General features: G+C 58.6%; 3 protein-coding genes across 5 annotated transcripts; all 3 read right to left on the bottom strand.

Moving 5' to 3' along the window:
- Positions 1-13,827: 13,827 nt before the first annotated feature.
- Positions 13,828-17,291, bottom strand: GNG8 (G protein subunit gamma 8). Of its 2 annotated transcripts, none has more exons than XM_044988253.1 (3): positions 17,241-17,291; positions 15,108-15,224; positions 13,828-14,678 (listed from the first exon to the last, which is right to left on the bottom strand). In XM_044988253.1, exons 1-3 carry the CDS (start codon positions 17,247-17,249, stop codon positions 14,550-14,552), a joined length of 255 nt encoding a protein of 84 aa, XP_044844188.1. In that variant the 5' UTR covers positions 17,250-17,291; the 3' UTR covers positions 13,828-14,549. The 2 variants fall into 2 exon arrangements, with proteins under 2 accessions (XP_044844188.1, XP_044844189.1); XM_044988254.1 differs by having other exon boundaries at positions 15,129-15,224.
- Positions 17,292-29,356: 12,065 nt separating this feature from the next.
- On the bottom strand, positions 29,357-56,034 carry DACT3 (dishevelled binding antagonist of beta catenin 3). Of its 2 annotated transcripts, none has more exons than XM_044988243.1 (4): positions 55,816-56,034; positions 34,211-34,322; positions 33,538-33,693; positions 29,357-33,130 (listed from the first exon to the last, which is right to left on the bottom strand). In XM_044988243.1, exons 1-4 carry the CDS (start codon positions 56,032-56,034, stop codon positions 31,452-31,454), a joined length of 2,166 nt encoding a protein of 721 aa, XP_044844178.1. In that variant the 3' UTR covers positions 29,357-31,451. The 2 variants fall into 2 exon arrangements, with proteins under 2 accessions (XP_044844178.1, XP_044844179.1); XM_044988244.1 differs by lacking the exon at positions 55,816-56,034 and adding an exon at positions 35,214-35,550.
- A 6,934-nt stretch (positions 56,035-62,968) lies between these two features.
- On the bottom strand, positions 62,969-64,123 carry LOC123350663 (probable G-protein coupled receptor 132). Its single transcript, XM_044989330.1, has one exon. The coding sequence runs from the start codon at positions 64,110-64,112 to the stop codon at positions 63,144-63,146; it is 969 nt and encodes a 322-aa protein (XP_044845265.1). The 5' UTR covers positions 64,113-64,123; the 3' UTR covers positions 62,969-63,143.
- Positions 64,124-69,645: the final 5,522 nt, after the last annotated feature.

Below are 69,645 nucleotides of genomic sequence, written 5' to 3'. Positions count from 1 at the left end.
TACTGCCTTGTATTGAGGCAGCAGGTATTGGCTTAGCTGAATGGGTGGCTGCTCCAGTCCAAGGCACTGCATGCTAAGAGCTTATATTAGTGCACATACATGTGTTTACATGCATGTACATGTGTCACCGGCTCTGTGGAGGCAGCCAGCTTTGGGTTACCTCTGGGAGTGTTCAGCAAGAGGGACTGGTTTGGGGGAGACCGGGAGGGTTATTGGAGTCACCGGCATGAAGTCACTGATCTGGTGGAAGGCCGGGTATGACCCTTATGCCGTGAGCAGGCTGCTGGTATCCAGGCTCTGAGCCTGAGCTCCCCAGCACAGAAGCAGCCGAGGTTACAGGGCAGGGGGTGACAGAGCCCCTCACGGATCTGGGTGACCCCCCCTCAAAGCGTCCCAGTGGGGTTAGACGGGGTCCCAGCACCGGCGGCTCGGCTGCCTGCTTCTCTGTATGCTAAGCAGCGGCAGATGCTGCCAGTTCAAAGCCCCCCTCCCCTGCGCCCTCGCCAGCTCCAGCCTTGCCATTATCCCAGCCCCTGGCTGGATCCAACAATGTTCCCTAGAGCAATCCCCCCCACCCAGCCTGGCTGCAGGGGGGGCGGGGGGGTGGAAACAAATCTTTGCTCCCCCCTCAACTCTGGCCTCACATTCCCACCCCCCCAGGGGGCAGCAACCCCTTCTGGCCAGAGGGAGGATTGCACCCCTCCCCACCTGGCCCAGCCCAGCAGTGAGGGTGTGGGTCACCCCCTGACGGTCACCTGTCTCAGCGCAGACAGTTCAGCACTCTCCCCGGCCCCCCACCCCCACCTGCGAGTTCCCAGGAGAGTTGTAGGACGCGAAGGGAGTGGAGTTGAATAGGCAGGATCCCCCCCACCCTGGCGAGCTGCCTCCATGCCGGGCACCGGAGGGGACCCAGGGGTTAATAGGATTTTGGGTGCAGAAGGGCCCCATGGGCTGAGCCAGACTGGCTTTAGATGGGACCTTTAGCAGCTGTCATCCCAAGCCTGGGTGGGTCCTCCCTTCAGGCGCCCCCGCCACCTGGTGATGGAGAGCCCCCCCCCCAAAGATACTCCAGGAGGCTGGACCAGAACTACAGGGGGCTGGAGTCAGCCATGCAGTCTCACTGCAGGGCTGTAGGTGGTCCCTGTCTGCCCCTCCTCATCTGCCCCCTGCATATCCCCCATCTGACCCCCCTCCCTTCCATCTGCCCTCTGCCCCCAGCCCAGCCAAGTGGGTCTAGGCCAGAGGATGCTTTGCTGGTCTCTAGCCCCTTCCATCAACTAACCCTCTCAGCTTTCCTAGGTCACATTCATTATGCCCATTGTACAGCTGGGGAAACTGAGGCACAGGGCTCACACAGCAAGTCTTCAGCAGAGCCAAGAGCTGAATCCGGGCATCGTGATTTACACTCCTCCCCCCACCAGGCTGCCCTCCCGCAGCTGGGACTAGAACCCACGTGTCCTGACTTCCTCTCCAAGCCAGCTCACCGAAGGGTCTCCTCTCCAGCCTGCTCCGAGCTCACAAGGCCTCTGCCCTCAGTGCTCATTCACAATCTCTGGAGATCCACCCCCACGCCCCAAGAGGTATCCCAAGGGATCCATCCCCGGTCCTTCTGCAAGATCACTAGGCAGTCCCCAAAGCCTAGGCTAAATCAGCTGGCACCCCAGCCCCCTTCTCCAGCTCAGACTCCAGTTCCTGAGCCCAGCCCCACCCCCTAGCCGAAGGCAAACACACCCACCCAGACCCAGCCTCTCCAAGAGCGGCAGGGAAGGGGTTACCCTGGTGGCCTGCAGTGTGCTCCAAAAGCAGGTTCCCTTGCAATTCATTTAGCCAAACTGCTCAATTAATTAGGGAGGAAATGAGGGAAGGAACCAGAGCCGGAGGCTGCATGTGGCCAGGGGAGATCGGCGCCAGTGGGGCTGGGGTACTGGCTGGTGCACAAGTGTCCCTGACAGGGACCTGCTGCCCTCAGCCTGGGCAGCCACCCGCCCAAATGGCTGCATAATGGATTTGCAGCTTGGGGGAGGGGGTCAGGTCCACCCACCGGGTGGGACGGGGTGCGGGGGAGCTACCGGTTCTCACCCACCAAGCTGGGCTACTCTGCACCGTCACTGATAAACTGGCATGGGAGAGCACCAGGAGGAGATTATTCCTGATAACCTGGCAAAGGACAGAGGTGTGAGGGGATTAGCCCTGATAACCTGGCACGGGACAGCAGTGTGAGGGGATTAGCCCTGATAACCTGGCACGGGACAGCAGTGTGAGGGGATTAGCCCTGATAACCTGGCACGGGACAGCAGTGTGAGGGGATTAGCCCTGATAACCTGGCACGGGACAGCAGTGTGGAGGGATTAGCCCTGATAACCTGGCACGGGACAGCAGTGTGAGGGGATTAGCCCTGATAACCTGGCACGGGACAGCAGTGTGCGGGGATTAGCCCTGATAACCTGACACGGGACAGCAGTGTGGGGGGATTAGCCCTGATAACCTGGCACGGGACAGCAGTGTGGGGGGATTAGCCCTGATAACCTGGCACGGGACAGCAGTGTGGGGGGATTACCCCTGATAACCTGGCACGGGACAGCAGTGTGGGGGGATTAGCCCTGATAACCTGGCACGGGACAGCAGTGTGAGGGGATTAGCCCTGATAACCTGGCACGGGACAGCAGTGTGAGGGGATTAGCCCTGATAACCTGGCACGGGACAGCGGTGTGAGGGGATTAGCCCTGATAACCTGGCACGGGACAGCGGTGTGAGGGGATTAGCCCTGATAACCTGGCACGGGACAGCGGTGTGAGGGGATTAGCCCTGATAACCTGGCACGGGACAGCGGTGTGCGGGGATTAGCCCTGATAACCTGACACGGGACAGCGGTGTGGGGGGATTAGCCCCGATAACCTGGCACGGGACAGCGGTGTGGGGGGATTAGCCCCGATAACCTGGCACGGGACAGCGGTGTGGGGGGATTAGCCCCGATAACCTGGCACGGGACAGCGGTGTGGGGGGATTAGCCCCGATAACCTGGCACGGGACAGCGGTGTGAGGGGATTAGCCCTGATAACCTGGCACGGGACAGCAGTGTGAGGGGATTAGCCCTGATAACCTGGCACGGGACAGCGGTGTGAGGGGATTAGCCCTGATAACCTGGCACGGGACAGCGGTGTGGGGGGATTAGCCCTGATAACCTGGCACGGGACAGCAGTGTGAAGGGATTATACCCTCAATCTCAGCTCATCTGGAGCCAGGACAACACTGTGCGGGGGGGAGGGGGATTAACCCTCTCTCTTGGATAATCTGGCACTGGCCAGCAGTGTGAAGGTGATTAGCCCTCAATCTGCGATAGCGGATTTAGGGAGCAGGAAGATCTAATCTCAAGGACACAGGACCTCAGACCTACTCGGACTAAGGATGGGGCCTGGGAAGGGTGAACTTCCAATGGCTGACACACACCCCCAGGCATGTCCTGCCCAGCCCTGCCTGGTCATGCAGACCCCCTGACCATGGTCTTACAGAGAGCCACTCCTGGGGCTGAAATTAACAATGGCATAGGCTTCATGTTGGGCTCTGATCACAGCAGGGCCATTTTCCTCCCCCATGAGCCACAGGCCCAGCCGCTTTCAATCACTGATTTTATAACCTGGCTTGACATGGGGTGGGGTGCAGGGGCCCTGCCTGCCAAACCGCCCATGTAACCCGCATGTCAGGGCCACACACAGAGAGTAATAGCTCCCCTGGGAAGTGCCTGCGTGGGGAGTTTAGGTTACAGATCCCAGCCCACAATCACTGGCAGGACCAAGAAGAAATGGATCCAGATCCCAGGCCTGTGGGGAGGAAAGTAGTCAATTTGGGTACAGAGAAGGCAGAGCGCCCCCTCCTGCCTCATCCACGCCACTTCCCACTGAGCTGGGGACTTGGTGAGTCTCCCATCCAACTGTGGACTAAGCCTGGCCCTGCTTAGCACAAGATGCCAGCGTGAGCTGGCATGACAGCAGTGTGTCCTAGGCCCTATAGTGCTAAGATCAAATGGAGATTCTCCTTTAGATCAAATGCAGGGAGGCCTGGGCTTCAGAAGCAGGAAGGTCGGAGCTGTATCCTCACCGGGGCTGGGAAGGACCAAGTGGGCTGTGTGTGTTGCTGGAAAAACCCTAACTGGTGCTGGATTGGTTATAATGTGATACGTTCTACTCCTGAGCTGATAATCGTGGATAGATAGATAGATAGATAGATAGATAGATGGGGGTGTATAGGGTTGGGTGGATTGATGGAGAGATGGATAAAGGGGTACGCATGAGGATAGATAGATAGATAGATAGATAGATAGATAGATAGATGGGGGTGTATAGGGTTGGGTGGATTGATGGAGAGATGGATAAAGGGGTACGCATGAGGATAGATAGATAGATAGATAGATAGATAGATAGATAGATAGATAGATGGGGTGTATAGGGTCGGGTGGATTTATGGGGAAAGGGGCACGCATGAGGATAGGGAGGTAAAAGGGTCTGTATGTGCCTAGATAGAGAGAGGAGTGTGTATAGGCAGAGGGGTAGATCAATGACAGCGTGTGAATGGGGCTGGAGGGGCGTGGCTATGGGGCTGGCTGGATCAATAGAGGGGTGTGCCTGGGGACAGAGAGAAGGGGGAAGGGGTGAGTCTGGGACCGGATAAATAAAGGGGGATGGATGGATGGATGGATGGCTAGAGAGACCCCTCCCAATCAGATGGCTACGAGCTGTGAGCAGCAGTTGGGGAATGGCCATGTGGGTGTGACTGGATTTTCCAAGCTGTCTGTTAGCAAAGCCCTGGGGCATCCCGTTATTTGGGGGGGGAGGAATCCCCCCAGCAGTAAGAGCTTCCATGTGTCTCCATGACTCACGCTGCATGTTTCCTTCCACACGATCCCCCCGGGGCTCGTCACTCACCAGCTTCCACCGCGTGGAGGGGGTGGGCGCTGGGCTGGACTCGGGTTAGCGCTCCTTGGAGAGGGGGTTCTGGGTGGCCTTCCAGAGTGACAGCGCTGCGGGGCTGGATTTGGGCGGGGTGACCCACTCATGACCCGGGGGCTCATCTGTGCCGCTCCCCCCGTGCGCTGGGACCTCGTCGCCCTATGGGGATCTTTGAGGAGTGACGCAGACTTGGATGGTCTCTGCTGGCAGCAGCTGCTCAAGCGTTGGGCAGCAGGGTGGGCTAGTCAAAGCCGGGGGCCACTAGCCCTAGAAGGGGGCATTGGCTGGTGGTTAGAATCGAGGTGGGTGGGACTGGGGCTCAGCATTCCTGGGTTGCGTCCTCAGCTCTGGGTGGGGAGCGGGGTCTGGGGCAAAAAGATTGGAGGTCAGGACTCCTGGGTTCTATTTCTGGCCCTGGGTCGGGGGTGGGGGGGCGGGGTGATGTAGTGATTAGAGCAGGGGATTTAGGAGCTGGCTCTGCCTCTAACTCCCCCAGGCCTGCTCTGGGGTTATGTCAGGCGTTAGGCATTTCCTGTCAGCGGGAAGCGCTATTGCTGGCCGAGGATGGAGCCCCCGAGCTGAGCTCCCCCATCCCCATCTCCCTCCCGCAGCCCAGCCCCGCTGCAGCGCCTTAGCCGTCAGCTTCGGTGCGAGCAGGAAGAAGCGAGATTTCAGCTGGTGCCGATTCCAGGTAGGAGAAAGGCCCAGCAAGAGGATCTTGGGGTCCTGGGACACCCCGTTAGCTGGGGCCCCAGCCCGTCCCACGTCATTCCAGTTGCAGAGGTTTGGGTGGAGGCCTCCTGAGCTCAGGTACAGTTGTCCTCCTTTCCCACTGGCCTCGCCAGCCCTGCCTGGCCAGGCTGAGGGCCCTGCTGGAGGCAAAGGCTGATCTCGGGGCTCAGGCATTGGCCAGGGATCCCAGCGATTTGGGTCAGTTCTCGGCTTTGCTGCAGACTCCCTGTGTGATCCCATGGAATAACCACCCTTCTGCTGTCTGTCTTGTCCATGTAGACGGTAGCTCTTTGGGGGCAGGGACTGTCTCACTCTGTGCAGCACCCGGCACGACGGGGTCCCAATCTCGGTCGCTGTGTGTGCAACGCCCAGCACGACGGGGCCCTGATCTCGGTCGCTGTGTGTCTGGGCAGTGCCCGGCCCGACAGGGCCCTGATTCCAGGTGGGAACTACCATAATGCAAATAAATAATAAGAACTGACTTCTTCATTAGTGGTTTGCCTTATGCCAAATCAGAAAATCCCAGTGGTTGAACTAGTCTGGTCTCTGGTAGTCAGAACAGGTGGCTCAGATGCTAATAATTCACTTTTACGTAGCCATTTTCATTGCTAGAGCTACAGTTGTGTCATCACATCCATTATACAAACAGGAAAAACTGAGGCACAAGGAAATCACTCAGTCTCCATCACAAAGCTAGGAATTGAACCTGAGTATCCTGAGGCTTAGGCAGGTACCTTAACCACCAGGCTGACCCTCCCCCAACTTTGCAAGTCCCTGTGACGGTTTTTTATTAATGGATTCCAGCTGCACAGGTTCCTGCCTCTCGCCTTATCACACACACAAGACATGTGTGTGTGATAAGCACGCCTTGAAAGCCAGGTCCCAGTACTACATTCCTACTGGTTTGATTGAACCAAGATGACCCTGCTGACTCACCATATCCCATGGGATTTAAATTGGCTTTGAGTAGCCCTGGGAGTTGTTATGAGCATCTATTTACCCACCAGCAGCCCTCAGAACATACAGGGCCTTGGGCACTTCAAAAGCCCAGAGGAAGATTTATCAAGTTTAAGGCCAAGAAGGGACCATTAAGTTACCTGGGCTGATCTCCACAGGCCACAGAACTTCTTCCAGCTCCCCCTGTCCTGAGCCCCGTGACTCGTGTTTGGCTAACACATCTCCAGAAAGGCCGCCCGGCTGCACTCGGAGATGGGGAATCCACCACTTCCCTTGGCAACTGACTCCAGTGCTCAGTCACCTTCGCTGTTAAAAATCAGGCCGCAGTTCTCACTTAAATGTGTCTGGCTTAAACTCCCAGCCGCTGGTCCTTGTTCTGCACTAAATGAAAGAGCCCTTTAGGACCCGGGAATTTCTTACGCACTGTAAGCAAGTCACCGCTCAGTCTCCTTATCAACAAACTAACCAGTATAAGGCATTGCAGCCAGTCCTCGACTCATTTCCCTGGCTCTTCTCTGCACCCTTGCAGCTCACGAGGAAAGCCTTCCAAACAGACCTGGCACGGAGCTCTCTGCCTGAGTCTGCACAGGGCCTGAAACGACAGCTCGAAGGCAGCCCTCCAATCAGCTCAAGGCAGCGTTGGCTCTGAAACCTACTGACAGTCCACGTCGATGCTGTTAGCATTGGCCGCTGCTCGTCTCAGCTGAGGCACTCCAGGGTTGCAGGAGTGGGGGAGGAAGAAAGGGGCTGTATCGCTTTAACCGCAAGCTGGCGCATCCCAGGCAGAGCAGGAGACATGATGCAAGTTTCAGAGGCCTAGATGCAGAGAGGGAGACGGAGGGAAGTCAGATGCAATTATAGCCCTGATGAGCAGGAAGGATTGTAAATCAATAGTGGCTAATAGGGCTGTAAATAATTGAACATGGCTGAGATTGGAGCCTAATCACGGGAGCGGTAAGCAATTTAGCTATCATGTTCCAAATGCACGAAGGAGGTACTGGGAGGCCCTGATTGCTCCGAGCCGGATAATAATTCCTGAGGCTTGCAGGCAGAGATCAGTGTTGCAGGCCAGGCTGGGGGTCTGAAATGCGGCTACGTCTGGGGTGGAACAGAGTCCAAAGATTAGCAGTTGGGAGAAAGACAGAACGAGAACCAGTGGCTGGACGTTCAAGCCAGACAAATTCCCATTAGAAATAAGGCACAAATTTGGAACAGGGCAGGTGACTGGCTAATTCATTAGCTAATTCCCTCGACGGCCCAGTGCATTTCCTCAGACCTGGATAGCCAACTGGCAATCGCTAGGTGGCTGGCTCCACGGGGGGGGGAGATTGCAGGAGGGGGCACACCCTGGGAAAAGGGGTGCACTGGGCAAGTCAAGGGGGTGCACTGGGCCACATTATCAGCCCCCCGATTCAACCTGGACCATCCGCGGCGAGTGTCTCTTGGGCTGCGTCAGAATGGGCCCTGCCTCGCTCCAGAGCTGGGGTACGCTGGGCTCAGCTGGGTCTCTCTGGCTGCCTCTCTTTCCATGCCCATGAATGTACATGGCCAGGGGCAGCCGGGCTGCGAGGGCGCAGGAGGGAGGGCAGCCACGCAGGGACCTGTTTACTCTTCCTCTTAGGGGAAAGGTATTCGCGCCGGGAGGCCGGCTAGTAAAGCAGTCACGGTGCTTTATGGGCTGGCTCAGCGCAGGGACTCTGCGAAGAACAAGAAACAGGGACAGGGGAACGGAGCCAGGAACCTTGGGTGGGGGGAGCCTAGTAGGAGTCATGAAGGGAGCTCCGGCACTGGGGGCGGGGGGAGGACAGGAGCAGCCATGGGGAGGAAGCTCAGATTCACTGGGGGGAAACCCAGCCTCAGGAGTCACTTTGGGGGGGGGGGCAGCCCAGAGTCAGTTTGGCCCCTTTTCCTGCCACTGAGTGACGAGGCAGCTGTCCTGGCCTTTTCCCTTGGGGGGGGAGCAGGGCTGGGCTCAAAGGGGAGTCAGGGGGCTGGTTGCGGGGCGGGGGGGCGTTCCCCATGCTTTTAGCGCTGGGGTTTTTCTTGTGCCATAGCTTGCCCAGCAGAGAGAGTGCCCCAATCCGGGTGTCGCAGTGTCCAGTCCCTGCCCCCACCCCGCAAAGCGACACAATAAACCACCAGGTGGCAGCTCCTGCCTGGTCTGACCCACCCCTTCTGAGCACAGCCCCCAACCCAGGGCAACGGACGTGCTATTAGGGGCATTACGATAGCATCCGGAGGCCCCTCTGCACCAGGTGCTCACAGGCACAGAGTGAGAGACAGCCCCTGCCAGCGCACAATCGAGATACGCAATGGGTGGGAGGGGAAACTGAGGCAGGGAGTGGGCAGTGAGTCGCCAATAGGGACCAGAACCTGGGTCTGCTGAGCCTTAACCGCGGGGTGATGGGGAGGTGTGGGGGGGCGGGCATTGATTCACTTCCATTCCCGGGGCAGCTCCCGGCTTTCCCTGGGTGGCTCCCAGCCAAGCTCTCGCCAGGTCCAACGCGGCTTAGCTGGCGACGACCAGCGGGAGCAGGCAGCAGTGCATTGGGGGCAATGGGTGCTGTGTGGTCCCGCTCCCCCAGCCAGGCAAGCCATCACCCAGCACCCACGGCCAGCTGCACTGAAGAGCACTTGCCCAGATGACCACTAGGTGGTGGGCTGGCACCAGGAATCCCAGCAAGGGACTCGCCGCCTCCCTTGGGGAGGAAACACACACGACACTGTGTCTGGCCACTGTCCCGGACTCACGGGTCGTGCCCAGTCTTGGCCCCGTACGGTCCCTGGGGGGAACCCCCTTCAGTGCAACAGCCCTTCTCGGGGCTCCACTCTCTCTCGGGGGTTAAGCCCCCCCGCCTCCTGGAACCGCACCTCTCTGAGCCTTAGCACCCCTGTCTCTCCCCGTGGGCCCCTCAAGGAGTCCACTCGCTCTGGACCCCCAGGGCCTCCACTCCCAGAGGGAATAATGCCACCCTGCTCTCTAGCCCGGAGCGATTCTCAGCCAGCGTAACACAGGAGGGTTTATTGAGTGTCTGAACCCAGCGCAGGAAACTCTCAGGGCCTCAGGCCTGGCCTCCCTCAGCACAGCACATCTGGGTGGGTTCTGCCTGCTCTCTCTCTCCAGTCCTGAGCCCCTTGGGTGCTTCCCAGCTGGGCATCTGATATCACCTGCCTCCAAGCCCCACCTCTGTCCTTTGTCTTCTGTCCACGTAAACAGGGTCCCCTGAGCCTCCTCTCCTCTCAGCCGTCCTCCTCTGTCCCCTTCTGGCTGGAGCCGGCTGGTCAGGTCAGCGGGGTCCTCTCTCTGCAGCCCATTGTCCTCCCACTGGCCAGAACCGACTGTGGCATCCAAGCTGGGCCTCCGGGTCACCAGTCGCTGGGGTCTCCATTCTCCAGGCCATTGGCTGGGGTCCCAAGTTCCCTCGCTGGTCCTCTGTACCAACAAACTCCTTCTCCCCTCACCTCGTTAAACCAGTAACAACCGGGGAAACTGCGTCCCACCCTCCTTCACGCAAATGTTGAAAAAAACAAGAACAAAACAAGAAACACACACCCCCCCGTCACCTCTCTCCCACCTTCGAGTCTGAACTGAGCGGGGTCACTTGGCCAGTGACCTGGGGAAGTTCAGGGCCGCCGGCCCCGATAAAGCATCGGCTATAACACTGGCCCTCCCCCTCACATGGACCACCTCCATGTCAGACCCCTGGAGGAGCAGGCTCCATCTCAGCAGCTTGGCATTAGCCCCTTTCGTTTGGTGCAACCACGTCAGGGGCGAACGGTCAGAGTCCACAGTGAAGTGCCGCCCAAATACATACGGCTGCAGCTTTTTTAGGGCCCACCCCATGGCCAGGCATTCCTTCTCCATGGCCACATAGTGCTGCTCCCGAGGCAGCAGCTTCTTGCTCAGGTACACAGTGGGGTGTCTCTCTCTCTTAGTATCAGTTTGCATCAGCACCGCAGCCAGCCCCGTGTCTGAGGTACCAGTGAACACCAGGATGGGTTTGCTAAAATCCGGGTTTACCAGCACCGGGCTCTAGATGAGTGCCCCCTTCAGCGCACAGAGAGCCCTCTGGCACTGCTCGGTCCAGACCACCTTGTCCATAAGGGGCGCTGCCAGGGAGCTAAAGCGGGGCACAAACCTCTGGTAGTACCCTGCCATCCCAATGAAAGCCTGGACCTGCTTCTTAGTCTGGGGAGCCGGACGATCCTGGATTGCCTCCACCTTGGCCGGCTCCAGCTTCAGGCGGCCGCCCCTCACCTTGTGGCCCAGGTATGACACCTCTGCCATGCCCACCTTGCACTTTCCAGCTTTTACGGTCAGTCCTGCGTCCTGGAGGTGCCCCAGCACCCTCTCCACCTGGGGCACATGTTCCTCCCAGGTCTGGCTAAAGACACAAATATTGTCAATATACACTAGATGAAAGTCCTGCATCCCCCTCGGTAACTGATCCACCAGGCGCTGGAAGGTGGCAGGCGCCCCCTTGAGGCCAAAAGGCAGGACCAGGAACTCAAAGAGCCCTATTGGGGTGGTGAAGACAGACTTCGCCCTGGCCTCCGGGTCCAAAGGCACCTGCCAGTAGCCTTTGGTGAGATCCATAGTAGTGAGGTACTGGGCGCCCCCCCCAACTTATCTAGGATCTCGTCAGTCCTAGGCATGGGGTAGGCATCAGACATGGTGATGGCACTGAGCTCCCCATAGTCCACACAGAACCGGATCGACCCGTCCTTCTCGGGGACCAGCACCACGGGTGAGGCCCAGGGGCTGGAGGGCGGCTGGATCACCCCTAAAGCCAGCATGTCTCTCACCTCTCTCACCAGGTCCTGGGCTGTTTTCCCAGTGACCCTGAGCACCTGATGGGAAGGTTGGCTCCCGTCTCCACCCGGTTAACAGCCAGGTTAGTGAGCCCAGGCCTGTTGGAGATCAGCTGCTGGTATGAATGCAGCACCTCTATGATCTCAGCCTGCCGGACAGGAGTTAGCTGGTCTGAGAGGGGAATTGATTCCAGTGAGGGGTCAGCCCCAGCTCAGGTGGGAGACCCACCCCTTCTCCTCCCACTGCCCACACCCAGCCAGCACCAACTTCTCCCTGTCCCAGTACGGCTTCATCATGTTGACATGATACACCCAGTGGCTGTGTGCCCAGCTGGACAGTTCCACGACATAGTTCACCTCGTTTACCTGTCTGATGACCCTGAAGGGGCCGTCCCAGGCAGCTTGTTCCTCCTCACGGGAATGAGAAGCATCACCTGGTCCCCGGTAGCATAGGAGCGGGCACGTGCTGAGTGGTCGTACCAGACCTTCTGCTTCCTTTGTGCCCTGGCTAAGTTTCCCCTGGCCAAGCCCATGAGCTCTGCGAGCTTTTCCCAGAAGGTCGGTACATACTCCACCACTGATTCTCCATTGGGAGAGGCCTTCCCCTCCCACTCATCCCTCATCCAGTCCAGGGGTCCCCTCACTCTCCTCTCATACAGCACCTCAAACGGGGAAAACCCTGGGGTACTTCCTTGTATGCAAACAGCAGGCGGGTAAATACTTGTGCCAGTCCTGCAGATGCTGGTCCATAAATGTTTTCAGCATCATCTTTAGGGTCCCATTGAACCTCCCCACCAGCCCGGTGGACTGAGGGTGGTACGCCGAGGCCCAGGTGTGCCAGACCCCACACGTCTCCCACAAGCACTGGAGCAGGGTTGACATGAAGATGGACCCTGGTCTGTAAGGACCCCTTTGGGGAACCCCACTCCGCTGAAAATGGTCAGTAGTGCGTCAGCCACTGTCTCCCCCTCAATAGAGGACAAGGCCACTGCCTTGGGGTAGCGAGTAGAGAAATCTACCACCACCAGGATGTATTTCTTTCCCGACCAGGTCGCCCTGCTGAGGGGCCCCACTATGTCCATGGCCACCTTCTGGAAAGGCTCCTCTATGTTGGGCAAAGGTCTCAGAGCTGCTTTACACTTATCCCGGGCCTTCCTCACCCTCTGCAGGAGTCACAGGACCTGCAATACTGTTGGACAGCGTCAAAGATCCCGGGCCAGTAAAAGTTCTGCAGCAGCCTCTGCCTGGTGCGCCGGATGCCCTGACAGGGGAATATCGTGGGCCAAGTACAACAGTCTGCGGTGGTACCTCGGGGGCCACTCCCTGCCTCCTGGCTTTCCATGGTTCCGTTTGCCCCAAACCAGCCCATTCCCAGAACAGGAATCCCTTCTCCCACAGGAATCTCTCCCGGCGGTCCTCCCCCTGGGACCCTGCACTGCTGTGGCCAGCCAGGGCCCTCAGCTTCTCTAAGGAGGGATCCTCCCGCAGCTCCGTCTGGAATTCAGCTGCTGGGTTCGAATATACAGCCCCGGTTGGCAGTGCCTCGGTTTCCCCACCTTGGGACGGAGGCTCCAGCCCAGCCCTGTCAAGCCCCACCCTCGGTGCTTTGGTCCCCCCTTTGGGAGGTCCCATGTCCCTCGCTGGCTCTGGCTCCGAGTAAGGACCAGGGCACTCTGAGTGCGATCCGGCCAGTCCTCCAAGTCATTACCCATTAGCACCCCAACCTCTGTGGGTCCTCCCCATTTCAGGTGTATCCTCGCTAGAGATGGGTGTGGCCCCAGCCTTGGCCCCCTTACCCCATCCCAGTCGTCTGTCCCCCCCTTAGAGACATGGCCCTGCTCCCAGCCCCAGCAGGGAGGGGGCCGTGGAGAGAGGTAAGGGCGCTGGCTTTCAGCACCCCCGCCATTAAACGTGTTCCAATGCCACTGTGTGCATGTGTCGGTAGGTATGCGTGTGCATCCATGCATGCATCTGTGCATCCATGTGTAGACAGGCATGTGTCTGTGTTTGCATCCCTGTTCATCCAGGCTTGTGTGTAGGTGTGTACATGCACACATGCCTGTGCATGCATGTATGTTCATCCATGTGCATACGTGTGTGCACAGGTGTGCGCAACCAGGCATGCATATGTGTGGATGTTGTGCATGTGTGTGTGTAACAGCTCCCAGTGCAGCCAGTGGCTCCAGCCCCTGCTGTATGGCAGGCACATTAACCCAGAGTCATTCTGAGCTGGGTCCTGCCTATGGGGCTGAGCCAGTAACTCCAATCTCTTCCCACAGCCCTGGATGTCACCCCGTTATAACAGGGGAGGGGCAGCATGCCGGATTCTGGCCCCTCCCCCCCGCCCCACTCCTCCCCTGTTCATAGACACATGGCACCCCACGGCCTCACAGCCACAGCACTCGCTTGCCCGGCGGGGAGCAAACACCTCCGTGGGGGCCTGGGCAATGGGGACACAGCCTCATCTCCCCCCACTGAGGGCCACGGTGCCACAGAGCCTGCTACATAGGAGGGGACTGAGTCCCTGAATATCTGTCAGCCACTCTAGGCATCCCCCATCCCCCTGGGAGACGGGCCCTCGGGGCTTCGTGACTGGATGGGGACAGCGGGGGTGGGGAGACAGGACCTGGGGATTCAGGGCTTGGGGGCCCTGTGACTGGGTGGGGGCAGATGAACCCTAGGAGTGGACTCGGGGGGGGGACAGAACCTGGGGGCTGAGTGACCAGGTAGCAGCAGCAGGGGGGATGGGACCTGGGGGCTCAGTGACCACGGGGCAGTGGGAGGGATAGGAGCTGGGGGTGTGGGGACAGGGGCTGGGGACGCAATGAACAGGCAGGGGCAGAGGGAGGGAAACTCAGCAGTATGTTTATTGACCTTGAAAACAGCAGCCAAGGGTGAATCCACAGAGATCATGTTAAGTGCGGGGGGGCGGGGAGAGGAGGAAAGGTGAAGCAGAGTCCCCAGGTCAGTCAAGGTGTGCAGCCCCAGTGTCTCCCCCTGCCGGTCTCTGACCCACTCTCCGCTCCCCTACACTAAAGCTAGCGGTGCTGCTCTGAAGCGGCACCCGGGGGGGGGGCAGGGGCGCTGAGTCGCTGGCCGCAGGGCTCACAGCACGATGCAGAAGAGCCGCTTTTCACGGAAGGGGTTCTCCGAGGAGGGCACCGGGGTCACCAGTGGGTCCTCTTTGGCGTGCGCCTCACAGTAGGCCAGCAAATCCGCCGCCGCCTTTGACACCTGCCATGGGGAGGAAAGGGTTAAACACGCCAGCTGGAGCCCAGGGAGAGCACCCTCTGCTGGCAACAGAGCCACTGGGCGATCTCCCAGCCAGTGCTCCCCCCCCAGCCAGCTTCTGCCCCATTCCCCACAGCGCCCCCTGCTGGGAGAGACTGGGGCTGGAGTATCCAGGAGTTCCCCCCCCCCCGGCCAGCTCCTGCCCCACTCCCCACAGCGCCCCCTGCTGGGAGAGACTGGGGCTGGAGTATCCAGGAGTTCCCCCCACCGACCAGCTCCTGCCCCACTCCCCACAGCGCCCCCTGCTGGGAGAGGCTGGGGCTGGCATAGCCAGGAGCTCCCCACACAGCCATCATGCAGAGGGGATGGCATTAGGGGTGGAGCTTCCACAGCAGTGGAGACAGTGGCGTGTGTATGTGGGGGGAGTCACACCTTCATGCGGTCGATGTTCACCTCCAGCTTGAGCTGCTCCACCGTCTTGCGGGCCTCAGCGATCTTGGCCATGTTATTGGACATGGTTCCCCAGCCAGGCGCTTGCCCTGCAGGGAGCCGGTGGGGAGGGTCGAGTGGAGCGGGGGGAGTAAGGGGAAGGTGGGGGGGCAGAGAGAGCAGATGTAACTCGTCACGGGCTGCTGTCACCATCGGGACACGACTCCCCGAGCCCAGGGCCAAGCCTGCCCCTCCCAGCTCCCTTGTCTATAGGGTGACCAGACAGCAAGTATGAAAAATCGGGATGGGGGTGGGGGGCGGTAATAGGCACCTATATAACACTAAGGCCCAAATATCAGGACTGTCCCTCAAAAATCAGGAGATCTGGTCACCCTACTCATCTATAGGGGGTGCCAGCTCTGATCCAGCCCCAGGGCGGTGGGGACTGGCTGGCTCGGGCGGGCAGGCAATGGGATACGGGGCCCTTCCCCTCCAGGTGCTGGCTCCAGCACGGCTCCTGATCAGGAATGACAGAATCATCCGTGCTGAGTATCAGAGGGGGAGCCGTGTTAGTCTGGATCTGTAAAAGCAGCAAAGAGTCCTGTGGCACCTTATAGACTAACAGACGTATTGGAGCACGAGCTTTCGTGGGTGAATACCCACTTGGTCGGAGGCAAAGCTCATCCTCGCTGAGTGGCACCTATGTGAGGCATTGATGGGGATCTAGGGTGACCAGACAGCAAGTGGGAAAAATCGGGATGGGGGGGGTAATAGGCACCTATGGAAGAAAAAGCCCCAAATATCAGGACTGTCCCTATAAAATAGGGACATCTGGTCACCCTGTGGGGATCTCAGTTACAGAGCATACACGCTGTCGAGCTGCACAGGGCTCGTCTTCCCGTCTGGGGAAGGACGCAGAGTACATGTATGTGCATGCGGGTAGGTTTGCATGTGCCTATGAGCTCACCCTGCCCCCCACCCCAACCCCTCTGCTCTAGCCATGCCTCTCCCCCCAGCACGGAGCTAAACTTTAAAGGCAGCTCAGTGGAGCCGCTGGGCCAGGAGGGGGGGCTGCAGCTGAAGGCCGGCTGTGCTGGGGACCGCGGGGAACCCACCGCCTCAGACTTGATCCAAGGAAGGGAAATTAGCCACACTCCGGGAAGAGGGGGAGACGTATCTGGGAGGCCTGGTTAATTAGGGCCGCTCAGCAGCATCCCCCTCCCATCCAGCCCTGCCCGCAGGAGGCTCCTGATCAGCGATGCTCAAAGCAGCCGGCTAATTGCCCAGTCAGGTGCAGGGAAAGGTCACCTGGTCCCGGGGCTGGCACAGGGAAGGCACCGCAGGGGGCACTGCATGGCTAGGAGCCCGGGGCAGGGCCTTTAAAGGGATGGTGCCGGCAGCCTTTACCCAACCCACCCTTAGCTGTGCGGGGACCGGGGGTGGAGGGAAGCCTGAAACACTGCGAAACTTGGCGGTTCTAGGTGCTGATCCGGTCTGTAAAATCCCACGAAGATGGCTCCGCCGGGGAAGGTCCCACCCATCAGGTTAGGAATATTGGGGTGACAGTCTCCATCAGGAATGGGGGCCCACCAGGACCCCTCGGGCAGAGGCAGTTGTTAAAATACTAGGGAAGGGGGTGACTGGGAGGTTAGTGAGAAGCAGAGAAGCTTTTCAGAGGGGTCAGTTAGAGTTTGGGAGTGATGATTCAAGTCAAATCCGCCTGCTTTGTCCTGCTGTAAAGGCCCCCCATCCTGATCCAGTTCTTCTGCACAGAAAACACCGGGGGAGCTGTCTGGGCATCTCATTTGCAGGGCCCTATGAGCCTGCAGGGTTGTAAGCATGTGGGACTCACCCAGCGGCGCCTCCCACTGGTCATCTCAGGAATTAGCTCATTCAGCCACCGGAGCGCCCCCTGCAGGCCCCCTGCCGCTGGGCCCCCACATCCCCCCTGGACTCTGGTGCCCTGTTATCTGGGGTGCTGCCCCCTGGCAGTAACCCCTCACTCTCAGGGTCTCCCCTCCCTGGGGAGCCCCCACCTCACCTCAGTCATAGGCTACTGCCAGTCACCAACTAGCCCCCGCGCCCTGGGGCAGGCTGCAGTGTCAGCCACTCATCATAGGCAAGGGGGGGTTGTACCTGCTGCATCTCTCTGCAACCCAGTGCCTCTATAGGGCCTTGGACAAGGCCCTGCAGCCTGGGGAGTTGCCAACCTGGAGCTCCCCAGCCCTGTCTCACTCTAGGCACCCTAAGCTTCCCAGCAGCCAGGCCCCTCTCTCTCTTATAAGGGCCAGCTGTGGCCTGATTGGGGCATGGCCCAGCTGTGGCTGCTTCCCCAATCAGCCTAGCCTAAGGCTCCCCGCCCCAGCAAGGAAGGCCACCTACACGTGAAACAGGAAAGCTAAACATACGTGTTGCTGGCGTGCGCTGGCACACGGACGTGCATCCACGTGCAAGTTAGCGCCAGGGCATGTGTTAGTGTATGAATGCCTGCATGCTTGTCTGAATGGGTGTGTGTGCCCGGGCGCAGGTTCTTGCGGACATTTGTGCTTGTGGGGATGCGGGCATGGGAGTGCATGAGTGTGCACATGGGAGGGCAAGGATTTGCACACATGTGTATGTGTGAAAGGGCATGTGAGGACATGGGCTTATGGGCATGTGCCTGTGTGGACAAGGCTATGGGGAAGGTACGTGTGTGCTGAAGTGTGCATATGAGAGTGCAAAGACTTCCACCTGTGTTCATGGATGGACACGAGTGTGCGTGTGCATGCAGGGGGGGTTGCAAACGGTGAGCGTGCACGGGTGGGCACGTGCAGACACATTCCCCTGCTGAGGAGATGTCCCAGGTGCCCTGAAGTGCCAGCTACATTCCTCTCACTGCCCCAGGCCCTCCCTAGCTTCGCAGCTGCTGCTAGGGGAGATGCTGGTCCCTGCTCTCAGCAGGTAATAACAGAGGGGCTGGGCCTCAGCTGCTTTGTTTTTCAGTTCCAGATCTGTCCCCCGCTGCAGGGACCTGGAATCTGACCCCTATCAGTTGCTGGAGGCACAAACGCCCTCCTTCCTTCCAGATCTGCACATCCAGCTGGACTCATGCCTCCTCTGGCAGGGTCACCAGCCACAGAGCTCTTGCCCGGGAAGCCAGGCCAATGCATGGCACAGCTGGCTCTGCGCTGCCACCCGCAGGGACACTGGCATGTCTGTGGTGGGAGGGCAGAGATGGGGCAGGAAAGAGGGGGAATGGGGGGTTATTACAAATCAAATCTCCTGCATCCTTGGATCACTCAATTCCAGTGTGGTGAGTTGAGACCCCAGAGCCAGTGGAACACAGGTCCCCTCTGCCTCAGGAGAGTCCGGGGCTGGGGCTGGTTCTGGGGCTGACCCAAATGGATCAGAAGCTGCTGAGCCTGCAAAACCCATTCGGGAATCTCACTCTGTTTTAGGGCCTGCAGCACGGATCCGGACCGGCTTAGAACTCACCTTCACCAGTGATTTGGTTTACTCGGCGGCAGCTCTTGGAAACAAAGGTGAGCTGGGGATAAAGAGTTTTCAGAACTTCTGGGGATAGATCGATCAATCTATCCCCATATACTCTATCTATCTATCTAATCTATCCCCATACACCCCCTCTATCTATCTATCCATCCCCATACACCCCATCTATCTATCTATCTATCTATCTATCTATCCATCCCCATACACCCCCTCTATCTATCTATCTATCTATCTATCTATCTATCTATCTATCTATCTATCTATTCCCATACACCCCCTCTGTCTATCTATCTATCTATCTATCTATCTATCTATCTATCCATCCCCATACACCCCCTCTATCTATCTATCTATCTATCTTCTTACATAAGTGCCATCTCTATTGTATCTGGGCAAGATTGCTCGGTTCTAAGAATGGGCAGAGATTTGGGCACAGAGGTTGATACTTTATTCTCAGGCTGACCCCTGTCAGCAGCGGGAGAGAAGGCCGGTCTAGAGATTAGGTGAGGGACCTGGGCATCAGGACTGCTGGGTTCTAGCCCCAGCTCTGGGAGCAGAATGGAGTCTAGGGGCCAGAGCTGGGGGGCTTGGGAGCTAGAGCACCTGGTTCTAGTCCTGACGCGCTGGGGGTCCCTGGGCAAACCCCTTCCTGTCTTTGTCCCTGAGTCCCCCTCCCTGAAACAGGGCTAAGGAGCCTGACCTGCATGCTGGGAAGGAGGCAGTTAGTCTTGCTTGGCAAAGGCTCTGAGACCAGAGGACAGAGAAGGACCAGATGCCCCTTTAGCCATGATTGCACCCCAGCCTGCCATCTGCCCCCTGAGGGCAGGGAGACCGGCCCCCGCTGGCACTGCACGGAGCAGTGTGCGGCGTGGGGGAGCTTTAGCTGCTCCCTGGCCAATGGGGATCATGGCTATCAGATGCTCGGGGAGCAGCTGGGGACCCATGCCCGCTGGGTCCCAGGAGTTCCTAGGGGACAGCCAGGTTCACTCCAGCTAACAGGGAGCCTTCTGCAACTCGGCGCTAGCTGCCCAGAGGGGAGATCAGCACTCCCCATGCCAGAGCCCCAGCCCAGGGGGGTTTAGGAGGGGGTGGGTCACTTTGGAGGGGACGCAGGGTGGAGGGGGGGTGCAGAGCCAGCTCCTACCTGTTGCCAAAGTGTCCGGGTCTCTCGCTGTCTCTGGATGGAGTGAGCAGCGACGGCTCCCCTGGCACAGCAGCCTCTGGTGTGGAGCGTCTCTGAGTGTCACCTCCCCCTGCCCCCCGGGGGGGGCGCCGGCTCAGCAGGGTGGCTCGCAGCAGCTGGCGGAGTGGGGGAAGGCAGGGCCAGCACCAGAGCCCCGTGCTCACACACGGAAGGACAAACGGACGCACAGACGTGAGCAGGCTCATGGCTGGACAGACGGGCAGACACGGCAGGACGGACACACAGACCCAAGGGCAAACACCCTTCCCCAACCCCTTGGTAGACACAGACATGTGGGCACAGACCCACAGCCATGGGGCACACACACGGACAGCCAGCTGCACAGGCGCACGTGGAAGGGTGGATGGACACACATACAGACATACACTCACACTCAGGTGCATGCAGACACACCCCCCCTCCATGGTTGGACTGACACACACTGGTGCAACTGGACACCCAGGCACGGAAGCCTTCGTGCGCACACACACCATATGCACAGACACACGCCGGCCCCATGCTCACACACGCTCAGTTCGCAGGGTCTGTTCTCTGCCCCTTGTGCCATCATGTGGCCCAGTGCCAAGGGATGCCATGGGCCACCATGGAAGTGCCCTTCCCCCTGCCTTCCCCACTGACCCACAGAGAATGTGGCCCCAGGATTCTAGGGGTGCTCTTCTCTCTGTCACTGGGGATTGGCCTGTGCCCAGCTCCCCACTGGAGCAATTCCAGCCCCAGATCAAGGGGTCCGCATGTTCCCTGGAGGGAATAGCTGACGGGCTGCAGCCCAAGCTGGGCTGTGTGTAAGTGGGTGGCTAATGGGCTGCCCGTATCCCCTTCGCCCTCAGCAGGTCAAAAGGCTCCAGACCTTACCCAGACGCCTCTCGAGCCATGGACCCTGGAAGGCTCCCCAGAATGAGCCAAAGAGCTCCCCAAGATGGGGGCGGGGGTGCTAACCTGCAACTGCACTTGGACAAGATGATGGGGGAGCAACCAGACCTTTCCAGTTGCATTCCCTGGCACCCAGAATCCCCTGGGGCCCTGCCAGCCCCTGGGCCCCATTCCCAGTTACCCAGAAACCCCCGGGCCCTCTCTGTCCCCAGTGCCCCATTCCCAGCTACCCAGAATCCCCCAGGGCCCTGCCCGTCCCCAGTGCCCCATTCCCAGTTACCCAGAATCCCCCAGGACCCTGCCCAGCCCCTGCGCCCTGATTCTCTGTTATGTGCAATGACTTTGCTTTGTCTCGCCCCATCCCTGGCGCCGGGACCCCGAGTCCGATCCTTTGCACTCTGTGCCGTCCTCTCCATGTGCAGCTCTGGCATCGCCCACATGGGGGCACCGAAGGACAGGGGATCCGTACAGCGCCTGGGAACGTGCCACAGACCCCAGAGCTGGCAGTGGGTGCATGGGGAAGGGTGCCAGGGTCTCTCCAGCTGAAGGTTTCCTCCTGCCCTGCCCTCCGCTCCCACCCCATGGAGCTGACACCTGGAGAGGGCATGGGGGTCCATGCAGGACCAGAGGGCCTTAGACATCAGTATAGGCCCTGCCGGGCTCGAGGATGCTGCTGCTCAGCCCCAGAAGCCGCTGGGATCTTCAGCATGAGCCAGAAGGTGACCAGGCTCCAGGGGCTGCCCTCGTGTTTCACGAGAGCGTGCCGTGTGGGCAGGAAGGCGCCACAGGTGAACTGTGTGCAGGGCCGTGGCCGGCGGTGCAATGGTGTACGCGCTGCAGGAGGGCGGGGGGGCTCAGGGCCCAATGGGGGTGACAGCAAAGACGCGGCTCGACCCGCGGCGTGGCAGCGCGTGTGCCCGCACGGTCTGCAGTGAGCGTGGCACGCGCAATTGTGGTGAGGTGGGACAGGAGCAAAGGAGAGGCGGGAGATCGCGGCACGGGCCGTGCCCGGCCATGCGGGAAGCCGTGCCCTCGGGGAGGGCTCTGAGCTGGCCGGGACACATGCCTCTGTGCCCTGGTGTAATGGGGGAGGCCGGCACGCTCGGCTCTGAGCACCAGCCCCGCTGCAGCTGCCATGGCAGCCACAAGGACCTTGAGGGGCTAAAATTAGCCCCAACAAATCCCAGCGGAGTGTCTGGAAGGGCCTCACGGATTCCAGACCGGGGGAGGGAGGTGAAAGAGAGGGGACAGGGAAAGGGAGGGGAGAGAGAAGGATGGAGCAAGGGGAAAGGGAGGAGGGGGGAAGAGTAGAGAGGGTGGGGGAAGGGAAAAGGGCCAGCATGAGGGCTGGAATCAGCTGGCCCCACACTCGAGGGCCTTCAGGCCGGCCGGAGGGGGGAAGACGAGGCCATTAAAGGAGCTGCATGGCAGGGAGCGGGTCGCTGTGGGGGGCAACAGAGACAGAGGGCTAGAATGAGGGCGAATAAGCCCCACAGGACCAGTCCAGTTCATGGACCAGCTCCCATGTGCACCCTCCCCGGGCCCCACCTCCCCGTCCTCCTGGGGCAGGCGGGGGGCGTGGATTGCCTCCATCTAGCACCTTTCCGGCTGAATCCTCCCCTGCAACTCCCCCTTAACCCCCCAAATTACCAGCCGGAAGCTCCAAGCCCCCCGTGTGCCCCCCAGAGGGCAGTGTGTCCCGACACCTTGCAGCCACTCAGGCCGGGACTCGCTATTTAATTATTTGCTCTTTTTACTGTTTCCGGTCACCACTTACTGCCAAAGAGAGTTCATGTAGCTTTTGGAGCACCAACCCTGGCATCTTGGCTGCATCTCAGCCTGGGTGACACTGTCCCAAACGGTGTTTAGTTTTGCCATTAAATGGGTATCACATCCCACCCCCGAGGTGGCTGCATTTCAGTGCCGAGGGAGGCGTTGCTGTATAAACAGCTGCTGTGTTCCACCCCAGACGCAGCTGCATCTCCGTACCCGGCAATATAACAGTACCTGTATATAACAGCTGCTGTGCCCTATCCCAGAGGTAGCTGCAATTCAGCACTGGATGAGGTGTCCCTGTATAAACAGCTGCAGTGCCTCACCCCAGAGGTAGCCGCAACTCTACACTGTGTAAAACAACTCCTCTCTATTTTTGTTTAATAGCCATCTTCTCCTAACGCTTCCTAGCAGCAGCTGGGGTAAAACCCAAATCTTCCTCCTCCACCAGCTCAGATCACTTGAAGCCAAAGGAGACTCCACACCAGCAGTGATGGGTCTATGACACACATAGCAGTTCCGCTTCCTCACAGCAGAAGGCAATGCTGCGCCCATACTACTCAGGCTGGTTCCAATAACAAACCCAACAACCAAGCAGCATTTCCCTGAGACTGTTGGCATTTGCTGCAAACGTTTCCCCTCTTCGGGGCACCCACCCGTTGTAGCACCACCACCCATCTTTCATGTGCTCAGCGTCTGGGGGTGCATCTGCCCTATGAGCTTGTCTATACTTGACATGTATAGTAGCTACATCTCTCAGGGATGGGGATTCCAGACACCGGTTTCTTGGTAGAGTCATTTCAGCCCCTCCGCACCACCAGTGACCTGGGATTGCCCAGCTGAGGATACCCCGCCCCCCCACTCCATCTCCCCCAGCGTTTGAACCCGGGGCAGTCAGAGCTGCGTCTCTGTCCCTGGAGCGACAGGACCGGCTGGCAGAGCCGCCTCCTGAAGCCATGGAGCTAAAGGGGGGGGGGTGCAAACCCGCGCTCTCCTGGCGTGGGTGGTGCCAACCCCCCACTGCTGGGAGCAGAGAGCTGTGGGTAATTGTCAGGTGCAGAGCAGTGCATTGTGGGGACGGGACCTGCCGCAACACATGCGGCTTCGTATCCGTGGCTTGGCCTAGACTGAACTAAAGGCCCCAGCCCTGTGGCATGGACCAAATAGTGTTACCCTGCAGAAACACTGTTGCAACATCTACTGGCTTAGTGTAGACGGGCCCTGCAGGAAGGCGGTTTTGCTTTTCCCCTCGATCCCTCGGCCAGCCCTGGGATTCCTTCGCACGGAGGGCTGGCGTGGAAGGAGCCGGCGGAAGGGTTAACATAATCCTCTCGTCCCTTCGCCCACTTATCCAGAGGCAGGCGCTTGCAATACCGTCGCCATGGCGACAGCACCAGCCAGTTCTGATACCGGAAGACGCGAGGGGTGGGAAAGCCGGGGTGTGGAATCGGTTCATTAAGATCTGGACGATAGCAGGGGGGGCGGGGGGCGGGCAGGGAAGGAGAAGGAATCGGGCACATTCCAGAGGGAAACGAGACAGAGAAAGGGCTCCTTTTAGGGATCAATTCACCCAGCACTGAAATGAAGCTGCCTCTGGGGTTGGGTGCAGCAGCTGTTTATATGCAGATCCTTCACCCAGTGATTAAATGCAGCGTCCTCTGGCATGGGATACAGGGACTCTTTATACAGAGATTCATAGATTCTGGGACTGGAAGGGACCTCGAGAGGTCATCATGGCAGGACCAAATACTGTCTAGACCATCCCTGATAGACATGTATCTAACCTACTCTTACATATCTCCAGTGATGGAGATGCCACAACCTCCCAAGGCAATTCATTCCAGTGCTTAATCACCCTGACAGTTAGGAACTTTTTCCTGATGTCCAACCTAAACCTCCCTTGCTGCAGTTTAAGCCCATTGCTTCTTGTTCTATCCTGTTCACCCAGCACTGAGATGCAGCCACCTCTGGGGAGGGGTGTGGCAGCTGTTTATACAGGGATCCTTTTCCTGGCACTGAGATGCAGCTGCCTCTGGAGTGAGTGTGACCGCTGTTCATACAAGGATTCTCTGTCCAGCACTGAAATGCAGCTGCCTCTGGGGTGGGATGCATGGGCTCTTTATACAGTGAGTTTTTACCCAGCACTGAGATGCAGCCACCTCTGGAGTGGGCCGCGGCAGCTGTTTAGACAAGGAGTTCCCCCACCCCACACCCAACCCAGACTTTCTCAGCATTGCTGATTTCTAGTCTGTCAGCCTGGTGCTAGTCACTGCAGGGGGGGAGCCTGAGTGGATTCAGCCAGGTGGGACCTAGAGAGACCCTCCCCCCTGCCCCCAGATTAGCATCCAGTTCAGGGCAGGCAGCCCACCCCAGTGTCCTGCCCTAGCTCCCCACCCCCATGGGTGAGTCTGAACCAACCTGGAACTCATGGGATGTCCCCAGGGCACGGACATGAGGAGCCAGCCAGCTCCCAGCACTTCCCAATGCATCCCATCATTCCCACCTTGGCTACTAACGCCTGCCCTGTGCCTGGGCACTGGTGCATTGTGGGAAAATCCTGTCCGCTTGCATCTCCTCTGCCCAGGCTGTGGTACTAGAACACCCCCTCCCAAAATCTATGAACCACCTTCAGCCCTCCCAGCAGCACCCCGTAGCGGCCAGGCTCTGCGGAGGGGAATCTCACAGCACTGGGGTCTCCGGCTGGGTGCTGGCAGTGGCAGGGCACTGCTGTGGGGAAGCTCGCAACGCTGGAGTCCCCAGCTGGGTGCTGGCCGTGTGCAGGGCCCCTCTGCTGCAGAACTGCCCGACTATCCCAGAATCCCCAGTCCCCTTGGCCCAAACCCAGCCCAGCCCCTTTGTCCCCTTAGATTGGGTTGCTCTCCCCCATCTCCCCAGCCTGGCTCATGGCCCCCAGGCCAGGCCATTCTCCTGCTCATAGTGCACAGCTCCCGTCTAATTACCCCCTGCGGCCCCAGCCTCATTAATCGGCCCCATGATGCCACCATAATTAATTGCCTCCTCCCCACTGTAATATTGTCCAGTTGTTCCGTCCCGGAAAAGTTAGCCCCGTGACGCCAAACTGATCAATTCCCCCACCCCAGGGTGCCAGGGGCATGAGGTCGTTCATCACCCCCCATAGGGACCCATCCTGCCTCCTGCCACCATCCCGGCTTGTTGACCCTCCATTAGCAGAACCTTAGGTGCTCAAGCCCAGCCCACTGGACACCCTATAAGGGGCCAGGATAGAACGACTGGCAGGGGGCCCAGCTTGGCTCATTGCCCGGGGGACATGCCCATCTGGGTAAGGTAGTTTGTTAACCCTATGGTGCCTGAAGGCGGGCGCACAGCAGGCTTCAGCCGGCACTGCCCTGGAGAAGTTCGCAGCACTGCAGCCAGCGGGGGAGAAGCCCGTTCTCGGCAGTGGGTGATCCAGACGGCGGGATGGGTAGGCGCCTTGTGAGGGGCGGGAGGTCGAGCTCCATTCTCAGCCCCTGGAAACAGCCCCTTGAGACTCTCCTCCACTCCCCATCCCCTGGCGTAGGGGGTGGATTAGGGGCATGGCCAGAGCGCACTGCGCTGGGGCTATTCCCTGCCCCCCAGGCCATGGGGGGTGCACCCCTGACCGGGAACTGGGCAGAGCCCTGAAAGTGAGGAACACAAAGAGAGTTAACCCTTCCCCTGCCCCCAAGTGTAGGGAGCTGGGACTCAGGCCGGCTGCCTGCCATCCGCTCCATGTGCCAGGAGGGGTAGGAGCGAAGCAGGTGTGCGTGGACACGCCAGGGCGGAGGAACCCCTTTCCCGGGAGAGCAGCGCTCAGTCCCTGCCCTGCAGCGATCTGGGGCTTGGGTGGGGAGGAGAATTGGGGGAGTCTGGCAACGCTCAGTCCCTGCCACCGCCTGCGAGGTATTTTTAGCGGCTCCGTGGGAAGGTGCTGCCTGACTCAGGCTTCATGTTCCCTGCAGTTTAGCAGCTCCCCAGCTGGGCCTGGCTCCTGCCGCAGCCGCGTGTGGGGAGAGGGTCAGTGGGCTGAGCACACCCGATGCTGGGGAATCGCTGGAGCAAGGGCTACAGGGGTGCTAGCGTCCTCCCAAGCCCAGACCAGCTCTCCCTCGGCTTTGCCCCCAGCCCCACACCGGCATTCACGCCGAAATCGCTGCTTCGCTCTGTTCTGTTTGCGTCAGGTGTGGCTGGGGCACTGCTGTAAGGAAGCTCGCAGCTCCACAGTCCCCAGCTGACACTGCCCGGAGGAAGCTCGCAGCACCACGCTCTCCAGTTGGCACTGCCCGGAGGAAGCTCACAGCATCACGCTCCCCAACCGGCACTGCCTGGAGGCAGCTCGCAGCACCGCAGCCTCACCTAGTGCCAATGCCCCTTGGGAGGCAAGTGGTGCTTTGCCAGCTCCACTGTCTAGCCCCACTGCCCTGATGTGCCCCCCAAGGACTCCCAGCCCCACTTCTGGGAGAACCCTGCAATGGCACAACAGTCCCCCAGAGACCTGCTCACCCAGGTCTGGGCCTCTGCCGGGACAAAGATCTGGTGTGGCTGCAGGAGGCGTGGGTCCCCTCCTCCCCGCCCCCACCCCAAAAAGGATCTGCTCCGGGGATTATTTCATGCAGTTCTGTGCCACACAGGGGGGTCAGATGAGCCAGTTGCAATGGATTCTTCCAGCCTTGGGATCAAGGCATCTGGTGGCAAGGAATGGGGCACCACCTGCCCGCACACACAGATCTGGCACAGCCCCCCCCGCCCCCAGTGCTGGGTGTTGGGGGAGGGGATCGTGGGTCCCACAGGCCCGTCACACCTCCCCCCGCCCCAGCGTGAAGCGCGCACAGTCCCAGCGGCTGGTGGGTTTGGCTCGGGGCAGGCCATGAAAGGGGGCCACTGTCTAACATCTGGCAGGCATTAGACCCCAGCGCAGCGCAGGGCAGGGCCAGCCGCGTCAGTCAGCCAGAGCAGCCGGCCCCTCCCCACGGCCCCCTCTGCCGCAGCCCAGCCCCCCACCACACCCCCCCCCACTGCCCAGCAGAGCCCAGCCCCCCACCAGATCCCAGCGCACCCACCGCAGCCCAGCCTCCCCCACTGCCCAGCAGAGCCCAACCCACCCTTCCCAACAGCCCAGCCCCCCCACCACCTCCTAACATCCCCAGGCCTCCTACACACCAGCCCCTTCCCACAGCCCAGCCACCTACCCCCCACACCAGAGCCAACCACCCTCCCGCCTCTTGGGGGAGCCCAATATATTCACATCCTGCCCTGCAACAGCCCATTCCCCACCCCACAACCTCCAACCCTCCCCTCCCAGAACAGCCCCCCTCCCTCCACCCGCTCTGCTCAGGTTTCAGTGTGATTTGCAGATGGTACAAATTAAAGGGTGTGGTCCCATTCCTCCCCCTCCCCCTTCCCTGGATCAATCCCCCCCCCCAATTTCTACCCCAGGCTCCCCTAACGGGAGGCAGCCAGATGCTCCCTGCTTTCCCCTCTCCCCCATGTGAGGAGATGGAGCACCCAGGGAGAGGGCAGGCAGATCCTAGCCTGCAACACCGGGGAGAATGGTGGGAGAGAGAACCTTCTGCCTCCTCAAGTGGGGGTGTCCCATTCCCACCCACAGAGAGAGGCATGGGGAGGTGAACCCCTCATTTGTATCATGCACAAGGCACTTGGCAGCTCAGGTTTGGGGGTGCAGGGGGAGAAGGGCTCAGTGGCTCAGGTTTTGGGGTGCAGCAAACACAGCATCTTAGGCTTGGGATATGAGGGAGAGGGGTGCAGAGCACTGCCACTCAGGTTAGAGGGTGCAAGGGGGCATGGGACTTAGCAGGCCAGATTTGGAGGTGCAGAGAGCACACCACCCCAGGTGTGGGGGTGCAGGAGCAGGAGAGACGGTGCAACGCCGTACTAGGGGTGCAGAGAGCGCGGAAGCTTAGATTTTGGAGGGGGGAGACAGCAGCCTAAGCTGGGGGGAGCAGAGACTATTTGCATAGCCAGGGTGGCGGGGGGCAGGGAGCAGAACTGGCTCCACACTTTGGCTTCCAAGCACGGCTCGAGGAGGAGAATGTGCGTGTTGTCCACAGCTCGTAATAATTCAGCTGAGCAAGGGTCGGGGGGAGGGGCGGGGGCCAAGCGCCGGCGTTCCTGGGGCCGAGGGAAAGAATTTGGAAGGCAGGAACGTTTTCCTGGCTGCTTCACGCATCTGGTTTTCATAAGGGTCTCTGGGCTGAGCGTTTTTAACAGTGACTGCCTGGAGCTTAAAACAGCCCATGGACATGACTGCAGGCTGGAATCTCCCTCCAAATTCACTATTGGTGTCAGGGGTGGGATGATGCCGCCATGGGGGGATTGACCCATGCCAGGCACGGGAAGGTGGATAAAATGCCAAGGTCTGATCCACTAGCTCTCCAGCCCTAGCCAGTCACAGGGCATGTGTGTGTGGATGCTACGGCCGACCCAGCCTGGGGTTTGGGGCCGGCTTTCCCCAGACACACCAGGGTATCTAGCACCACACACCCCTGTGCCACACCAAAAGCCACTTGTTTGCATACTCTCAGACATGCATTGCATGCAATGGGGTGGGTCTGGATCTCAGTTAGTGTGTGTAGTGCCTGGCCCCATGGGACGCTGATCTCAGTCACCGTGCGTCTGGGCAGCGCCCGGCCCGACGGGGCCCTGATCTCAGTTACCGTGTCTGGGCAGCGCCTGGTGTGACGGGGCCCCGATCTCAGTTGCTGTGTCTGGGCAGCGCCTGGCGCGACAGGCCCCTGATCTCAATTGGGGCTTTCTGTGTGTTACCATAATAACAAATACTGCTCAGCAACCTGCCCCCTTAACTTTGTGGGTGCTTCAATCCCCGCCCCCGCCCCCCACCAGTAAAGCAGCCCTTCCACAAATAACACTGATTTTTATTTACAAAAACGGGGTGAAGAGGAGGGGGAAATTATATATAGAAATACAAGACTGGCAGGGGGCTTTGCCACAGACTCCAGGGAGGTACCTATGTACAGCGCAGACTCCAGGGGAGTTACGTTACAAAATCAGAATAATAAATACGTTCCTTTAAAAAGCATGCGACGGGGTGAACGTCGCTCCACGGAAGTGCTGGCCCAGCCGTTCCCCCGCTAGCAGGGCCGGGTGGCAGGGGTAGAACACAAGCTGTGTTCCTGTTGGCAAGTTAATTATCTGTGTAGCGGGCACGGGCGTCTATTTCAGGGTAGCGATGTAACGGAACAGGCTGGATCTCCTCAGTAACCAGCCCTGGGCTCCCACCCCCTCCCTGGCAGAGATGAAACCCACACATCTGGGGATGGGAATTTTATCGCTGCTGAGATGGTGACCCTTGGAAAGGGGTCCTTCCTGGTCTAGCCTCAGAATGGGCACAACCCCGGGCAGGGGGAACCCACACCTGCACCCCAAATGCTGCCCTGAGTCAGTCTCAGCCCCGGCCGCGGAGGGGGATGGTGAGCAGCTCCCGGGCTCATGGTGTCTTCCGGTGTGAGCCTGGTGGGGTCCAGATCCCAGCAGGCTGCAAAATCTGCAAGCCGATGAACACTAGTGGGGCATGATTACAATGCTCGTGACACTAGTGGGGCACGATGACAGTGCTCGTGCCCCAGCCATGACTCGGTACCAGCCGCCAGAGTGTGGGCACAAGCTCACTAGTGCCCACAGCATCACCATTAACAGACCCAAAGAGCTCGTCCGTTCAGACATGATCACATCAGCGTCACAACCTCCTGGCTCGCGCCCCAAACGCAGCTCACCACCCCATGCAGGGGGTGTCACCCCAGCACCCACAATTTCACTAGTGCCCCAGTTTCACCGTTAGCGTCTCCGATGCAGCTCGGCCTCAGGATTTTCCCACTAAAAGGTTCCCCCAGTGCCATTTCCTCTGGGACAGGAGTGGGGTTGGCAGCGAGGGTCTCGCACCAGGGAAGTGAGTGCTCACGAACAATGGTGAAGGGAAGCCAGGGCAGACTGCAGCTCCCCCACCCAATTCCCTCCCGAATTAATTTTAGCACCAGCTGCCCAGCTGCAATGTAACCCACTGACCCCTAGCAGCCAGCGCCCCCTGCCCCATCATGGCATCCCCCCGCCCATGCAGACAGGTAAGGGGGCGAGGGGGGCACCTTGCACCTCTGCTAAAAATGAAACCTGGGGGCTTGAACCGACCAGCTTCCGGCCTGATGTTTGCATCACGGGGCCAGGCAGGGAAGGGTTTGGGGAGGAGGATCTGGGAGTAGGGCAAAGGGGGAGGAGAAAGGGTTGCCACCCCTCCAGGATTCTCCTGGAGTCTCCAGGAATTAAAGACGAATCTTTAATTAAAGATGATGGCATGTGATGAAATACGGCCAACCAAAATTGGCAACCCGGGGAGGAGAACTGGACCAGCGGGAAAGGAGATCAGAGGGGCCCCAAAGCTGGCTGGGAGGGAAGAATGACATGCCCCTCCCAAGGCAAGTAGGGGTGGGGGGCATGAGGTGAGGGGGGCCCCAGGCTGGGGGTGCATGGATCCAGGATGGGTCAGGGGCCTGCGAGGCTGGGGGGTGGAATAAGAGGTCAAGGGGAACCCCCAGGCTAGGGCGGGTCAGGGTGGGGGTTGGGGCAAGTGACATTCCCAGGCTGAGGGTGGGGGTGGTCTGGATAATCCTGGAGGGGTTGGATCAGGTTGGGAGGGTAGATGGGGGGGGGTGAGTCAACCCCCCCTCCCCAAAAGGCCACGGGGTATGGAGTGTGGTGGATCAGGCTGGAGGGGTATGGGTCAGGGGATACTCCAAGCTGGAGGGAGTAGATGGGGGGGGTCAGTGCCCCCACCAGGCCAGGAGGGTATGGGGCAGGGTTTGTTGGGGGGCACCACCAGGCAGGGGGCATAGAGCGGGAATGGGTTAGACTGCGCCCGGCCAGGGCGGTATGGGGCAGAGTTGGTTGGGGGGGTGGAGAAGGCTGGAGAGGGTGTGGGTCGGGGGCACCCCGAGGCTGCAGGGGGCAACGGGGGGGGGATTAGACCCCTCCAGCCCAGGATCTCACACCGTTGTCATCACTTTCAGGGAGCCCGATCGGAAGCGCATAATCTTCTTCTTGAGGGCGTGCGAGGCCTTGATCTTGACAAAAACCTTGGGCCGCCCGCCGGCCTGGCTGGGCCCCGCGCTGGCGACCAGCTGCGGCGAGAGCTGCTGGGGCCACACCAGCCCGCTGCTCTCGTCCGTGTCGCTGGAGCCGGTGCTGAAGGCGGGCGAGCCGCCCTCACTCAGGCTGGACTCGCTGTCGCCGTAAGCCAGCCCCTCCTCCAGCCGGCACACGGGGGCCCGCCGCGCCCCGCCGCCCCGCCCGCCCGAGCACTCCGAGTCGCTCCCGGCGTAGCCGTACAGCACATTGCGGGGAGGCGAGGCGGCGCCTGGCCCGCTCCGCCCCGCCCGCCGGCTCCGCCGTGGCTCCCCAGCGCCCGCCTCCTCCTGGCAGATCTCCGCCGTCGAGCGCCACTTCCGGTAGCCAGCGGCGCCGGGGTGGGGGCGGCGTTGCCGGGATGGCTTGAGCACCACCTCGTCCCGCTCCACCGTGTGGTACTTGGTGCCCGAGGCGCCCGGCTTGTTCAGGAGGCTGTTCTCCGACTGGGAGCGCGCTGCCTTCTTGCCTCGGGGGGAGCCTTTCCTGGCACTCGCCCGGCGCCCCCCTGGCACTTCCCCACCTTCCTCGGTGAAGCGGCACTTCTTGGGCATCGCCGCTGCCCGAGGCCTCTCCCTGGCTGTCACCAGGGCCCGCTCTGGTGACAGCTCCATCGAGCGCCCCTTGGTGAGGGGAGGGGGCTTCTTTTTGGCGCCTCGATGGGCCTGCTGGGCACGGGGGGGCTGCTGGGCCGGGATGTACTGGGCCTTCACCATCTGGCAGGCCCCGTCCTCGGTGCAGGCCAGCGGGAGGCGGCCCCCCAGCTCCTCGTAGGGAGGGGGTTCCTGGCCGTTCCTGGCATGGGCGCAATCCTCGCCCGGCCCCTCCTCGTAGTGATCCACCGACAGGGCAGGCCGGAGGTGGGCCAGCGCCTGCAGCTTGGGGGGCTTCTTGAGGCTGGAGTGGGGGGGGGCGTAGCCTTCGGGGGCCCCCTTGCCGACCAGCGTCCTCTCGGCCGCGGCGTCCCAAGACGACCAGATCCGGGCGGCCGCGCCGGCCCCACCCTCGTAGCCGCAGGGAGAGGGGGTGCTGCTGCCCCGCTCCATGGCCGGGGGGTGCTTGCGCTCCGCCGGTGGGGCCAGCAGCTCCGAGGGCCTCTTGCAGAGGCTGTTCTGGCGGGCCACCGCCTTGGCGGGCGGCTCAGCGTTGAGGCTAGTCCGGGGTTTCCCGCCCCGCGCCAGCTGGCTGCGCCGGCGGATCAGCCGCGAGATGTAGCTCTCCACCTTGTGGCAGTGCGCGGCCTCGGGGTAACAGGGCAGCTCCTGCCCCCCGAACTCCTCCAGCCCCCCGACCTGCTCCGCCCCATAGGCCAGGCCCGGCGAGAAGGGGGCAGCGTCGTAGAGGCGGCCGCGGAGCAGCGGGTTCTGCATGGCCACAGCGTGAAGGGGACTGGGGTACAGGAAGGGATCCAGGCTGTCCCGGGGCGGGAGGCGCGGGGGCGGCTCGGAGGGGTAGTCCTGAGAGCTGGAGTAGGGGGCCGAGTAGGAGCGGGGAACCATGCCCCGCCCGGCACTGTCTTTGCCACTGCTGCCCACCTCGCCTGCGGGACAGAGAGACACGGACTGAGAGACAGACCTGCAGACAGGGAGGGACAGACCCATACAGGGAGGCTCCAGCTGGAGGGGGCAATGCTCAGCCCTCTTCGCTCCCATAGGGACAAAGGCAACCCCAGAGACAGGCCAGCCCCATTTGCCAGCCCCAAACTCTCCTCGGCCAGGACCAGACCGTCCCTGGCAACCCATTCTGACCAGTATCCCCCAGGACCCAACCCACGGCCCCGTCCGTCCCGGTATCCCCCAGGACCCAACCCACGGCCCCGTCCGTCCCGGTATCCCCCAGGACCAAACCCTCAGGCCCGTCCAGCCCCATATCCTTCCCTCCCCCCACCAGATCAGCAGGGCGACCCCAGCCCCGTGCTGGTCTCTCAGGAGCCAGGCAGCCGCTCACCCACGGATTTGGGGCGCTCGCTGGCGTAGCTGCCACGCGACTCGGCCTGGCCAATGCGGGAGCAGGAGCCGGAGACGGAGGGGAAGCCGGAAGAGTCCCCGAAGCCGGAGGCTGGCGAGTCTGAGGCCACCGCGGAGGAGGCCCCCTCGTAGAAACCTGCAAGAGATGTCAGCTGTGAGCTGGGGGGCAGCTGTGAGCTGTGAGGAGGCAGGGATGGATTTGTGGGACAGCCATGGGGGGGAGAGAAAGAGGAAGCCATGAGCTGGGGGACAGGGATGGACGTGGGGGCGCAGCCATCAGTGGCGGGGAGGGGATGAGGCAGCCATCAGCTGGGGACAGGGAAGGGGGAGGCAGGTGATGGGGGCTGGAGGGGCAGAGGGAAGACAAGGAGAACTGGGCAATGGGGCGGGGGGCAGTAGAGGGGACTGGCCCCATGTTCTGTGGGAACTGCTGATGGGGGCAGGTCAGGTCAGCTGACCTGCGGCGGGGGATGGGAGCAGCCCATGGGGCAGCCAGCCAGCCAGTTCCCTGGGTGGGCCTCAGCTTGGAATCTGGGGTGTGAGACGCACTTCTGGGGTCCCATTTCCCTGCAGGGATAACCAGGGGTGAGGATCGGCTGCATCCGTCCCCCAGTCTGAGACACCCCCCCATATCACATCACCGGGGTCCCTACCCGAGCTGGGCCAGCTGTCCGTCTCGGCTGCCTCCCCGCAGGCCTTTTCGGGGTACAGCCGCAGCCCCCCCACTTGCTGCTCCAGTTCCCACATCAGCCCAGGCAGCGCATCCTGGAAAGGAACCAGAGAGGGGCAAGGCATTAATACTCCAGCAACATGGGCCTTCCAGTGCCCCTCGCCCCAAAGCCACTGCTGCACGTCACCCCCTCAACCCCCTCCTAAAAGCAGGGCTCAAACTGCCACCCCCCATCAGCAGTAGATAGTTGTGGGGGGGGGTCAGCTAGCCCCTGAGCAACCCCCCCCCATGTTTACACTCAGTTGAACTTTGCACTCTGGAGGGGGGATGTGCCGCAGACAGCCCACATGGGGGGGGCCAGGGTCCGCTGGGTGACCTTTGACCTCCAGACAGATGGCGCGGGGAGACAATGAGACCCATTTGGGGCTGTCGCTCAAACTCTGCTGGAGACAAAAGTGTGTGTGTGTGTGTGTGTGTGTAGGGGGGAACATCCTCACCCCAGGGAAGGGGGGCGGAGGGGAAACAGCTACCACCTGGCCCCACTGCATTGGGATACCCCAACCCCCACCCCCAAATATGGGGTGTGCAGCCGCCCAGGGGGACAAGGCCCAGGGAGCCAGGAGACGGGCCCCAGGCTCTTTGGAACCTGTGCTGGCCTCTCCCCTGCCCCGATAAGGTCAGGAAAGCAGGAGGCAGCCAGATCCCAGAGCTTCTCGGCCCAACAGAGGTGGGGGGGAAGCTTCCTGAGCTGCAAGGAGCGGGGGTGGGCACAGGTGGGGGGGGGAATGTTCTGACGGGGCCAGAGCCAGTCGGGATGGGGCGGGGAGAACAAGAGATGGAGAGAAAGAGAAAGAAGGAGAGAAGAACACGGGGGGGGAAGGAAAGACGACGTCATGAAAAATACCTTTCTTCACATCAAATTTCATTCAAACTTTTTTAAAAGTTTCTGAAACACCAAGACAGGAACAAAACAAAGCACAACACACCCAGCAGACATTAAACCTGGATCCCTAAAGCATCAGCGCCGCCAAGTTCAGGCAAACTCTTAACACCCCACGTCAATTGAACAGCGTCCTGGTTACAAGCCAGTGCATAAAAAGGTGTCATCAGCCCACAGCCCGGGCCGCCGTCAGCCCCGGTCCGTCGGTTCCGGGGAGATTTCAAACCGGCGCGAGGAGGAGTGAGAGAGAAGGAAACGGACAGGCGAAATCGAACAGGAAGGAGGGAGAGGGAAAAGGAGAGGTGTGATGGGACGGACGGACGGGGTTACGTGGGGATAAGACAGACAGAACACACAACAACAAAAAAAGGAGAGAAACAAGTGAGAGAATGAACGAGTGGGGGAAAGGAGAGAAAGGAAAACCTCCCCCACCCCTCCAACAGAAACCAGAGAGCTCCCCAGCCCTGCACTGGGGATACGTGCACACACGGGCCTCCCCCCCGCATCCCACCCCTCGTCCTATCCCCGCTATCTCTGCTTCACGCCTGGCTGCCTTCCCCTCTGCCTGGGGTGAATTTCAGCTCAGAGATTGAGGGGTGGGGGGGGTCATTTATCACGGCTCCTGAGGAAAGGGGGGGGGGCCACACCCGGTCAGCGCCGGAGGAAATTAATTATTCCTACTACAACGGCAATGTTGATGAATAAATTACAGCTCGGGGGCTGCAGACAAAGGGGCTGTCGGGTGGGTATTCCCATCCTATCCAGATCCACCCCCCTACTCAATAAATACAGCCCATGTCCTTCCCCCCCACTTAACAAGTGACATTGGAAATTAGGAATTATCCTGCTGCTCTAGGGACAGCTGATAAATTTCTCCCCCACCCACGGAAGGGGCAACGCCCCCCCCCATTCCTGACGCCCCAACTCTATTGTCCACCCATCACCTAACCGTCCCCCTCTGTTTCCACCGTCTGTCTCCCAGAGGCCCTCGGTGTCAGGCTCATGGGTGAAGTCCAGCCATTTTGTGAAGAGGCTGGACGTAAAAATGGCAAATTTCCTAACTATGCCCCACACCTCAAAAAAACTGTAAAACTCTGGGGGGACCTGAGGGTTTGTTTTCTTCAGGTCTTTTGGGTTCAGCGTAGCAGGGTCTGGATAGCAAAGAAAGAACAAGGCTGGTAAGGGAGGGGGAAGGCTAGCCTAACGGTCAGGGGCTCAAGCCTCAGACTGAGGAGAGATCGGTTCAATTCCTTGCTCCACCACAGCCTCCCTGGGTGACCTTAGACACAAGGTTCTCTGTGCCTCAGTTTCCCCATCTGTATAATGGGCATAGCTGCCTTGTCTCACAGGAATGCTGGGAAGATCCTTACATTAAAGTTTGTGAGGTGCTCAGATGCTGTATTAATGGGGCAAGAGCAGGACCTGAGGTGATTGTTACATGGACTATCCAGAAGGGGGCAGCACCCACAGGCCAGGCTAGAATTTCCATTTAGAGACCTAAATGAATTGGGTGCTGAGGTCCCAGGCGTGGATGCTGGAAAACCTGGCCCTCAATGGCCTTGGTCACTGGACTTTCTGCCTCATCAAATCCTCCAATGGGAGCAGCCCCTGTTCTAGTCAGATTCTTACTATCCCACACTCATCCTTACAGTATCAGGGCACCTTACTATACGGGTGCATGTAGGCACCCCATTAAGTACACAAGGGCTGAAACGACCTGCATGCATCACCCACAAGTTCGCTGCACTTTCCCCTGGACAGATGATCCAGCCATGCAGGTCCCACGGCCGAACTGACAGCCATCAGGGTTTTAACTGCTGTGTCAGCTAGTCCTGCTCTGAGCTAGGCTGTACGGGGGAAGGTTGGCAATTTGACAGTCTAATCACTAAATCATGCTCCTCTCCCAGAGCGAGGACTGGAACCCAGGAGTCCTGGCTCCCAGCCCTCCTGCTCTAACCCACTAGATCCTGTTCCCTTCCCAGAGCCAGGGATAGAACCCAGGAGTCCTGGATCCCAGCCCCCTCCCTCCTACCCACTCCAATCCACTAGACCCCACTCCCCTCCCGTAGCTGGGAACCCAGGAGCCCTGGGAGTTAAAATCCCAGCCATAAAGGTCTGTTTGGTCTGACAGCGTGGAAAGAATTTTTTTTCAAGGGGACCTATCAAAATAAAAACCAAATTATTCTCTTTGAGTTACTGATGTCAGCTAAGGCTCTGGGCCCCCAACTGGTGGAGTCAATGGGCCAGATCCCCAGTTGGCACAGCAACACTGGAATGAATAGAACCAGATCCTCAGCTGGTAATTCAGCATCACTCCATTGGAGCAAACAGCGCTGCACCAATTTGCATCAGCTGAGCTCCTGGTCCAAAGATTTTTAAACTGGAAAAAAGGCTTTAAAATCACCCCCTAGGAAGTGCACCCCACCTCTCCGTGGCTAGTCCAGGTATTTCAGAGACAGGTTCAAGGCACTGCAGATAGGACCATGACTAACCCACCCGCCTATGAGGGAAGTTCTCCCAATCTCCATCCGTTTGCAGTGGGATTATACCCCGAGGCAGGCGGATTTATATCCCATGTAAATTTTCATCTCAGCGCGTGTAGCCGCAACCGTTCTTATTATTCCTATAAATGGCTAATCCTTTTTGGAATCCTGTTAAGCTCTGTAATATCTGGTGCTGGCGCATTTCAAACATCTAAATCCACACACACAAATGTGTTTGAAAAACCAATCCCGATCCAACTGCCAAGCAGCCGCAATTAGCCTCTGGTAAAGGATGGAGCTGAAAGATACACCTGGGATATAACGGCAAGGAGCACTGGATCTGTGATTTGCATAGGTGCGTTATCGGCAGCCCAGATAGCGATGTCAGTCGTTAAGGTTGTCTGACAGTTTCCATTATAAGAGCCTGCTTTCGGTTACTTATAACTTTAGCTGTTCAGGTTGAAATTTTCCATGCTGGGTGTCAGCCTCCGGCTGGATTTTTCTGGAAAGTTTCAGCTAAAACAGGTCAGCTGTTTTTGAGAACAAAGTTAGAGGGAAATACAGCACTTTGGCCATCCTCCAAAAAATATATACCGGTATATTTTCTTCCAGCCATTTTGTTGAGAAGCTCTAGTGCCGCCATGCTTTGGGGTAGGGACTTGAAATCTGGCAGAGGGGCCAGGGGATGTGCCTTCTGCTGTTCCCCTGAGAATCTGTCCTGTGGGCCAACCAGACTGCCCGTGCACCATCCCAACAGAGCAATTGAACATGCTCCAGTCCAGGGCTACAGGGGCTGAGCAGGACTCCTGGAAATTGCTCCTTGGGGATGCTGGGAGGTAGCAGAGGCAATGCAGAACAAAGAACAAGGAGATTCTCTCTGGCACTCTGAGTGCTCCCCCTGTTGGCACCATGCAGCATGGAAGAGGAGACAGCTGCCAGACTGGAATGCAGAAGGGTGAGGAATGAGGAGGCCAGATGGGGGAACAGAAGAGATGCAGGAAGGAAGAGGGAGTGGGATAGAAGGAGGACCAGTCATCAGCCTCAACATCCCTCTGGTGTCAGCAAATAGCTGTGAAACCCACAATCAACACGTGTCTTTCATCCGCCTCTAGTGGCAGATCCCCACAGAAGATAAGAGCCTACTACTGCTACCAGGACTGCGCTGTGAATCCAATGACCCCAACTCTGATGACACCCTGCATGTATGGGAGGATCAATATGGCTCCACAGGCTGAAATCCTCTCCCCTCCCAATTTTTAAAATCATATGAAATCACTTTTAAAAAAAAACAAAAAAAAAAAAACCTCTGCATTAAGAGACCTGGTGTATATTTAAATCTAGCCTACTTTCTTCCTGGCTTCGTGGCTAAGATTAGTTGCAGCGCAATATCAGGCAACCTGCCTCAGGGAAATGGATCTGATCTGGTTAGAGATTGCAAAGATCTTATTTATGCGCTGGGTTTCCTGCCTGCCTTTCACCTCGCTCAGGAACCCTGAAACACAGCTGGGTTGTTTTCACTCCGATTCTAATCAGTTCCACTTCTTGCCTCTCACCAGCACAAGGCAGCAAAAATAATCATGTATGCGGCACTCGACACCTCCAGGATACTGTATAAATATTAACCCTTTCTGCTCCCCAGCTCTGTTTCCCTGGTTTACAAATTGGGGAAACTGAGGCATAGTGACTTTCCCTACAACCAGAGAGTCAATGGCGGAGCAATAGAACCCAGGAGTCCTGGCTTCCACTCCCTTCCCAGATCTGGGAATAGAACCCAGGAGTCCCCATTCTCATATCCCTGCTCCTCTAGCAATTAAATCCCACCTCTTCCCCTTTAAAACTAAACATAGCTTGTTCCGTTCTCCAAGAGAGAGCTCAAATGAGAACCAGGTGTGGGGCTCCTCCACATTCATTCTGCACAGCGCCACTGCTCTGAGCTATCCCTCGCCGAATGAAAGATCGGGCCGGGGAGAGCGTATGGGATAAATTACAGAACAGAGCCACATATAGACATCGTACGGGGGGGGTGGGGAGAGGGGATACATTTAAACAGGACGCCCTGGAGCCGCAGTCAGAAAGGCAGAGGAATTGTGACAATCTCAGCAGCACTCGGGGCTCTGTGAAGAAAGGGGAAGGAGGAGATCTGGGGTGGGATTGGTAGAAGCTCTGACGGGAGTGACTACAGGGGAGCTGGGGCTCTCCCGTGGTGATTCGGAGATTTTAAGCTGAGAAGGAACCGTCATTCTGATCAGCCTGTCTGACCTGTATAACCTAGGCCAGCGAATCCCACTTCCAGCCCATATCTTGTGGTCGAGCTAGAGCAGGAAAGAAATGGCTGATTTCAGCAGAAAGCCTCCAAGCGGCGGAGACTCCACCACTGCCCCTCAGTCAGACGTTCCGTTGGTTAGTTCCTTTTCCCGTTCAAAACTTGAGTCTTATTTACAGTCTGAATTTCTCTAGCGTCAGCTTCCAGTCACTGCCTCTGGTTATGGCTTGTCTGGTTCGTTACCAAGCCCTTTACACCTGAGATCTCCCCCTGTGGATGTTTATCCACCCAGACCAAGCTGCCTCTTAGGTGTCCTTTCAATAAACTAAATAGACTGAGCTCCCTCCCTCTCTTGCTGGGAGGCGGCTTTTCCAGATCCCGGTAGTTGTAAACAGAGGTAACGCCGGGGGCTGGTCAGAAAGCACAAATCCCCCTCCGCAGAAAATGTCAAGGTTTCAAAATTTGTTTTTATTTCACACTGGAATGAACTGAGACCTTTTGAAATTACTGAGAGAGAGAGAGAGAGAGAGAATGAATAAACGAACGAACCCCCCAGTCTGGAACAGCCAACAGCCCAGAGGTTAGGATGCGTTCCTGGGATATGGGACAGCCAGGTTCAAGTCCTCTGGGAATAGGATTGGTGTGAAGAAAGGGACTAGGAAAGCACTATTTGCCCCTTCACATCACACAAGAACCAGAGGGGCGCCCAATGAAATTAATAGGCAGCAGGCTTAAAACAAATAAAAGGAAATAGTTCTTCACCCCGCGCACAGTCCATCTGTGGAACTCCTTGCCGGAGGATGTTGTGAAGGCCAAAAGTATAACTGGGTTCAAAAAAAGAACTGGATAAGTTCTTGGAGCACAGGTCCCCATCAGTGGCTATTAGCCAAGATGGTCACAGGCACCACCCCATGCTCCGAATGTCCCTAAACCTCTGACTGCCAGAAGCTGGGACTGCGCGACAGGGGATGGATCACTTGAGAATTGCCCTGGTGTGTTCATTCCCTCTGAAACACCCTGGCACTGGCCACTGTCAGAAGACAGGATACTGGGCTAGATAGACCCTTGGCCTGACTCAGTAAGGCCATTCTAATGGACTCTCAGGAGTCCGGATTCCCAGTCCCACCTGCTCAGCACTATCCCTGTTTTACAAATGGGGAAACTGAGGCATACTGACTTGCCTAAGATCAAAGAGCCAATGGCAGAGCAAAAAATGGAACCCAGGAGTCCTAACTCCCAGCCGCCCTTGTTCTCACCCCCTGCACCCCACGCCCCTCCTAGAGCAGGAGGAAGAGAACCCAGGCGTCCTGATTCCCAGCCCCCTGCTCTGACCCACTAAACCCCACCAGAACTAGGAACAGAACCTAAGGGTCCTAACTCCCCCTCCCCCATCCCGCTCTAACCATTACTCTCCACTCCATCCCTTTAAAACTAAACATGGATTGCTCAGTTCTCCAGCTGGGCACTAGAATGAGATCCAGGCATGGTCCAGCCCAGGGAATTGAACTGGTGTCTCCCATTGCCCCAAGGGGGGGGGTCCCACTCATGAGGCTGGAGAATCAGCCTACATCTTGCCCCTTTGTAGAAGTCATTAACTAGCCACTGGGCCAAAGAGAGAGACTGGGTAGCCCAGTGGGCAGGGTGGTCGCTAGGGATACAGCAAACCAGGCTGAAGGCCCTACTCCAATGCCAGCCAATCAGGGCCTTGCACTTGAAATGGTTGCTCAGACGGTTTGTCAGGTCGAGGATGGGGTTGACGGGGTGTGTCTACACTGCATTGCGAACCTGGGTCTGTGGACCCCGGCATGTGGACTCAGCCTTTCCAAGCCCATGCTTGAGAGTCCACACCGCTTTGCAAAGCTGGGCTTACAAGTGCCGGGCTGGGGTCTCTCAGCCATGCTAACACGTCCACACGGCACTACGCAGTCTGCAGCCCGACTCAGGCTGTGTCCACACTGAAAAATGACGGGGCTCGGGCCTGAGTCACACCAGGAGCAGGGCTCCGATGCACCCCCTGGCAGGGGCCTAGGTGAGCGCTTGCTGACCCAAGCCAGAGCAATTTGTGTGTGGACACAAGGGAGGGCATTGGGCTCAAACCGGAGTCAGAGCCTGGACGTATAAACATGCCAGGCGACAGCCACCGTGACCGTTCAGTCTGTTTCGGAGCCATTGCTTTCCAGGATATAGTCCCTCCCGTAGCTGCATTCTTTGCTCCTAGACACTCGATCTTGCATTTGGCTGCATTCAAACGCATGTTTGGATGTTGGAGCAACAAGGAGACAAAGACACAAGCCAGACCTCGGCAGAGCTGTTATCGTCCAGTTAACGGCCGTAAGCAAGAGGTGGGCGCAGTGGAGCTAAAGCAGAGATCGCAGCAACCAGAAATGGAAAAGTGCGGTCAGATCCCATGACTTCCCGAGCGCCGGGGCTCGGCTGAATGCAGCTGGATAAAACTCTGCGCCTTTCGCGGCTCGGGTCAAGGTTAAAAAAGGGTTAAAATGTAGAATTCAGTTAAAGTAACCTCAATGCAGCAACCCGCAGAGCCAAGGGCCAGGCTCTGGACGTGTGGCTAGCGCAGCAAATGGATGGTGCCTTGGATGCCGTGCGAGTCTCTAATCTGCATGCCACACAGGCACTAGGAATCTGGGCTAGGACGTGCTGGGCCGGATTGGACCAGCAGCACCTCATCTAGCGCAGTATCGTGGGGCCCGATTCCCAGCTATTCTACCCCGTGTTTGGGGCAGTGATGGTGGGAGGTGGTTTTAAGCCCTTTTGCACAGTGCTGCCCCTTCCCCCATCATATTCTAGGCCTCCCCCAGCCCCTGGGGTTAGCCAGTGCAGCCTCAGGGCTACTCTAATTCACACTCCGTTCCCTCTGGAGGACAGAGAATAGCCACAGTGCAGTGCGCTCTGGCAATGCCCCCCGATGTCGCGGGCTAGGATCAAGGTCCTCTCACCCCAGCTCCACACTGGCTGGCGAGAAGCCCTTGCGGGGGAGGGACTCTCAAGGGGCCATTTCCACCCATTTTAAGTCCAGCGCAGGATAAAAGGCCTGAGCATTGGAACTGTGTCTGTGACGGCAGCAGCTGCTTCAGAGGAAGGTGCAAGAACCGCCCTTCCTGCCCCCCCCCCCCGGGGTAGGCAATGATGGAATACCCAGCTGACAGCACAAGTTCCTGACAGACCCCTAGGTTAGCGGGTTGGTGCAGGCCCTGAAGCATGAAGGCTTATATCCCTTCTACCAAAACTTCCTATTCTTCTTTTATCTGGAAAACTTGCAACGCTTCCTTTAAAATCCTGCTATGCTCTTGGCCTTAGTCATATCATGTGGCAGGGAGTTCCACAGGATACCACAGTAGGGGTTTCTCTCTCTCTCTCTCTCACTTCCTGCCAGGTTTCAATGTTCCACCCTTCACCGAGCCAGCAGCCAGAGGTGGCTTCAGATTCATTACACCTACTAGCAGAGGCTGACCCAGAAGAGCAGAGACAGGGGAAGCGTCCCAGCCCCCATTCTCGTCTCCCGCAGTGGGAGGACAGAGGCATGGGCTGGTCTTGCTAGGTCTTTACGCCCCCCACCCCCTTATTTCAGATCAGCACCTGGCTTGCAGGTTTACCCCTCTGGCTAGTAAATCTCCCAGCCTGGCCATATTGGCCAGCACATCCAACATCGCACTAGCCTAGGAGGTAGAAAGGTTGGACCAGCTAGAGGCAGCCTGGCTCAGTGGATAGGGCACCGGACTGGGAGCTGGGTGCCCTGGCTCTATTTCTGGCTCTGCCCAGACTATATGGCACTGGCAAATCACTTCTCTCCGCTTCTCCTCCTGCCTAGACAGTGAGCTCTCTGGTGCAGGGACTTTGTGGCCGGGCAGTGCCTGGCACAATGGCCCCTGATCTCCACTAGGTGGTACTGTGGTATACAGTGATAAATAATAATTCAGCATTGCCAATTCTTGCACTTCAAGACCCAGCTCCTGGAGTCATGGGAGAATATCTGCTTCAATTTTTTTCCCTTAATGAAGTAAAGGCTTGTCTAGATGAACTGTTAGCACGCGCCAAGCTGGGGCGTGAATCTACCTGGCAGTAGCCTGCCATGCAATAACTGACCCAGACTGCACTTTGACCTACTCCAGATCTAGGGCTTGGGGTAGAGGAGACAGAGCTAGAAAATGGGATGCCCTAAAGGCTCATGGAGAGAATCCCCCCCACCCCATTATTTGGGAAAGTCTGGTGATAGTGTAGGGCCATCTCATGATTCTGGGGGGAGCTGACACATGAGTTTTGGGGCTGGCACCACTCTACAGCTGAATGGGAGCCTTGTTCTTCACCATGAAATCTCAAAGGGCACAGGACGGCAGGATCACAACCTCCATTTTACAGCTAGGGAAACTGAGGCACAGCCACTCACGCAGTGGCTGAGCCAGGAAGAGAACCCAGGTCTCCTGAGTACCAGACCAGCATTTTAGCCACTAGGCCACACTGCCTCCAGCTCAGGGGATAGCAGGGCAGGCCAAAGCACGAACTGCGCCGGCCCAGCGCTCCAGCATCACTGAGCTGCTGTGGCTGGGAACCATTGTACTAAGTAGCTAGTTATTGCTGGTCCCCACGGTGCAGTTCAGAGCAGATTGCTCTCCTCGCCGTTACAGAGAGCGCCTGCAGCACACCGGCTCCTAACAGCCAACCGCCGCCAAGGGGATTGCAGGCTGTAATAAGCTTGAGCTTTGTATTGGTTCTCTCTCGCTCTCGCTCTCGCATTCCCTTAAAGAAGCTGCGGCTCAGCGTTCTCCCTCAGCCGAGAGGAGAGGAGACGACGGACCATAAAAGTCTATTGGATGGAAGCACAGCTCCCCTTTCGCCGCAGGAAAATTCCTCTTGGACAGTCAGGGCTGCTTCCCTGGTCGGAGAAACGGGGAAGCTGTACTTAATAAAAATGGAAGCACGGTTGGAGACGTACATTGTGCACGTGCGTGTGTAAAAAAACACCCAGCACAGAGGAAAGCACATGACCCATAGGCCAACGTTTCGCACCAGCATTCAGGACTCCTGGGTTTTATTCCCCGTTGTGGGAGAGTGTGGTTAGAGCCAGGGCAATGGAAAACCAGGTTTTATTCCCAGCTCCGAGAGGAGAGTGGGATTTAGTGGTTAAAGCAGCAGGGCTGGGAGTCAGGACCTCTAGCTTCTCTCCCCAGCTCTGCCACTGACCCCTTGAAGGGCCTTGAGGGAGTTGCTTTCCCCCTCCATGCCTCAGTTTCCCTTCTGTAAACCAGGGGGCGTGGCCATACTACCCGCTTTGCACCCTGCGGCTGAAAAGCGCCATACAAATGGCAAGCATTAAAGGATTTTTAAAAGGAAAATAACTTAAATAAACTTCCTGTTGCTTATAAGTGTTTCACCCCCATCGCCTCAGGCATGGAGGGCCAAACTTACAAAGGGATTTAGATACCTCAAGATGCAGAGAGGCACCAAGCAGGATTTTACAAAAGGGCCTGACCAGCTGAGGTGCCTAACTCCCCTGGGACATCAGTGGCTTTAGATTCTTAAGCACCAACTCTGCCCTGGTGTAGGGGAGTAGACAATGAATCATCCACCTGATTTACAGGACTGGAATTTCGTAAGGGAGTTAGGCATGTGAATTCCATAAGCATCTAATTCCCCTAGATTATTTCCCAGCCATAATTTCTGGAATGAGGTTTAAATCGTTAGAACAAGAGCTTGTTCTAAAAAAAAACACCCAGGCGCTCCCATAGCAACATTTAATTCCTGCAAAGCTTTTGCTTCGCTAACGAGGAAAAGAATTACAATTTTGTTTGGGCGGTTAAAATTAAACCACCGATTTTGACGCAGGACGAAATTTCTCATCTTCTACGCTTCCAAAACCAATTTGTAAATGGCCATTAATTCGGGGCTGGTTCTGATTCCTAACTTGGTGGGGAGTGAGGACATAACATCCTTTCTCAGAACAAAAAAATAAATAAAAAAATCAAGGTTGGCTTCATCTGATGGAGTCTTGAATGAGCATTTCTAGGATCCAGAAGGGACCATTGTGCTCATGTGGTGTGACCTCCTGGATAACCCCAAATTAATTCCTGTTTGAACTCCAGCAGGTCTTTTACAAAAACATCCATTCTTGAAGAGAAGCATCAGCTTTGGAGGTGTGGAAAGGATCTTAGTAGAGACACACTAGCTTTCTTACCGGCAGTTCCACGACTGAATTTCTTTAATTAGCTAGCTATGGGGAAATATGGGGTGGGGGGGCGGGATTTCTCTTATCGGGTGAGCATCGGAGGTTGCCTGTTTTTCTTCAATACCAAATACCATTGTGTGCCCTATTCTTTAAGTACCGGTAGTCTTGGGCCAGGGCACGTGATGAATAAAATCTGAATACATGTACATTTCTCTCCATAGAACTGTGTGTGGTTCATATACCTAGAAATGATTTTTCCCCATTAGGCTATGGAAGACCGTAGAGGGATTTGCACTTGAAGCCTGGATCCAAAGGACTTTTGAAAAACTTACTGAGCTGTTACACCACTGATTCTCACAGGAGTTACGCCATGGATGATTTAGCCACTGCTATACTTAGCAACATCCCTGGCTGTGCATTCGGCATCTTCTCTGCGGCTTTTCCGCCCCCTCGGTAGGTTTTTTCTTTCCCTCGCCTTCTTAATTACAAGGGATATTTGCATAAGAGCAGATTCTTTTGTTCCTGTGGCATTTAACAGCTGCTAATGCCTCCACCTGAACTGAAACCACAATCAGCTGCGTGGCACGGCGTGGTAATCTTTCCAGCAAGCCACTGACACGCTCAAGAAAGATAATCTGGAGGAAGGTCTGTGGTAGCTCAGAACTTCTCACCAACAACAGGGATAGAACCCAGCACCTCCTGCCACAAAAGCCTATCGGGGCTGAAGGAGAATCTCCCACGAGGTAGGTGTTAGCAGTAGAGGGCTTATGACACTCAGCAGAGCCGTGCCAAGTCTATCCAGAAGACGGCAATGCTCTGATATTGCTACACTGTTTCCCCAGCGGATCTCAAATCTTTTCACAGGCTGTGCACACACACTCAGCAGCAGCAGCCGCCATCAAATGCAGCCACCTCTCGGGGGGGAGGAGTGCACAGCACAGGGGTGGGGTAGATTTTTGGTCCATGGCACCAGAGCAGACCCCTGGCCTTAGATTTTTTTTAAGCGTCTGTTCAGAATTCACAAGCTCTCCTCCTTCCATCCGGGCCTTCTACTCACCCTCCAGTCTCAAGGCAACAACGTTTCTGGCAACAAGCCTGGCCTCGGATGTTAAAGCAGCAGGAGACAAGGGTTCACGTCCCAGCTCTGTCAAAAACGCTCCCTGTGTGACCCTGGGGAAATTGAGGTGCAGCACTTGCCCATCTGTAAAATGGGGTGCTGTGAAGATCAGGTGCTCAGTTACCGTGGTGATGGGCTTGCACAGTTGCCACGGTGATGGGGCCATACAAGGACCTAGCTAGACAGAAGTGCCATGTGTGACCCTAACGCACAGGGTACGAGAAGGGGATGGACTGAGTTGGAGAGGACCAGACTGGGGAGCAGCCCTTGAAGATCCTTCCCCAGCTGAGGAGGGCGGCCAAGGTCATTGCGACTGGTCCAAGAACACATAAGAAGCTCTCCTGGCTGGGTGATCCAACTTATGTCGCTACTTTGGGATTTCCACGTTGGCTTCATTTTTCTTCTTTCTTTTCTAAGATCGGGGCCCCGTCGGGCCGGGCGCCGCCCAGACACACAGCGACCGAGATCGGGGCCCCGTCAGGCCGGGTGCCGCCCAGACACACAGCGACCGAGACCGGGGCCCCATCGGGCCGGGCGCCGCCCAGACACACAGCGACCGAGATCGGGGCCCTGTCACGCCGGGCGCCGCCCAGACACACAGCGACCGAGATCGGGGCCCCGTCGGGCCGGGCGCCGCCCAGACACACAGCGACCGAGACCGGGGCCCCGTCGGGCCGGGCGCCGCCCAGACACACAGCGACCGAGACCGGGGCCCCGTCACGCTGGGCGCCGCCCAGACACACAGCGACCGAGACCGGGGCCCCGTCACGCTGGGCGCCGCCCAGACACACAGCGACCGAGATCGGGGCCCCGTCGGGCCGGGCGCCGCCCAGACACACAGCGACCGAGACCGGGGCCCCGTCGGGCCGGGCGCCGCCCAGACACACAGCGACCGAGACCGGGGCCCCGTCGGGCCGGGCGCCGCCCAGACACACAGCGACCGAGACCGGGGCCCCGTCACGCTGGGCGCCGCCCAGACACACAGCGACCGAGACCGGGGCCCCGTCACGCTGGGCGCCGCCCAGACACACAGCGACCGAGACCGGGGCCCCGTCGGGCCGGGCGCCGCCCAGACACACAGCGACCGAGACCGGGGCCCCGTCGGGCCGGGCGCCGCCCAGACACACAGCGACCGAGACCGGGGCCCCGTCGGGCCGGGCGCCGCCCAGACACACAGCGACCGAGACCGGGGCCCCGTCACGCCGGGCGCTGCCCAGACACACAGTGACCGAGATCAGGGCTGCCGGGCACTACACAGACATTTGGTGACTGAGGAGGGGAGGGGGTAATGGGTCTGTTTTGGGATCCGATAGGGTGGGGGCTCCCAGGAGGAGAGGGTGTGATGGGGGTCTGTGCTAAGGTCGATGGGGAGGGGGCTTACTGAGGGTGGACAACAGGGTCTGTCTTGAGGGCTCTCTGGGGCTGGGGGAATAATGGGGTCTACGTTGGGGTGAGATGCAGAGGAGGATCCCTGACGTAACGGAGCCTGTCCTGGCACCAGCAACATCCCCTGCCCCATCCATCCCGCTAGCTACAGCTCCCTCCCTCCCCCGCCACTCCAGGCCGGAGTTTCACTCCTTTCGGCACAGCCCCCCGCCCCCCAGCCCAGCGGTTATGGCCCATAAGTAATAAAGCAGAGATAAGACGCAGGAGGGACCGGTGGGGGAAGGGAGGCTGCGCACCAGGGAGGAACCTGCCCCCTTGCATCCCTTCAGCATCCCTCAGCAGCCAGGAATGGGGGTGGAGGGGGCAGGCAGAGCGAAACAGCTCCAGCCGGCCCAGCCAAGGGGCCCAGCCTGCCCCCAGCAGCCACAGCCAGGCCCCTGACCATGCAGCTGTCGGCTGCCACCAGCCCTGCCTCGTGCAGACAACTCTCAGCCCTCCCCCATCCCACTGATTTAAAGTCCAGTGGGAAGTGGTGGGGCGGGGGGGTTGGCTGCTCAGCTCCCCCTCTGTAACCACAGGCCTCACCCCCTGCTTCCGCCAGCCAGGTTGGGATCTTGCAGCTACTCCCTTGGCAGCAGCTTCGCTTCAATTCTGCAGCCTCCCCACCCAAGATCAACCCCCCCGCCACCCCCCACAGAGGGCACTGCACCGTATGAGCAGGATTATTGCCCCTGTTTTACTGACGGGGAGAGCGAGGCCCGGGGAGAGGCAGCACTTTGCCCCCACGGCCCCCAGCCTCAATCGTGAGCCGCCAACGGCTTTTGCCTTTGAAGAAACGAGGAGCAGAGAGGAGAAATCAGACTCCGAGCGGAAAGGCAGCTCCAGCCGGAGCCAGTGGGGCGGTGTGTGGGGCGGGGGATGGACGCTGCAGCCGGGGACGCGTGGCTGGGCTTTGCTTTGTCTGAGCATCTCTCCCAAGGAAACCCTAAACCGGGGCCGCGCCGGACGCCAAGCCGCAGCCTCGCGCACCGTCATGTCTCAGGCATGAGCCGACCTCAGCCCGCCGGCCCATTCCAGACGACTCACGTGTTTCCCCACCATCACCGCCAAGACTCCCACACGCCCCAGCTCCATCTGGAAAGCAGGGGACCGACGAGGCCCGCCAGAGCGCATGCCGGACGGCGCGTCACGGAGACCCAGGCGGCTGGGAATGGCCAGGCCAGAGCTAAAGACACTGACAATGCTAGCCACCGGCACTCCCCTGAGGAAGTTCCCAGCACCCCGGGGGCAGGAGAGGGGTGTCCTAACTTCCTCAGGGAGGTGTCCTGCCTGATGGAAGTTCACCACACTCCGAGGGTGGGAGAGGGGTGTCCTAACTTCCATCAGCCAGGACACCTCTCTGAGGAAGCTCACCACACTAGGCTGGGATGGTGTCAGAAGCCCCCCTCCCCTACACACACACACATGGGGGGGGGAGCACAGCTGTATGGGAAACAGATTGCCCATCCCCCAAGAATTTTCTAGTTTTCCTGTCCCGAATTGGGAAGAAAAGTCAAAAACCCTAAAGATTTTCACCAACCAGCAATCCAAAAAGAAGACGTAGTAGAGGAAATAGAAACAAGAAGATTGGGTCCAATTGAAAGGTTTCGTGTTGATTGAAACCTTTTTTATTCCTATCTGCCTTGTTGACATTTCACCCCCCATAAATTAAACTTCGAATTTTCCTTTCGTTCCCCCCCCACCAAAAAAAACCTGGGACGTTCTCATTTTGGAAAACGTGACGACAGGGATGTGGTAACAATTCCTATCCCCCTTCCCCCCACCAAAAAAAATAATAATCAGGAAATTTGTCAAAACCAAAAAAAAACACTTTCCCACAAAAAATTTGGGTTTCGACGCATCAGCGTTTTCCCAGTGGGCAAAAAACAAAAAACCCCCATAAAAACATTTTGTTGAAAAACTCCCAACCTTCTCTGAGGGAGGAAGGAGCCTCCCAATCTCGGGAAGGACCCCAGCCCAGCCAGAAGATAAAGACCAAAAAATAGGGAGAGAAATAGGATGGTTGGATGTGTGACCCCTGCCCAACACAACAGGGGGTGGGGTCATGGCACAGGGGCGGAGCCAAGGAAGTGCCCTGTGTGAGGTTGGGTCCAGCCCTGGCCCTGGGGTCTAGCTGGCACTGCTCGGAGGCAGCTCACCACGCCACTGACACACAGTCAAGATGGGAGGGGCAGAGGGGTGTATGGAAGACACAGAAGACCAGGGAGCCTGTTCTCTGGCTGACTCATTCCCTCCCCCACACCGGAGCCCAGACAGTCTTGGGGTGACAGCAGGACTCGTCGGCCCATTACCCCACCGCTGGAGCAGCGTTATCAGCACCAAGGCACGCAGCTTGTGTCTGCAGCAGGACGAATTCACCCAGCGCTCAGCATCCTGATCTGCCTGCAGCCTCGTCCCCAGGGCCGCACAGCTCCAGCGCCCTTCCTGCCCCGCCTTCCCTCAACGCCAGGTCCAAGGAACAGCCTCCAGACCAGCTCACCCCCACCCCACCAGAGGATCTCATCACTATGCAAAGCAGACGCCTGTCATTGGCTGCTGGCTGCTCGCCCCATTAATCCCCTGCTGGAAGACGCTGCCGGGCTTTTTGACAGCGGTTCCGCAAACGTGAAGTCGATTTAATTAAATCGGGGGGGGGGGAAGAGAGAGAAAGAGCAACATCTTTTTATTAAATCAGTAAATAGCTGGCAAAGCCGGAGCTGAAAGAGGGGCCGGGGTGGGGGGGGCAGAGATGTACCAGGCCCAGCAGGAAGCCCATAGCCCTGGCAGCAGCAGAAGGGACCAGTAATGCCAGCCTCCAGAACAAGACCTTTAGGAGTCCAAGCGATACCTGGTCGGAGATGCAAAAAGCTCCCAAGGCTGCACAGGCCAAGCTGTGAAATCAGCAAAATAGCACATCCGGGGCACTGAAAATACAGGGCACCTTGCAAGGGGGCGGAGGGTGGGGTGGTTAGAGCTCAGGAGTGGGGGAAATCAGGACTCCTGGGTTCTACCACGAGATCTGACAGGGGAGTGGGGTCTAGTGGTTACAGCAGAAGCACTTGATGCCTTGAGTCCTGGGTTCAATTCCTGTCTCTGACACTGATTTGCTGGGTGATCTCAGGGTACGTTACTCCGCTCGTCTGTGCTGTGCCTCTATTTCCCCCTATATGTAGAATCCACCCAGGTCGCTGCTAGGAGGAAGCTCCCCCAGCCACTCGGGTCCTGTAGCTGCCCCTACTGCAGCATTGTTAAGAGACACTAGAGCATAGGGGTGGGGATGAAGATATTTGCTATAGCACGTCAGCACAGCACCCTGCCACCAGCACCAGTCAATATCCAATGCTTCCGAATCAACCATGCTACTGGCTGAATGTGCTGCAGGGGCAGTTGAGGAATCCCCTTCCTGACCCTGCTCCAGGGCCCAGCTCCTGCCCTGGAGCATGACCTTGACGACTAACTCCCCCGGCATGGGCAGCAGTCTGGAGCACAGCACAGCAATGCTGTCCATCTGTCTGTCCTGCTGAGGCAGGGAGGGGCAGAGAGGAGGGAAGGGAAGCACTCCAGTGAGAATAGCTTTAGCTATATTACCATTTTCCAAAAGGTAAGCTGGTCCCGCATGCCCAACAGACACCTTTGCCCGGGGCTTGTGACACAAGACACACACAACATCCCCCGACCCCACTCCAGGAGCCACTGGGGGCAGTTTAGTTTGGTACTGCAGGGTCTTAGGTTAGAGCCAGCTCAGAGGTGGCACAGACCCTACCAACACCTTACCCCATACACCAGGGAAAGGCAGCCTGCCCCATTCCTCTCCCCCAGATATGGTCTCCTCAGGCTGGAGAGAGACCTGCCCCACCCGGCACTCCCAGATTCAGCCTGAGCTCTGAGAGGCAGGTCACCACAGTGAAGAAGCTCACCACACCGCTGACCCCTTCCCAGCTATGACACTGCCCTGAGGAAGCTCACCACAACCCCAGCCCCTCCCTGGCTAGGACAGCGCTGCAAGGAATCTCACCACACAATCGAAGTCCAAGCTGACTCCGGCACAGTAACACGGAGGAACCTGCCACTTCCAACAATGACCGGACAATCGCGTGTTTTTATGAGCGAGACACACCCCCTTTCAACTCCCACCCCACCTGCTTTCCCCTCTGAGCGGGCTGAGAATGAGATAGGGGAGGACGCAGCCCATGCACTAGAGCTCTGACAGACAGACAGACACCCCGCGCCCCAGAGGGCTTTCCATAGCACTACAATGAAGGTAGTGGAGCAAAGCTGATTTATGCCAGCTGAGGATCTGGCCCCACTGACTCCAGTGGATTTACAGCCAATTTACCCCAGTTGGGATCCAGCCCTGCACTGTAAGGTCTTTGGGGCAGGGACTCCCTATGGCTTGCCCGCATAGTGCTCAGCACCACTGGGCCCTGATCCCCAGCTGGCGTCCCAGCAGCACGACTCAGAGGAACACCTCACCTGCCATCTCTGGCCTCCCCCTAGCTGCCTTATGTCAGCATAGCCCCACAGCCTGCAGGATCTTCCCTTCCACTTGCACATGGAGGAGAAGACAATAGGCGCTTGGTCTAATTTGTCAATGGCAAGACAGCCCTTCCCCTGCATTAGTACTGGGCACAGACTGAATTCTGTTCCTGAAGATGCCAAAGCAGAAATGATCAATGGTCTGTTGAGTGCGGTATCCCCACCACCCCCTTCCTTGCTGCACCAGAGCAGACCACTGGGCCAGTCTAGATCCACATTCTCTCCTGGATGGCACGGAGGAAATGGACCTAACTGTGCACTCGGATTGGGTGCCTTCCTGACCATTAGCCAGTGATCGGCTCTGAAGCATGAGGGTGAGGTATTGTATTAAAAAACCAATCTTAACTTTTTTCTAACTCCTACCCAAGCACTGTGCATTGGTAGCATCCTGTGGCAGGGAATTCCACAAGTTAATTTGGTGCTACACAGGAGAGCATAGGGGCTGGAACTAGGATGCTGGGGTACTGCCACACCCCCTGACTTGAAGTGGTTTTCATCATATACAGGGTTTACAGTTGGGTTCAATAGCTCTCGCCCCTCCCCCCCACTATAAAAATTGTTCCAGCATCACTGCAGGAGATCATTAATTTTCTTCTACTTTCAGTTTATCGCTTCGCAATTTCACAGGCCCCATTTTTCCCCTCGCGTCTATCCCGAGGTATCAGGAATATCCTCCTTTCTCTAGCTCTCAGGAAAACCCTGACACTAGAAGCCCAGTTGCTATTATACTTAGTGGGAGATTTACCAACTAATGCCTCATGGTCGCACAATAATTCACTACTTTGTTGCTTACTGGATTCACATTCCAAAAGAAGTTTAAACTGCAAGCCCAACCAAATCAGGAAGAAATGTTGGTCCTGGGTTGCTCCTGTTGGGAACAGAGCCCTTGAGGCCTGACTCCCAGTGTCCAGCTCTAACCACTGACTCCACTCCCCTCCCAATGCTAGGGATAGAACCCAGGAGTCCTGGTTCCCAGGCTCCCTGCTCTAACCACACTGCCATAGAGAAAACACACAAAGATCAACAGATTCCAACCACAGGGCAGGGGACAATGTAACCTAGGACATGGGTGGTGCCATCAACTTGAGTCAGGCAACAGGCCGGGCCCAGGGACTCCCAGAGGGTCTGAGATGTTTCTATGCAAGTTAAATACACAAAGGAAGGGGAGAGGAAGCCTCCTGCTCACCTGCCCCAGGAAAAGGGGGCTCCCCTACCCCTATAAAACACTAAAACTGCACAGCTGGGGGCTCCCACACCCCCATAACACCCCCATAGACCCCACATTACACAGCTAGGGGCTCCCCCCACACCCACTCAGAACAGCCTCATAAACCCCAGGTCCCTATAACAGCCCTGTACAACCCCCACTGAACAGCTGGGGGGTCCCCCCACACCCCAATAACAGCCCCATACACCCCCATAGACCCCAAACTACACCACTAGGGGCTCCCCCACACCCACTCAGAACAGCCTCATAAACCCCCACACCCCAATAACAGCCCCATACACCCCCTTAACAGCCCCATAGACTCCCCACACACTACACAGCTAGGGGCTACCCCCATAACAGCCCTGTACACCCCCCGCTGCACAGCTGGGGGCTCCCCCCACACCCTTATAACAGCCCCATACATCCCATAACAGCCCCATACACCCCCCACACATACCACACAGTGGGGACTGCCTCCACACCAGCCCCATAACAGCCCCATTTACCCCCCCACACCGCACAGCTGGGGGCTCTCCGCACATCGCCATAACAGCCCCATGCACCTCGCACATCCCCATAACAGCCCCATGCACCCCCCACACCCCAGGCTCCCCGCACAGCCCCATAACAGCCCCATGCACCCCCCACACCCCGGGCTCCCCGCACTGCCCCATATCAGCCCCATGCACCCCCCACACCCCAGGCTCCCCGCACAGCCCCATAACAGCCCCATGCACCCCCCACACCCCAGGCTCCCCGCACAGCCCCATAACAGCCCCATGCACCCCCCACACCCCAGGCTCCCCGCACAGCCCCATAACAGCCCCATGCACCCCCCACACCCCGGGCTCCCAGCACAGCCCCATAACAGCCCCATGCACCCCCCACACCCCGGGCTCCCCGCACAGCCCCATAACAGCCCCATGCACCCCCCACACTCCCCGCACAGCCCCATAACAGCCCCATGCACTCCCCACACCCCGGGCTCCCCGCACAGCCCCATAACAGCCCCATGCACCCCCCACACTCCCCGCACAGCCCCATATCAGCCCCATGCACCCCCCACACCCCGGGCTCCCCGCACAGCCCCACGCACCCCCCACACCCCGGGCTCCCCGCACAGCCCCATACACCTCCCACACCCCGGGCTCCCCGCACTGCCCCATATCAGCCCCATGCACCCCCCACACCCCGGGCTCCCCGCACAGCCCCATAACAGCCCCATGCACCCCCCACACCCCGGGCTCCCCGCACAGCCCCATAACAGCCCCACACACCCCGCTTAGCTATGGGGAGGCCGGACACTGCCCCCTGGAATTAGCCCGACTGTGCCCAGCGAGTCCCGGCCCCGCAGCCCCCGGGACCCCCACCTCGGCCCCGCCGCCGCCCCCGCTCTCCGGACCCCGTCCCCCGGCGCCCCGGGCGGGACTCACCAGCTGCTCCTCGGGGGCTGGCTCCCCGGCGCTGCCCGGCTCGGGCTCCCCGGCCGCCGGCTCGGCGGGCTCGGTCCCGAGGCGCAGCGCCTGCCGCACCCGGCGCTCCTGCCGCTCCCGCAGCAGGTGGAGCTCGCAGAGCCCGGCCAGGCTCCCCTCCAACCAGCCCCGGAGCCGGCCCCGCTCCGGGCTCACGGGGAAGGAGAACGCCCGGATCATCCCCCCGGCTCGGCTCCCGCTGCTGCCCCTGCGGCCCCGGACAGCGCAGCCCAAGCGCTCCGCCTGCGGCAGCTCGGCGCTGTCACCGCCTCATCTGCATAACCACCACCCCCATCGCAGCCATTGGCTCGCCTGCCCGGCCTCATCTGCATAGACACCCCCCAGCACAGCTATTGGCTCGCCTGCCCGGCCTCATCTGCATAGACACCCCTCCCAACACAGCCGTCGGCTCATCCGCCCTGCCTCCTCTGCATAGCCACACCCTTGAGCTGATCAATTGGTTCCCCCTCACTGTTTTATCTGCATAGCCACACCCTCAGATCAAGCTATTGGTTCTCCCGCCCTACCTCATCTGCATAGCCACGGCTTCATATCAACCCATTGGCTCTCCTGACCTCAGTCATCTGGATAGCCACGCCCTCAGATGAACCCACGGGATCTCCCGCACTGCTTTATCTGCATAGCTACACCTTGAGATCAACCCATTGGTTGTCCGACCCTGCTAAATTTGAAGCCATTGACTCCCCTGCCCGGTTTTATTTGTATAGCCACGCCCCTAAATGTAATCCTTGGCTCCACCCACCCTGTTTAAATTGCATGGCCACCTCCCCTTCCCTGCCAGTGATTCATTTACACAGTCTTATCTGCATAGCCACGCCCCTAGATGCTGCCATTTGCTCATACCCTGAGTGAAATCTGCATGACCACACCTCCCGCACCTAGCCATTGGTTCATCCATTTCGTCCCGGGAGGGGCAGTGACAGCTCCACCCACCCCAAGAGGGGTGTGGCTATCACTCATCCTACCTACCAGGGGACGGTGCAAGCACCTGATTGGCTGGCTCCTAGCTGAGCGCCTGGGTTACCTACTATAAATAGAGTCAAGAGAGGGGTCGCGTGATTCAGCACAGAGCTGCTGGTTCTGGTAAAGCCCTCAGTGGGTCCTTTTCCCTCCCTCTGCAAGATGACCCTAGTGCAGCCTGCCCCCAATAATCCCCCTCAGTGCACATCCCCTAATCTTCTCCAATGCAACTCCTCCCCAATCGTCCTTAACTTTACTCCCCCATGTGACCCCAATGCACCTACACTAGCGTTCCCAATACACCTTCTCCCCTAATGCACCCCTCAGTGCATCCTCACTAATCTCACCTCAATGCAACCCCATCCCCTCCACCAATAACATCCTCGATGCATCCTGTGCAACCCCCGTGCCCTCCCCAATGGTCCTTCAACTCCTCCATGTCAACCCAATTGACCTCCCTCTAGCCCCCTCCCCAATTCACCCTGTCCCCAGATAAATCCCCCAGTGCACCCCCACTAACTTCACCTCCATAGCAACCCCATCCCCTCCACCAATTACGCCCCCAATGCATCCTGTGCAACCCCCTTGCCCTCCCCAATGGTCCTTCAACTCCTCCAGGTCAACCCAATTGACCCCCCTCTAGCCCCCTCCCCAATTCACCCTCTCCCCAGATAAATCCCCCAGTGCACCCCCACTAACCTCACCTCCAATGCAACCCCATCCCCTCCACCAATAAGCCCCCCACCAATGCACCCCGTGCAACACCATCCCCTCCCCCAACGGTCATTCAACCCCCCCACCTCACAGCTGAACCCAATGCTCCCCCATGAACCCGCTCCCCCAATGCACCCCCTCCCCAATGCACTCCCAATAACCTGCTCCCCCAATACCCCTCCTCCCCAGTGCTCTCTGCCCACTCCACCACTTACCCGTCCCCAGTGCACCCTGTGCAACTCCCAGCCTCTCCCGCAATGCACCCTCTGCCCTGCTAATCAATCCCACCCCAATGCTCTCTGATCACTCCCATGCACCCCTCCCCATGCACCATGTGCAACCCCCCCATCCCGTCCACAATGTACCCCCCCACTAATCCCCTCCCCAGTCCTCTCTGCCCACCCCATTTGCACCTCCCCTGGCACACTCTGCCACCCCCCTCATCCAGGCCCAATGCACTCTGCACACTCCTCCACCTCCTCCCCAATGCACCCCTTTCAACCTCTCCCCAATGCATCCTGTGCACCCCCATTTAGCCCCTCCCCAATGCACACTGCCCCCCATTTATGGCTTTCTCCCCCCAAGGCAGTCTCCTCAATCCCTCTGCTCCATAATGCTCGCCCTCCTCCCCCACCCCTGCCGGTCTCTGCCATGCTCCCATTGCAGCCTCCCACCATTCACCCCTCCTCCCAATACTTCCTATCCCCTGCTGTCCCTGATACCCCCCAAATACCTGCAGCGCCCCTCCAGGTCCCCCCATATCCCGGCAAATCTCCCAGGGCCCACTATTCCTGCTGCTTCCAACAAGACCCCCTACCAAACCCACAACATGCCTGCCCCCCTCCCTCCACTTATGCGGCACACCCTCCCACATCTCACCCCCCCCCCCCACAGAGCCCCACTGGAGGCACAAGCCTTATCCCGGAGCAGCGTCTACCATCCTCGTTCGAACTGTGAATTCCGGCACGTGGGTCACTGTGGAGTGAAATGCGTCTGTGCAGAGGCGAGGGCTGCTTTGCCCACCGGGCCAGGCTGGACTCCACACAACCGGGCTGGGGAGGACGGAGACATGGAAGAGCCCATTGCAAGAACAGCGATTCACAGTGTAGCGCTAAGGCCAGAAGAGACCACACTAATCATAGTCACAGCTTCATCTAGAGAGCCATGGATGCAGAGATCATTTCGTCTGCCCCCCCCGGAGAGCACAGGCCCGAGAACGGCCCTGAATGAATTCGAGAGCTTAATAAAACATCCCATTTTGAGTTAAAAATTGCCAGGGCTGGAGAATCCACCAACACCCTGGGGAAATGGCTCCAACTGTGAATTATTTGCACCGTTGAAAATTTACCCCTTTATTTCCAGTCTGAATTTGTCCCGCTTCAATTCCTAGCCACTGGATCGTGTTAGACCTTCCCTGCTAGATTGAGGAGCCCAGGATTAAATATTTGTCTCCTGCCAGACTGGGATCAAGCCACCTTCTCTTTGGCGGAGGATAATGACGGTGAAAATGGCCGTGCTAAAAACAGGCCGGGGAGCAGGGATGGTGGGAAAAAGGGGAGAGCAGAGTGGCTGGGAGTGTGGGGTCAGGAAGGCTGCCCCGTCCCCAGGCTGCAGCTGCCAGAGCCAGTGCAGACGGGAAGGGGCCAGGGAGATTTAACCAGCTCCAATAGGATTAGGGCCTGGGGCGGGGGATTAACAGGATCGGTGTCCACAGGTCGAGCCGGGATCAAAACACTGCCCTGCCCCCCAGTTAACTTCTAAGGGGATTTAGTGCTGGGGAAGGGTGCCGGCATCACAGCCCCAAGCCCCCCAACCATGGCCTGCCCCACCAGTGACCCTGGCCAGCTCCCCCAGGCCAGTCACCCCAGCACTAGCAAAGGAGAAAGGGTTTGGGCTCATGCATCTGTAGAAGAAGCCGATACCCCCCTCTGGGGGCCAGAATGCGTCATGACAGCACAGACACATGGGGAAAAGGCCTCATTGATCCGGCACATTTAATAAACTCCTGCCTGTCTTTAAGGCAGGCAGGCAGGGCTGGAAATGGAACCCAGGAGTCCTGACTCCCAGGCCCTCCCAGCCCCTACTGCTCTATCCGCTAGACCCCACTCCCCTCCCCAAGCTGGGGGGAACAGAATCCAGGAGTCCTGACTCCCAGCCTCCCTGCTCTATCCATTAGACCCCACTCCCCTCCCAGAAACTTTCCAGACTAAGAACAGCAGAATCCAACTTGTCCATGCTGGTGCGAGTCACGCACGAGGGGGTTGCACAAGTACAGCTAGACCCAGGGCTAGACCCCATGCTGGTGCGAGTCACACACGAGGGGGTTGCACAAGTACACCTAGACCCAGGGCTAACAGGCTAGTAGGCGCCATGCCACTAGAGGGGGGCACTCTGTTAGGGTCAGTGCGTGTTGGATGTTAGCATGGTGTAGGCATGTCCCAGACCTGTTGATAAGTCAGGGAATTTTCAATGAGACTTTTCCCATCCAAAAGAGTCGATTCATTGAAAAACAAAACTGTTTACAGGGCCGGGTCGATTCTGGGGAATTTCTTGACTTGAAAAATAAAAAGGTGAAAAAAAGTTTAGAAATTATCAAAATGTCCCATCTTGCTGTCGTCTGAATGGCACATTGCAGTTTCCTGGCTTGAAAGGCTTCTTCCGGTAGCACCTGAGGCTAATTGCCATTTCAACCGAAATGAAGAAAGTTAAAAAACGAAATGTTTCCAGCCACCTGAACCCCAACCAGCGTTGGCAGTTTGGTTCGCGAATGTTTTCGAGATTTGGACTCTTATCTCCGTTCGAGATGGGGAAATTTCCCCAAATCTTGACTATTTTCCTGTGACGGAAAAACCATGTCCCCAGTTCCTAGGCCATTGAGGGAGGGGGTGGCGTGGCTGGGAGTACATTCACATTGGAGCTGGGAGGAGCAGACATATGCATGTTAGCTCTGCTTGAGTTAGGGCCTGTTGGTGCTCCTGTAGCTCACGTCAATAACAACCCAGGGGGCACCGACACCACCTGAAACCGATTTCATCGCCAGGCAAACCCTGTGGCTCCCCACGCTTCCATCCCCTCGCGTCCCCGTGGAGCCAAATCTCTGCTGCGTCTTGGACCTGACCGAGTTTGCTCATGGAGCTGACGTGTGTGTGGTGGAGGGCAGAATCTACTAGTGGGTCCCATGGGTGAGTAGAAAGCACAAGGCTCAGGATCCTGGTCCTTATTCATTAGCCGGGCACTCACCCTGCAGTCTGTACGGCCCAGAGTGCCGCTAGCACCATCTCAGTGCCGGCATGCGCGGCCGAGGGAGTCCCGTCGGCCTACGTTCCAGGGCCCGCTGTAAAGACGCCTGGATTTTCAGTTGTCCGAGGGGACAAAAGTCGTCAGCCTGGTCCGGGAACCGAGTCTGAAAAGCTGGCAACAAACAGGCAGATCCGGGGTGGATCGTTTAAGTTAAAAGACGTGTGGCTAAGGAGGCTAAGGGGCCCCTGGGAATGTCAGGGGTCGGCATGGCAACGGGCTGAAAGCGCCTAGAAATGGGAGGAAATGTCTGAAGTCACCAGGATGCGTGTCAGTTGGCTGGTGAGATTTGCCAGCCTGGCATAGAGTGCGTTTATATCACAGCTGCCAGCCCCACCCTGTCCTGGGCACCACTGGGCCTTTCTCAGCCTGGTCCCGACAGGCGTCCTGAACAGACCTGGCCAGAGAGAGGGCCCCGGAGGATGTTGCCATTTTGCAGATGATGGTTGTCTGCCCTGCCGCGGCTCCAGCTGGGAGACTGCCCCAGACCCTCCCTCCTCTCCTGAGAAAAACCAGCCTCCTCTGGTCCGTTTCTTCCCATTTGGTGCCAACATTCTCCTTAGCTTCGCTAGCTCGTCTCCCTTCCCGGGGACACCCCCACCCCAGCCCCGCAGTCGGATCCCCCCGCAGCCTGGGGTTTAGACGAAACAAGCCCCGCTCTGTCAGACGCCTCTGATGAGATCAGCACTTTGATCCATGATGATCTAGCAGCCTTTCTCCGCACCTGCTCCAGTGTGAATTCATCTTTCTCCAGCTGCTTCGGCCAAACCCGGCACACCGGGGGCGGGAGACTTGCTCTCTGCTGCGCGCCCCCCCCCCATGTGTCAGTTTTCTTGCCCTCTTTCCGCCTCCCTCCTTTTGCCAGCTGTGTAATCAGCATCCGGCTCCGCCACCCAATGCAACTCCAGCTTTTGCAAGCCTGCCACCAAAGAGGCCGCTGAAAGCAGGGCCCTAACCCGCCCCAACGCTGCTACAAATTTACCAGGTCTCGGAGCGGCTGATCGGCCTGTGGGCTGAGCCTGTGTTTCTCCAGCAATGAGGCTGCAGGAGAGAGACGGCACCAGCCACGGATGCTGCGTTTCCTATCTTGGTTGTTCTTTTTCCGCCCCGTTCATGTGTGTTTGTCTTAAAGGAGGCAGAATCGGACTCCACCGGTGGCTTCAGACCATCAGAAGCAGCAAAGAATCCTGTGGCACCTTATAGACTAACAGACGTTTTGCAGCATGAGCTTTCGTGGGTGAATACCCACTTCTTGCATCTGAAGAAGTGGGTATTCACCCACGAAAGCTCATGCTGCAAAACGTCTGTTAGTCTATAAGGTGCCACAGGATTCTTTGCTGCTTCTACAGAACCAGACTAACACGGCTACCCCTCTGATACTCAGACCATCAGAAATCCCTTGTATTTCCGGTCCCCCCAAAAAAGAACAGTTCATCCCACTTTTCATGCTACTTAACAGACTGTCAAACAGGAGCTATTACCTATAACAACCTTTTATTGCTAAAGGCGCTGACGCCTCGTTAAAAGAGAAGTCTCCTTCAGGACTTGGACTGTTTTCCCTTCTCTTTCAGGGTCCTTGTAAGAAAAGGTTTAAAAGATGTTCATTGGTGGTTACTGCAGTGAAAGTCACCTGCAAAATTTGATGTCCAGCCCTGGACCGCACTTTAGTGTTGGGACAGTGAACGAGGGCTTATTAGCAGTTTCTCTCTTCCTGAGTGGAGACGCCCTCTTCTCAACACCATGGACCCCTCGATTTAAGTCCTCGGTGAGATGGCCTCCGTCCCAGGCAGAGAGGATCCCCCAGCCTCGCTGTTAGGGAATCATATCCTGCTTTACCCGCTCTGTCTTCATCGCCCTTCGTTGCTCTCCCTAAATAATCCTTCACCCTTTTTGGAGCACCTCCTGTCCTGCACCCCGCTCTCTGCAGAGTTCTCAGATTTAGCTCCCTCCAAGCCCCACGCAGCGCCTGGGATCCCAGCGACAGAGAGCGACCGCTCGGCCGCTGAGCGCAAGCTCCGAGGCACGGCTGTCCCCTTCCCGCAATGCCTCCGTCTATGCGGCCTCATTGGCAAGCCATCTAGTCCACCCCCTCAGCCATTGCTGGGCCCCAGACCCCTCCCCTCCAGCCTTTGGCATCCGCCCATGGCTCCCGCTGCGTCTCTTGGTGCCGTTGGGCATGGTGCTGCCGGCTTTCTCCCACGGGCGAGGCCGACGTTCCTAAGCACGTAGCTCCCCCTTCTGGTGCCACTGGGCATCCCCGATCCAGTCTCCCTCGGTCGGTGCCGTGCCAGCCCCGGTCACAAGGCCAGAGAGGCGATTGTGCCGGGCGGCGGGGCGCGCACCACGTAGCCGAACACCTTCCGTAGGTCGCCCTTGATGCTGTCGCTCACCAGGGCGTAGAGGACGGGGTCCAGGGCGCTGTTGAGGCTCGACAGGGCCAGGGCCAGGGAGAAGGGCAGGTGGAGCCGCTGCTCGAAGGAGCAGAGGGAGCAGCCGTCTAGCACCGCGGAGGCCACCGTCCGCACCAGCAGCAGCAGGTGGTAGGGGGCGAAGCAGAGCAGGAAGATGCCGATGACGCCCAGCGAGAGCCGCTTCACCTTGGCCTTCTGCCAGCCCAGCAGGGTGCTGCTGGCCCGCACCCCCTGGAAGATCTTGAGGTAGGAGACCGCCAGGACCAGCAAGGGCAGCGCGAAGCCGGCGGCCACCCGGAAGTAGTTGAACCGGGCCACGCCGGGCTGCAGCGGGTAGCTGTCGTAGCAGGAGGCGTTGGCCGGCTCCGGGGAGCGCAGGGCGATGCCCACGTGGAAGGTGAAAACCAGCATGGCCACCAGGGCGCTGGCGACGGCGGCCGAGCGGCGGCTCCGCAGGCCCAGGGAGCGGAGCGGGTGGGCCACGGCCAGGTAGCGCTCCAGGGAGATGAGGCAGAGGAGCAGGACGCTGACGTACATGTTGGAGTAGAAGACGAAGCCAGCGGCGTGGCAGGCCAGGCTGCTCAGGGTCCACCGGTGCCCGCGCCACACGTACAGCATCCAGAGCGGCAGGGTGAACAGGTAGAGCACGTCGGAGGCGGCCAGGCCCAGCAGGTAGACGGCCAGCACGTTGCCCAGCCGCACCTGCTGCAGGATGGGCCACAGGGTCAGCGCGTTGGTGGCCAGGCCGAGCAGGAAGACGACACCGTAGAGAGAGACCACCAGCTCCTGGCCAACCTGGAAATCCACCCCGCAGCGCGAGGCGTTGGACGGGCAGGGGGCGCTGGCGTTCAGCATGGTGCTGGGGGCGGCGCTGCAAAGAGAGAGCGGGTCTTAATAGCAGTGGGCTACCTCCACCCCCACCCCCCATCAACGGTGTCTTCAGAGCACACGTGCTGTCTACACACGGAGCAGGGCTCGTCCCCGCCAGCAGGGGGCAGAACACACACACACACGGAGCAGGGCTTGTCCTCTCCAGCAGGGGGCAGCACACACACATGGAGCAGGGCTTTGTCCCTGCCAGCAGAGGGCAGCACACACACACACACACACACAGAGCAGGACTCGTCCCCGCCAGCAGGGGGCAGCGCACACACACACACACGGAACAGGGCTTGTCTACGCCAGCAGGGGGCAGCACACACACACACACGGAGCAGGGCTCGTCCCCGCCAGCAGGGGGCAGAACACACACACACACACGGAACAGGGCTTGTCCACGCCAGCAGGGGACAGCACACACACACACACACACACGGAGCAGGGCTCGTCCCCGCCAGCAGGGGGCAGCACACACACACACACACACACACACACGGAGCAGGGCTCGTCCCCGCCAGCAGGGGGCAGCACACACACACACACACACACACACGGAGCAGGGCTCGTCCCCGCCAGCAGGGGGCAGCACACACACGCGCACACACACGGAGCAGGGCTCGTCCCCGCCAGCAGGGGGCAGCACACACACACACACACACGGAGCAGGGCCTGTCCCCGCCAGCAGGGGGCAGAACACACACACATGGAACAGGGCTTGTCCACGCCAGCAGGGGGCAGCACACACACACACACACACACATACACACGGAGCAGGGCTCGTCCCCACCAGCAGGGGGCAGCGCACACACACACACACACACACACACACACACACACACACACACACGGAGCAGGGCTCATCCCCGCCAGCAGGGGGCAGCACACACACACACACACACACGGAGCAGGGCTCGTCCCTGCCAGCAGGGGGCAGAACACACACACACACACACGCGCTGACTGGCTGTCCTTTCCCACTTGCTTCACCTCCTGGGGGGGGAGAGCAGCCAATCAGAGCTGCAGAAGACTAGCAGAGGAGGCTCCCTCCCCCCCCCCCCCCGCACAAAGCCCACAGGATTTTTTGGGTAGGGGAGGGAGGAGAGGAGTCTCTGGGTGGCCCGGCTCCCTGCTCCCCTCCCCCTGCCATCTCTGCAGTAAGGTGGCCCTGCTGGAGCTGCCCCTCCCCTCAGGCCCGGGGCAGGGAAGAGCCTCCACGGTTGTAGAAGGAGCAGAGGTGTGACGGGCTAGGGGGCAGAACTGCCATGGGTCTGGGGGCAAGGGGCAAACTGGAGCTGGGGGGCAGAACTGAGATGGGCTGGGGCAGAAATAAGGGCTGGGAACAGAAAATTCACTGACGTGGGGCAGGTGGGTACAGCAGCGACATGAGGCTGGGCTGGGGAATAGGCCAACGTGGGGCTGAGACCCAGCAGCCATGTCAGGACTTGGGGGCAAGGGGCACATGTGGGGCTGGGAGGCAGAGCATGGCTGGGTTTGGGGAGGGGCTGTGCGCTCCCGATTGGTGCACTTTGGGCTCTGTTGCGGAGTAGCGCCAGGTCCTGCCAGGGGTGGCGTGTGCATGTGTGTGTGCGCGCGTGTGTGTGCATGTGTGTGTGCGCGCGTGTGTGTGTGTGCGCGCGCGCGTGCATATGCATGCGCACACGCACGTGCACTGAGTTCGCGTTCATAGAATCATAGAATCTCAGGGTTGGAAGAGACCTCAGGAAGTATCTAGTCCACCCCCTCCTGCTCAAAGCAGGACCAACCCCCAACTAAATCATCCCAGCCAGGGCTTTGTCAAGCCTGACCTTAAAAACCTCTAAGGAAGGAGAGTCCACCACCTCCCTAGGGAACCCGTTCCAGTGCTTCACCACCCTCCTAGTGAAATAGTGTTTCCCCTAATATGCAACCTAGACCTCCCGCACTGCAACTTGAGACCATTGCTCCTTGTTCTGTCACCTGCCACCACTGAGACCAGCCTAGATCCATCCTCTTTGCAACCCCCACCCCCACCCCCTTCAGGTAGTTGAAAGCAGCTCTCAAATCCCCCCTCACTCTTCTCTTCTGCAGACTAAACAATCCCAGTTCCCTCAGCCTCTCCTCATAATTCATGTGCCCCAGCCCCCTAATCATTTTTGTTGCCCTCTGCTGGACTCTCTCCAATTTTTCCACATCCTTCTTGTCGTGTGGGGCCCAAAACTGGACACAGTTCTCCAGATGAGGTCTCACCAATGTCGAATAGAGGGGAATGATCACGTCCCTCGATCTGCTGGCAATACCCCTACTTATACAGCCCAAAATGCCGTTGACCTACTTGGCAGCAAGGCCACACTGCTGACTCATAGCCAGCTTCTCATGCACTGTAACCCCTAGGTCCTTTTCTGCAGAACTGCTGCCTAGCCACTCGGTCCCTAGTCTGTAGCAATGCAGGGAATTCTTCCATCCTAAGTGCAGGACTCTGCACTTGTCCTTGTTGAACCTCATCAGATTTCTTTTGGCCCAATCCTCTGATTTGTCTAGGTCCCTCTCTATCCTACCCCTACCCTCCAGCGTAGCTACCGCTCCTTGCAGTACATATGAGGGATGCACACAGCCACGCACTGAGTCTGCATTCTTCACGGTACATGTATCAGAGGGGGAGCCGTGTTTGTCTGGTTCTGTAGAAGCAGCAAAGAATCCTGTGGCACCTTATAGACTAACAGACGTTTTGCAGCATGAGCTTTCGTGGGTGAATTTCCACTCTTGCATCCGAAGAAGTGGGTATTCACCCACGAAAGCTCATGCTGCAAAACGTCTGTTAGTCTATAAGGTGCCACAGGATTCTTTGCTGCTTCACGGTACATGTGAGGAATCCGGCCTCACTGTCTTTTTCACACATGGTGGGGGGGAACCAATGAGCGAACAGATGAGAAAACACAAGGTCATTGTTCTCTGCTTGTACAGCACCAGGCACAATGGGGTCCTTGGCCGGACTGCAGTCCTTGGGCGCTACCGTAATACACCTAATAGCAATACGAATGTACAGCACCTACTGCCATGGTGGGGGCCTGGGCCATGACTGGGGCATCTAAGCACTACCATAATACACCTAATAGCAATATGAATGTACAGCACCTAGCACCGTGGGGGCCTAGGCCACGACTGGGGCTCATAGCTGCTACCGTGATACACATACGTAACTATCTTTTTTTACAAGCTCTCCCAGGGTTTCACCCACCGGCTGCAGTGGGATGAGGCCATCGGCCGACACTGAACACAACAAAGCCTGGCCTAGGACCTCAACAGCCCACGTGCCTCTGGCACTCCCAAGGCCTCCCACTTCAGCATGCCCGTGCATGTCGCCAGCGGGCCACTGACCTGCCTCCCCCCACCCCGCACACACCCGGCTTCCAGCATCCTGGCTCTTTAAGGGTGGCTGAGGTGCGCTGTGGCGAGACCATTTCCTTTCCCACCCCCCGACAGTGACGACACTACCCTGAGGCCCGGCTTCCTGCCTGGGCTGCCCGAGCACTGAACACGTGCGCCAGGTGGTGAATGGTGCACGCAGCAGCCGGCCGTGCGGCTGTGGGGGCGGGAGCCCCGTCCTGCCGCACAACGAGTGGGGGAGCTCCCACAGCGGTAGCAGAACTGTGGCTGGCGCACTAGGGGGCGCTGTGCTCAGTGAGGGGGCCAAGGTGGCACATGCAGCTGGCAGATTTTATGGGAGCCAGGGGGTATCTGTATGAAGCAGGGTGGTATAGTAGACAATGCACTGGCCTGCGAGCCAGGACTCCTGGGTTCTAGCCTCAGCTCTGGGAGGGGAGTGGGGTCAAGGGGATAGAGCAGGGGGGGCTGGGGACTCAGGACTCCTGGGTTCTGTTCCTGGTTCAGGGAGGGGACTAGATTTGAGGGAGGAATTGTGAATCAGGATGTCTGGGTTCTGTCCTCAGTTCTTGGAGGGAAGTGAGGTTTAGAGGTCAGAGTGGGGGTGGTTGTGGGAGCTGGGTTCTGTTCCTGGGAAGGGAAAATGTTTGCCATGGGGGGATTATGAGTCAGACTGCCTGGGTTCTATTCCTGGCTTTGCCGCTGCCCTTAGCTAAATCACGGCCTCACTCCGTGCCTCAGTTTCCCCATCCATAGCACAGGGGATAATGGTACCAACCTACCCTTGTACAGTGGTTGGGGATCTCTGGCAGGGTTGCATGGCTGTAGGCGTTGGAGCTGCACAGGGACCTGGCTGGGTGTGAAACGTGATGTCTCTGTCACAGGGGATGACGTGTAACAGTGACGTGTGTGGGGGAGCCTGTGTACCAGGGGCTGATGAATATGCCATGTGGGTTGTGTGTGTGCAGGGCATGTTGGCGTGTGGAAAGGGCCCTGGGAGGAGGGTGGGGTGGGCTTGGTGCCGGCTCTGGGAGAAGTTGGGGGGCAAACAGCTGGCTTGGCCCATCCAGTGCCCCCTATGTCCGTGTGAGATGGGGGAACCACCTCTGTGGCCTCAAGACAGCTGGGGTTGGATGTAGCACCCCATCCCCCTGCCTCTATTTACCCTTCCCCCCATCCCCCGGTATAACTAGGGTGACCAGATAGCCCCATTTTATAGGGACAGAACTGATTTTTGGGTCTTTTTCTTATATAGGCTCCTATTACCCCCGTCCCGATTTTTCACACGTGCTGTCTGGTCACCCTAGGTATAACACACGAGCCCTCACCTCCCACTCAGACCCCCCTTCCCCAAAACCGCACCCCCTGCCGTTGATTTACTTGTGGGGCCCGGGGGGAGGGGGCATCTGGCAGGGAGGGGTTTGCTGGTCACCACCCCCCTCACACTCCCTCCCCTGCTCCACCAAGCAGTCCCCCATGTCTGCCCCCCCCCCGACCCCTGCCCCTTAGGCAGCATGCACGGCTTGCGGGGGGGGCATGCCCCGGTCTTTCCCTTCCCCTCCCCAGGGACTGATCTCAAGAGCAGGGGGATGGGGGGACAGGCACATACCAAGCCGCCAGGGAGGGTCTCTGGAGAGCTGAGTGGAAGCCCCCAGCCTGGGGGGACGCTGGCACCGGAGCAGCTCAGTGGCACAGATGCATCCTCAGATCTCGGCTCCTTTGCTGCCTCAAAGGCTCCCCCGCGCCCGCCCGCCCTCGCTACCCCAGCTGGCGTGTGAATGGCTGGGAGCTCTGCCCGCCCTGCTGCCATTCGCCAGCAGACACCCTTGCCCACCCCCACCCCCGCCCCGCAGTCCCGACCTAGCGATTGCTAGGAAGCGCAGTCCGGGATTTCACACACACCGGGAAGGGGGTTTCCAAGGGCTGGCCGGGGGGGTGGCCCAGCCCTGGGCCCGTCTGCCCCTGACACGTCCTCCCCTCCCCAGGGCAGGCAGAGGGCTGAGGTCCCTGGGGGCGGGGGGGGCGACCAGGGCTGGCAGGTGCTGGGCAAGAGGGAAACGTTGCTGACCTTGCCAGAAGCAGCACGCGGGGCTGGCTCTGCAATCACCAATGGCGCACGTGTCCCCGTTTCCATACCATGCCAGCACGG

This window comes from Mauremys mutica, chromosome 15 (assembly GCF_020497125.1).
Source record: "Mauremys mutica isolate MM-2020 ecotype Southern chromosome 15, ASM2049712v1, whole genome shotgun sequence".
NCBI lineage: Eukaryota > Metazoa > Chordata > Testudines > Geoemydidae > Mauremys > Mauremys mutica.
Note: the sequence above shows the minus strand (reverse complement) of the source record. Positions and strands in the feature narration are given on the sequence as shown.

Excerpts from the sequence above, each read along its gene's own strand:
- GNG8 (XM_044988253.1), bottom strand. Across the intron at positions 14,679-15,107 it reads TGAACATCGACCGCATGAAG|GTGTCAAAGGCGGCGGCGGA; the intron begins GTGTGACTCCCC and ends TCCCCATGGCAG.
- DACT3 (XM_044988243.1), bottom strand. The coding sequence starts at position 56,034 with ATGATCCGGGCGTTCTCCTTCCCCGTGAGCCCGGAGCGGGGCCGGCTC. Across the intron at positions 33,694-34,210 it reads GGACAGCTGGCCCAGCTCGG|GTTTCTACGAGGGGGCCTCC; the intron begins GTAGGGACCCCG and ends CATCTCTTGCAG. Across the intron at positions 33,131-33,537 it reads CGAGCGCCCCAAATCCGTGG|GCGAGGTGGGCAGCAGTGGC; the intron begins GTGAGCGGCTGC and ends TCTGTCCCGCAG.
- LOC123350663 (XM_044989330.1), bottom strand. The coding sequence starts at position 64,112 with ATGCTGAACGCCAGCGCCCCCTGCCCGTCCAACGCCTCGCGCTGCGGG.